Source organism: Aedes albopictus, chromosome 2 (assembly GCF_035046485.1).
Source record: "Aedes albopictus strain Foshan chromosome 2, AalbF5, whole genome shotgun sequence".
In the NCBI taxonomy this organism is placed as follows: Eukaryota; Metazoa; Arthropoda; class Insecta; order Diptera; family Culicidae; genus Aedes; species Aedes albopictus.
The window spans coordinates 181,795,568-181,867,656 of record NC_085137.1 but is presented as its reverse complement, the minus strand read 5'-3'; positions in this window follow the sequence as shown (position 1 = coordinate 181,867,656).

The following is a 72,089-nucleotide window of genomic DNA, read 5'->3' as shown; positions in this document are numbered from 1 at the left end:
TTTACCAGGAATCGCACAAGAAATTTCACCTGGTTATTTCGCCAGAATCTCCACCATGTATTCCACTAGGAGCCCATCAGGATTTTCACCAGGAATTTCACCAAGAATTCCACCAAGAATTCCACCATGAGTTCAACCGTTAAAAGTTCAATTATGAATAACACCAGTAACTTAACCAAGCATTCAACCAGAAATTCCATCAAGAGTTACATCAGGAATGTCAACAGAAATTCCTCCAGCTATTTCACCAAAAATTTCATCAAAAACTAAGTGTCCTATAGCGTTAAAACGGAAACACGACCATTCGCTTCAGTGACACATTTCCATTTCTGGAAACTGTAGCCCTGACCTAGCCCAGAAGTTTCCATCGAAAGTCCACGTAATACAGCCAGCGAAGTTTATTGCCAAGACAACCCTCTCTCGCTACTCGATGACGCCAGTCGTCCAGTTTCAAAACCACATAAGAACCGATTCCAAGCCAAAGTTGGACAAAGTCAATATTGTCCAAAAGTGGTCATAATGTCGCCAGCCTTCCCTTGATAAAGATGCAAAAGCTTCGTAACTGACTTCATAGTGCATATAGATTCGTACTGCGCATTACCCAACCATCGTCATCACGGCTGCCGGCTGTCTGTCATTCAATAGCCGTGAATCGAGGAAAAATACGTGCTTGCAGTGAAACTAGGCCAAGGGATATGACACATCGTATCGCGACAAGACGTCCGTCGACGGTGATGACGATGGCGGCGTCAACACGATGTGCAAGTTGAGGTAGGTGCACTGGTTGGTGCACCAGCACCTCCGGCAGCCAGTCAGTGCCAGTGTGCAAAATAGGGAAAAAGAGAAAAACAACTAGGCACATGTCTGGCAAATACATATGACGACGACAGCAAACAGTCATAAGCAACATATTTATACTTTATTATCGTAGGTATGAACTCATTGCACTGCATTTCGTTCATACAAAGTCAGTTTTTAGCTCAAGTTTTGGAATGCAATGTCATTGATATGATTGACTGAATGCGTTCCATTAGTGCCTGTTATGATGTTTGGTTTTACATCCTCATTCATTCATTTAAACGGCACGGTAAATGCTGAGTAATTCGCGCAATCCCATTGAGAACACAAGCCTCTGCCCAGCAACTCCTATCCCTACCTCCGCGTGGCACCGACCGGGCTGCGAGCAACTTTAGGGAAGATCGGGTAACCAACCCCGGTGGGAACTTAGGTCGTAGGCTGTCAGCTAAGGGTGAGTTTGCTTCTGCAAACCTGAGCGTCTGTTCTCCAGGCGGAGCATCACACAACAGCGTCTGATCCCCACGCTAGGGGAGGCTGACCAGATCATCGTCCGAGTGCCAGGGAAGAACTCTATATTCAACTGTGCACTATGGTCCTCCGGAAAGTAGGGGGCTGGTGTCAACCCGTAAAAAAAACATTGTAACGGAAAATTAGAAACAGAATAATACGAACCGAGATCAACGGCAACGACCCCAGCGAAATAAAAGGACTTGCGATTGGAAACTCGGTACGTGGAACTGCCTATCTCTCAACTTCATTGGGAGCACCCGCATACTCGCCGATCTACTGAAGGACCGCGGGTTCGGCATCGTAGCGCTGCAGGATCCATGGTGTGAACGTTTAGAGGTAATTCTACCATCTACCAAAGTTGCGACAACACACGCGAGCTGGGAACAGCTTTCATCGTGTTGGGTGATATGCAGAGGCGCGTGATCTGCTTATGACCGATCGACGAAAAAAATTGCAGGTCGAGGATCACGGGCCGATTCAACTTCAGCATGATAAACGTTCATAGCCCACCCTCCGGAAGTACTGGTGATGACAAGGACGCATTTTACGCTCAGCTCGAACGCGAGTACGATCGCTGCCCAAGCCACGAGGTCAAGATCATCATAGGTGATCTAAACGCTCAGGTAGGCCAGAAGGGAGAATTCAGAGCGACGATTGGAATGTTCGGCGCCCACCAGCTGACGAACGAAAACGGCCTACGACTCATTGATTTCGCTGCCTCCAAAAACGTGGCCATGTGTAGCACCTTTTTCCAACACTGTCATCCTTATCGTTACACCTGGAGATCGCCACAGCAATCGGAAACTTAAATCGACCACGTTCTGATTGACGGACGGCACTTCTCCGACATTATCGACGTCAGGACCTATCGTGACGCCAACATCGACTCCGACCAATACCTAGTGATGGTCAAACTGCGCCCAAAACTTTCCGTCATCAACTATGTACGGTACCAGCTAGCGCCACGGTACAACCAAGACCGCCACGGTACAACCTGGATGATGGGCCCAGAAAGTTGGCCACTCGTCTGTGCCGGCTGATTGTCACGATCTGGGAAACCGAACAGCTACCGGAGGAGTGGAAGGAAGGGGTAATATGCCCCATTCACAAAAAAGGCGACCATTTTGAATGCGAGAACTTCAGAGTGATCACTATTTTGAATGCTGCCTACAAAGTGCTATCCCAAATCATCTTCCGTCGTCTGTCACCTAAAATGAATGAGTTCGTGGGAAGTTATCAAGCCAGCTTCATCGACGGCCGGACGTCAACGGACCAGCTCTTCACCGTACGGCAAATCCTCCAGAAATGACGTGAATACCATGTCCCAACGCATCACCTGTTCATCGACTTCAAAGCGGCATACGACAGTATCAATCGCGCAGAGCTATGGAAAATCATGAACTAGAACAGCTTTCCTGGGAAGCTGACTAGACTGATTAAAGCAACGATGGACGGTGTGCAAAACTGCGTAAGGATTTCGGGTGAACTATCCATTTCATTCGAATCTTGCCGGGGACTGCGACATGGTGACGGGCTCTTATGCTTACTCTTTAACATTGACCTGGAAGATGTGATGAGACGAGCCGGGCTCAACAGCCGGGGAACGATTTGAACAGTTCATACACTCGAATAATGCCGAATATTACTCGGGGGCTTGTAACGACCTCAAAAATCTCTGTACAACATGCTGAATAACCGAAACAGTCTCACAACTAGCAATGAGCTAGCACAACAAGAATTCAAGTAGCAGCTTATTCTCTCACGTGCTCCCAACATTGGAGGATTGTGGGAAGCAGTTGAGTTTCAGAAGCTTCGCCACGCAGCCTAGAACTCACGACTTCTCTCCCCGTTATCAGACGACCTCACTGAATTTCAAGCACTAACCCCTGCATATTTTTTTATAAATTCCGTTATGAAAGCAATTTCTGAGCCCAATCTAATATCAATTCCTACAAACCGCCTTAACCACTACCACTACAAAAGCTGCAAAAATAAACGATGAATATGCCGACCAATATTTTTTTCAAACCGACAGTATGACGATGTGCTATATGAGAATAACATACCTACCTTATGTTGGTCATTGGCAAGAATCACTGGCACATCCCGGCCCAGTCGAAGTCGTGCGTGCTATGACGGTAAATACGGCTACTGGAGTGTACAAGCGAGCGGTGAATCATGTTTGCCCGCCACCCACGGATGATGACCTGGATGGTCGAATCACGACATCTACAATGCCAGATGGTGGCTCCAGAGAGGATTCGAATTTGTAGATTTAAGATTCAAATATTGTAAAATGGATTCATTGATGCTAGTTCAAGTAGGTCAGTAAGAGGGCATCCATTAAGTACGTCACGGTCCTGCAAAAGTGTGACAAGCAATGTATTAGGCATAGGAAAAACCCGTACAAAGGGGGGAGGGGCGGTCGAAAATTCCCAATTTTAGCGTGACGTACTTATTGGATGCCCCCTAATGTTGGCTCACTAGATACTTTAGTAAACCCATTTACGCCCAGCGTTCTATTTATAGATCAGATGCCTCGAACGCCCAGTGATCTATTTATAGATCAGTAACTTTTGCGATAACCGTGGAGAAATGAGGCATGTTGGAAGGCTGGTGTCTTCAGCAAAGTTATTAAGGGGGGCAAGGACTCTCCGGCAGTACGTAATTTAGTGCGTATTTGCTCCAGTAGGTGGCGCAAGTGATCATGAAACATTTTGCTTTGATAGGAGCTGCTTCAATAGAATTTAGTATTCGGCAAAGTTAATCAGGACATCAAGAGCTATCCGTTAGTGAACTTATTGGTTCTAGGTTTATCTGCTAGGTGGCGCTAGTGACTCCTAAAAATTATAAACTTCTGTATCTCGAGAATCATTATACATTAGAATTTCATTTTTGTGCAAAGTTGATCAGGACATCGGAAGCCACCCGATAGTGAACCAGTTAGTTCTATGCTTATAGGCATGGTGGCGCTAGTGAATCTCAAAAATTCTTAGCTGCTGTATCTCGAGAATCAGACTACATAGAAAGATTTCGTATTCGGCAAAGTTGATCAGGACATCAAGAGCTAGCCGTTAGTGAACTAGTTGGTTCTAGGTTTACCCACTAGGTGATGCTAGTAAGTCCTGAAAAATCTAAACTTCTGTATCTCGAGAATCAGACTACTTAGAAGAATTTCGTCTGCAGCAAAGTTGATCAGGTCATTTAGAAGCTATCCAATAGTAAACTAGTTGGTTGTACAATTATCCGCGTAGTGGCGCTAGTGAGTCCTAAAATTTTTTAGCTGTTGTATCTCGAGAAGCAGACTACATAGAATAAGTTCGTCTTTGTTAAAGTTGATCAGGACATCGAAAATTTTCCAGTAGTGAACTAGTATACTCTAGGCTTATCGACTAGGTGGCACTAGTGAAATCCAAAAATTCTTAGCTGCTGAATCTCGAGAACATACATAGAAGAGTTTCGTCTTCGACAAAGATGATCAGCACATCAGAAGCTACCCGATAGTGAACTAGTTAGTTCTAGGCTTATAGGCTTATAGTTTAGGTGGCGCTAGTGAGTCCCTATAATTTTTAGCTGCTGTATTTCGAGAACCAGACTACATGGAATATTTTCGTCTTGTATCTCGAGAACATACATAGAAGAATTTTGTCTACGACAAAGTTGATCAGGACATCAAAAGCTATCCGATAGTGAACTAGTTGGTTCTTGGCTTATCCGCTAGGTGGCACTAGTTAGTCCTGAAAATTATTACCTGCTGTATCTCGAGAATCAGACTACATAGAAGAATATCGTCTTCAGCAAAGTTGATCAGGACATCGAAAATTACCTGATAGTTAACTAGTTAGTTCTGGGTTTATCGACTAGGTGGCACTAGCGAGTCCTAAAAATTCTTAGCTGCTGCTTTTGTTTCAAGGGGTTGTGCACTTCCTTCAACGCATGTTTTGCCACAGTACAAATTAAATTGATAGAATTAACCTTTACTTCCGCTTTCCTTTAGCCTGCTTTATAGGGTGACGGCGGTAATACCGCACCATCATCGATGGATAGGTTCTGATCGAACACATACCACTTTTGTAAGTACAAATTCACGGTATTTTTTGATTTCCCGCACCTTGAGTCCTCGATCTTCCGTATGGTCTACGATACGATTATTAATCGCAAAATGATACTTTCCAGTACTTAACAACAACATTAGTTTTGCGTTGCATACTTAGTGTAGTATATGATTGATTCTAGGTTTGCCCGTTAGTATCAATTATTCTTAGAAATTTTGAACTTCTGTATCTCGAGAATAGAACACGCATTATCAGTGGGAATCGTTTATACTGTGAGCACCGGAAGAAGCAGAGACAGATGAAGACATATTTACAGAACGCTAATAATGCCGTTACAAATATTTATTTCAATTTTTGTCCCACCACTCTTTGACAGGTCGAGGGGGGAATGAAAATAATAAAGCATTTATATGAAAAATATTAAAAACTCATCGGATTTGTTAATGAATTTTTAGCAATTTTGGTAAATATTTTTTTATGTGCCCATTTTGATGGGGATTTCCAGCCAAAAATTTTTGAAGGGGGGGGGAGACAAAAAGTCAAATTAAATTTTACCAGCCTCTATAAAATGAAACATAAACCATGCTTAAAGAACACTTGCATGCCATTACAGTTTCCGAATGACGAGTGCTAAGAATGATCTTTGGCGCTGTGTTAGATAACGGTGTGTGGCGGCAAAGGGTAAGCCACGTTCTCGATACACTCTGCGGTTGCCAAAGCCAAAAGAATACGGCGAGCAGGATATGCTATTAGAATGCCGAATATCAACCCGTGACATATAGGCATTATTAGAATGATGCATGTTGGAATTCCTAAAAAATGTTAAAAACTATTCATTGATAAACAGTTCTTTTTAGTTATTTCTAATGTATACCCATTCTGGAACATTTGAAACTACATATCAGTTTTATATCATGGGAATATCAACTTTTTATTGCATATTGATCAGTCCTCTAAAACAGATTTACATAAAAATTGGAATAACATTTTTTTTTTTTCAACGTTTCATGTGCATATGCCCCACTGTGTATTAAAATAAATATTTCACCATAGATTTCCGTTTGATTGAATGCAATAACCCTATTTTATGTTTTTGAGATAATCTAGAAAAAAATCAGACATATATCGTGATTGTGATTGTGAATAATTCGGGCGTTAATAGGTTAATATTGAACTATTAATGTTTCTTTGCTAAAGTTAATTGTCGAGTCTAATAACGTGTATTTTATCAAGAGACTATTGTGGTGATATATCGAGGAAGAAGTTAATTCGAAGAGTCCGCAAGAAAGTGCATATGATAGAATAGAAGAAATCAGGGTCTGTGAGGCGAGTCAACCCACAAACCAGGAGTAACGATCAAAATTATGTATTCCAGAAAATTTGGAAAATTTACTCAAAATTATTCACATAGTTCTTAGAAAAACTTTGCTTTCGAAATAAAGTAAGATTTTGAAATTCTTGTTTTACCAAGCAACTTACAATCCATTCAACTGTTAAAACATATTTTAGAGGAACTCAAGGAAAATTTGAAGATAGTTTTCTTTAGGTAATTTCAAAAAAAAATGTAAACGAAATCCAACACATTTTGAAAACAATTAAAAAGTTTTGTAAAGTTTATTTTTTGTAACGAAATTTATCCGCGACTTCGGCGAAAGATGTTCTAGAAATATCACAAGAAATTCTATTAACAAATAAGTACGGAAATCATGATTTTTTTGTGCCGGGGCCCGTAGCGCAATTGGTCACACGTTTGCTTGATAAGCAGATGGTCATCGGTTCGACCCCAGCCCCGGCACTTTCGTCAGTTGCTCTTTCCCCCTGAGAGCGGCTGACACTGACCCTCTTCTGAGCCCGTGGCTCAAATGGACCCGGATACTTGGACATCGGCGAACGGCAACCCATAATGGACCTCGAATCGGACTGGAAACAGGAACAACCAACAGCCACACATCAACATCCTCGTGCTCATCATTCTACCAAGACAAGGTAGAGAGTGAAAGCAGCATAACGGCAACCAGTTCGATATAGTATAATTAGAATAGAATACATTTAGGTGCTGTACAAAGTGTAAGTACAGCTTCCAATTGGAATCGCTCCCGCAGTGCCCTAGTGGACAGTAGAGCTGTAAATTAGGTTAAGTGATTGAAGAATAAAAAAAATCATGAATTTCTTCTCAAACTACTTCACCAGTTTCTGTTAGAGTCAAAATTGATCTAACAACTGGTCGCAGTGACTTTAGATACCCAGCAAGGAATGATGGGTACCAAATTATTTTCTGATGAATCTGGAGAATCTGGTGGATAAATTGATTAGCTGCTGGGCTCAAGAAGCTCGACCAGGATCTCATCCGGCCAGTAGCTGTTCATGTCTATTTTCCAGCTCATAGAGCACGTTCTAAACCTTACCCAATTTTGGTAGTTCCACTGCTGGCTTTTTACTCCGGCAATCATTTCGTTCGCCACTGGATTGTACTCGTCGTCAAGCCAGTGTTTTCGGAAATTCCCCCAAGGAAACTATCCAAAAGTCCGTTATAAAACTACCAACAAGCAACAATTCCAATTGCATTTTATCCACACGCTGCCTCCTTCATTGGCCTATTGCAGCGGTTTTAAGATCTATGACAAGTGCACCGCAGCACTTCAGGAAAGGCCTGCGTATTGAAATTTAAATTTAAATTCATTTCACATTTCATGAAAAATAATTCGAGTTAATTAGAATAACTGAATTATTGAAAGACGCTCCAAGGGATTGAGAGCAAAATTTCCATTTTTCCAGCCGGGCGTGTCAACCTTGAATCCAGCAAACACCGTCTCAGATATTCGCGAAGAATCATGTCTGCCATACTGAGTTATGGCCAATTATGTGAAAATGATCATGTAAGCCTATATAACATCGTCATTTTTCACTAAATTTCCCATAACTCAGGAACGAAATTTAAATGCATTCCAAAAATTTCAGCGATAGAAGCTTATGAAATTACCGTCTCAAAAATATTTTTTTGAAAATTTTCCACGAGTTCGGACATAGTTTTTCCGGCTTTTCTTTACAAATTTTCTCAACTGTGGAAAATTTTGTGAAAAACTATTTCCAGCTTGTTTTTTTTTTGGATTCCTGAGAAAATTTGATTTCATTTTCTAAAAAAAAAACTTTGTTTCTACGATGCTTCGTTCTTGAGTTATGATTTTTCAAAGTAAGTAAAGGGCGAACACGATAATATTGCCACACAGAAAATATTGTATAACTTTTGATTGCGTTCGTCAAAATAGCTAATTTTTTTACCATGAATAGTATATTATGTGTAGCTAATACCATAAAATTTTCATTAAAATCGGTTGAGTATTGGCGAAGATATAGTTGAAACAAGGAAATTGCCACTTGAGAATCTTGTGCAAACAAACATTTTGGAAAATATCTCTTTTTTTCCGTTTCAACGCTGGCGCCAAAAATACTAAACCGATTTTAATGAGAATTTTTATGTACGTAAAGTATGTATGTAGAAGTAGTTTGTCAAAATTTCATTCAATTTGATCATACCGTGAAAAAGTTATTGCCATATATGTCGCACTATGTCACAATGGTGGTTGTGGTATATGTGGTTTTTGGTATAGTGAAATTCAAACTGCTCTTACTTTGAAAGTACTGAACAAAAATGGATGAAATTTTCACTGTAAACAGTTTAACACAACAATTTTACACTGTCAAAGTTTTATAAAAATCGGGACAGTGTTACCAGTTCTACAGTCAAAATAGTGCACGCGGAACTAAAAATGGTCGAATAGTACCTAAAATTTACCTTGAAGCGATTTGAACTTTGGATATTTATTGAAAAAAGTACTGAACCGGTTTCGATCAAATTTTCACCACTTAATTGATACTATGTTAAGAATATCGAGTGAAATTTTGAAACGTTTTGATGAGATAACAAAAAAGTTATAGCCTAAGTAATTTTTTGAAATGGGTGCACAAATTTTCTAAAATCTCATTTTATGATATCGACAATATATGCGCCAATACTCAACCGATTTTAATGAAAATTTTATGGTATTAGCTACACATAATATACTATTCATGGTAAAAAAATTAGCTATTTTGACGAACGCAATCAAAAGTTATACAATATTTTCTGTGTGGCAATATTATCGTGTTCGCCCTTTAGTGTCAAGGGAAAACAAAAAACTTCCACCTGAGTTTTCCGGGAAAATAGGCGACCCTGAATTTTTCTCAATTTTTTGAGAATCTGAAAATCTGAGACCCTTCGGCTCTAACCCGTACGGTAATAAAAAAAAATCCCCATGTGCACCGTGGAGCAATTTATTTCCAAAAAGTGCACTGCGAGCCGAAATGCCTGAAAACCTCTGGCCTATTGCATTACCTACCTGAGATGACCAACGCAATCATAATGATTAAACTAAAAGAAAAAAATAAAATCTATTTTTAATGTACGCATAACTCACACTAGAACATCAAACGAGGAAAATCAACGAATGAACAAAAAAAACTCCCGGTCGTTTTGATCGTTGGTGGATGGGCTGGACTGACCAGGCAGATCGTGGACCTCGGCGAGAAACAACCATCATTCGAGAACAGTCAACTCTGTGACTGACCAAGTTCGGAGGTCTACATGATGGATGACGTCAATCGTGCGCAATAAAAAAGAAACAGTTCCTAACTGTTGTAGGTAGGTACCTTGCATATAACTGACGTGTTGGACATGGGCCCTAGGTGAAGAAGGGGTCAATTGGAACGACGCACGAGGAAAGAGGGGGAAAAAAGTATTCCAACGAACAACCGAGTAACCACTTACACTAGCAACAGCCCATTTGATCCAGTAACAGCAGCAGCCAGTGAAATTCGCAACTTCATCTCGCAGTCAGTGACGATGAGCTGCTGTTGCGTTGGTTTGGTTGCTGCTGGACCAAAACTCGGACCCGAACGGCTATAGAGAAGCATGGGCGAGGGGGAGTGAAAGTGCTTCGAAGGCATCGATACATACGGGATGCAAGCAAAAGCAGTCAGTGCGAAACAGAATGAGCGTAGATGCCAATGTACCGCAAGATTTGAGCTTGGCCCATTTGCGAAAAAGTTCAACGGTTTTATTTTTCGGTTGCTAGCCGGCGATTGATGAGGGAAAGAGAAGCGGAGCACAATGGTAAATTATAGGAAACGGGTTAATTCGCATCGATAGCGGATTTCCAGGTTTTTCTTTTTGCCGAAACGGAAATGCGAATCATATGGTATGTGTGCATAATTTGTTATATTGAATGTACGAGATGAACTAAGGTAGCAATCAAGCGAGTGGTGTGGTCCGCAAATAGTTGCTCCGGGATTTTGTTTCCCATCGAAATTTAAAACAACACAAATTCACAGTGCCTGGAAGAGTTGTTAAATGAAATCTCAATTTTTCTGGAACATTTTTCTTACTCAAAAAGAACATGCTTGATTTTCTAATCATTTCATTTTGGATTTGATTAAGCTAAACTTGATTTAAATCAAAATTGATTTTTCTGGTGAATGGATTTTAAAATATATAGTTGAAACCAAAACTCAGAATTTATATTTGTAAATTGGGACAGAAACCGATAAACTCCTAAAAGTATGCAATGGTATTATCCTAATTCCTTGACTTAAAGTGCTTGTATTCAAGGTGGATTAATCACATGAATGTTTGGTGGATTAGAGGTATAATGGACACCCTAAGCAAATGAGTACCTTAGACCTGTATAACGAAGAAAAAACTTAACATATTATCAGTTGGCTTACAACTTTAGCTTGTTTCCTACGTATTTCAATCATTTACAGCAGGTAGAATGTCTTTATTGTGAAGAAATAACGAATTTTAAAACGTGTGTTTTTTCGTGCTGGCAGGAAAGCTACGAGGCGAAATGGACACCCATCGGGGCATAATGGACACCCCTGCATATTTTATGCTAATTCTTTGATTACATCGATCAGTTAAGTAATCTGCCTACGAAGATCAATGCCACAGTTATAATACTCCATCTTAGATGAGTTTACATAATATCAAAGTTTATTGAATAAACTTAAGGCTAAAATAATCGGATTGATTTTATTGAAACTCCTCTCTAGAATGCCTAACAGTATGCAATGTGCGTACATCCATTCGTAAAATTATTTGCCAGCGTTCATTTCGGCCCGAATTGACTACAACATTAAAATTGCTATTTTTAGTAAATTCTGATCAAAACTAAATTACTTCATCCATTGCTAAATCTCCGTATACATGTAGATAAGGTAACAATTCACTTGTTTTTATGGTGGACACACTCAAACACTCGTAATACCTAATTTGCTGCTGCTTCGAAATTATAAGAATTTCACCATATGAAGAACATATTTCAATTTCAATGATATTTTGGTTATTTTGGAGCAATATAATGGTACTTTTGAAAAATAGAACTACCTATGACTTTTTTTTACACTTATGCATTAAAAGTTTAGCATAAAAGTCAACGGTTTCGGCAAAAACAGAGGTGTCCATTTCGCACCGGGTGTCCATTATGCTCCCAATCCCCCTACTCTTAAAATAAGGGCTCTAGTGTACCTTACATTTTTTTATAGACACTAAACTTCTTAATTCATCTTTTCAGGTCGAAAATGATTATTATCACGAAATTGGGTCATAGGGAACAATGTGCCCCGAGTCCTACAGGAAGTGCACATCTGGGAACAAGCTTGAGAAGTAACTGATGCTAGAAAACTAGCATATGAGGAATTCCACGGAGTCATGTTAGTCGATGTTGAGTGACCATTTCAAAAACATCTGAAACTTTGCACAGTTTTTCAATATTATCTAAATCGCCATTTTTCAATATCAAATCTTCTTATTCAGTCACGACTAACTTTTGTGTATGCGAAAATGGTCTAAGACCTGTACAGCAAAAACGGATTGTTCGATTGTTATGAATTTTTCAGCAAAGTTAGATAACTAAATGGTGGTTCCCAAGAAAATATACACTGTATTTTTTTTTTTTACATTAAAAAAATATGATTTTTGTAACAAAAACTCTAATATCTCATAACCCTATCTTTTTACCAACGTAACGAAACCGTCCATTACATGAGCTATCTACCATAAAAAAAAGAAGCTGTAAAATTAAAGTTTTAAATGCGCGTATACGTCTAGTTTATCTGCAAATAAATACCTCTTACAGAACAGACTTTATGATCGGAAGAAAGCGAGTAACTTCAACAACAACAAATGCATGAAAGGTACATACCACAGACAAACAGGCAAAACACCTAGAATAATTTTCGTGAAAATGCAGTGAACTGGACACACTACCACCACCTGGTGGAAATGCTTCACGAAACACTGCGTTGTGCAATATCATCAACAGAAGGTGCTAGTGTGAAACGTCAAACGCTTCTGGTTATGAAAGCCACAACCAAGATTTAAAATGATCGTGAAAGACATGATCAATGAAAATTTTGCCAGTGTTACGTTTGTTTGTCTGTGTACATATCTTGACAATGCTCACGAAAAAGCAAAAAAAAAATACTACCGCTATGCAAGGTTGCGACCATTCATTTGCAAAGATTTACATTCATTTGCTATTATCTCAGTTCAGAAACATGCTATCGAAAAACAATGTATAGATGAATTTAACCTTGTAGTTTTATCTGAAAGTTTGCCCAATAACATTGGAGTCGCAAACGTATACCAAAGTCGTGAGCGAGCTGTGAAAGCAATTCTCCACGCGGTGAATGTAAATTACGCGACTCCAATGTTATTCGGCAAACTTTCAGATAAAACTACAAGGTTAAATTCATCTATACATTGTTTTTCGATAGCATGCTTCTGAACTGAGATAATAGCAAATGAATGTAAAGCTTTGCAAATGAATGGTCGCAACCTTGCCGCTATGGATATTAAAGATTTTATAGTAAAATTTTTCTTCAGCCAAGCAAACGACACCAAACTAGTCAGTTAAAACTTATAAGTGATTTTGTTTATTATAATCTAACGAACAACATGAGTAGTCGCTTTTTCAACGGTCTACAACTCAACGCTCTCTTGTAGGCCGTTTGATGGAAAAAAAAATGTTCAAAAGAGTTACAAAATCTCACCGAAAGTACCATAGATAAACTGAAAGAGACTGGTTATGCCCAAATGTCCACATTGAATACAAAATTACGCATTTGCACGTCCTGCCGTCTAAACTTTGACAAACGAGCAATCTGTATATCATCGGTAAAGTAGGGCGCAGGAAGTTCGAAAAACGACAACAACTGAGAAATTGCCAGAAGCGCTAAGTGCAGAGAGTCATGCCACCAAACCATCTGCGATATCTATTTAGACAATTTAATTACGCCCCTTTTTAAGAATGCTTTGAAATATTCTTTAAAATCTATACGAATTTTAAATATTTTTAACGTTGTAGAAAACGCTTTCAACATTCATCTTGAAGTAGAGGGAAAACACTTGTCCTCAAATATAACAGCAAATAAATGAATAAACGACTGATGCGCGGAGGGCGTGATAAATTCGAAACATTACTGTACATATAATATACATAATACACAATAAAAACAAATTGTTCGACTCATGCAAGGCCATTAACAAAAAAATCAGCTTCAAACTGCGATTTCTGGCCGAAATAATTTACACAAAAAAAACAAATTTTTATTTTTTAGTTTGCCATCACCAAATTTTTGGTAGATTGGTAATACAATGGACCGTCTTCCCTAAAAAAAATACGTTAGTAAAAAGATAGAGTTTTGAGTTATTTGAGTTTTTGTGAAAAAATTGTATTTTTTCATGTTAAAAAAGATTTTTTTTCACAGTGTGTATTTTCTTAGGAATCACCATTTAGTTATCTAACTTTGCTGAAAAATTCATAGCAATCGAACGAGCCATTTTTGCTGTGAATATTTCTGAACCATTTTCACATACACCCTTTTGAAAAGTTAGTCGTGATTCAAAATAAAAATTTGATATCGAAAAATGGCGATTTAGATGGAACTGAAAAAACTGTGCGAAGTTTTAGTTCAAAAGAAAATCATGAATTAAAAAAATTCATTAATTTTGATGCTGTTGGTTGGAATCGCTCACATACTGTGTGTATGCGCAAGCCTACCATTTCAAGTTGTTGAAGATTTCATAATTATTATAAAATGCCAGATTCATGGTCGCCATAACATTGCACCAGGGAACAATTATGTCCGGTGCAAAAGCAGGTTCAAGTGAAAACACCTTTTTCTCTGATCTTTTATTTATTTTTTTAGAACTTCATTTTGATATCTTAAATTAATTTCAACGAGATTTTTTTTTTAAAGCACGTTTTGACAACAGGGCAACTGCCTGTCAGTTCCGCCCAGTGCAAAATCCGACAATACCTAGGTGATTCAACAAATTACTTGCTGGAGTATGTCCAAAAAGCACAACTAACAAGAAACGGAAGAGAATGGATTGAAATAGGATCAGAATTGATAAACAACAGCATTTGTGAATCAACCAACATGCTTTACAACTTCTTCATAAATAGGAGAAACATATGCATCAAAGCTGAAATGGATTATCCTGACGTGAATTGGGTGCTATTGTGGACGAACTGGAGCTCCAATTGGCTGTGCTCGGACGATAAATCGAATTTATTCATGCGCTTTAATGACGTTATTCCCAACAAAGAAAAGCTCGCTAAATACGGTATCGGCAGAATACCTGATTTTAACTATGATACCTGTCGGACTCCTGACAATAATTTCCATCGCATTGTGGAATGCAGAAAAACGGTATAAATTCGCGAATGGGTTTCTGACATCATTCGAAATAAGCTTCACGTAGAGTTTGTAAACCTTGATGAGATTCTAGCTTGGTTTGTTCCAGAAAAGAACTCAAGACTAAAAGCAGCAATGTGGCTGGTGGTGCACAGTATAAGTTATATGGCAAGACAAAAGCATTCGTTAAGTTTGTACTGGTTCAAGAAAAGCATAAGAGATATTAGATGGAATAATAGAGCGTTTTTCAAAAAGCAATTCGGAAACTATTTAAATGTGTGTTAGACTGTTAAACATAAAAATGTAAACTTAGATTGTAAAACACGAATTATTAAAAAAAAATAATAATAATAATAATAATAATAAAAATATTAAAATAAAAAACACCAAATCGCTCCCATACAATCTTCAAAATAATTTTTATATAGGTTCCCGAGCACCAAAAATCATGATAATTTAGATTTTGGCCCAGGCATGCAGATTCAGCAGAGGAGGAGCGCAGTAGGCGTAGCCGCGATCAGACGTGTTTTGTTTTGCTCGTCGCGTTTTTTCGCGTTCGCCAATTTTTTTGTGATTCTGCTGACGGTTTGGCCGGTGCTGCGCCATCCGGATAGCTTCTGCGTGTGAAAGAGTGCTTGTCATTTGTGAATTTTAATAGTGAGATTTAATGGATTGGTTGATTTTGAAAAAAATATAATAATTTTCAAATGAATCGTGCGACAGCGGGGGGGTTTAAAAATTGTGTGTGTTTGAATGCCGCTGCTAAAGAATTTCGGATTTGAAAACGGAGCTGAAATTCGTTTCGAGAGTGTGGGAATGTGCCGTCTATTTCGCGTTTTCACGTAGAACGGTCAATGGCGCTACGCCTTCCAGTAGTTTTTCATAGTAAAATGTTGTAAAGGCCCTACGACTGAAGTTTTCTGTCATGTTTTTTTACATATGTGGCTATGAAAGTACCGCCATGCCATCAGTGATTCGCGAGGGATAACAGAATCATCTCGTGTGGCTTAACATTCATGTTTTTGTGGGAGCTAAAGTGACGTGTGTTCAAATGATGACTGACTGCAAGCACAACGGTGGCGAGACGAGGAGGAAGCCTGACTGCACAACGAAGACGTTCCCATGGTGATGGCAGCGCTACCTTGGATTGGATGGATTCCGGTGAGAATGTTCTGATTACTTTTACTATAACAAAATGAACTAAATACGCGCCAGTTTCAAAGATTTCCTTTGAATCAGGAAGTGTGTTTGCATTATCATTGTCCAAATGACAACGGTAATGTACACATGCGGGGCTTATTGTAAGTGAAAGTGACTTCTGAATGGACGTGTCTCTCCAGCCATTCTGAAATGGGTCTCTGAATCTGCAATATAGCTATCACCTTCTAACTCCCGGACTAAAGCTTTTTGCAATAGTATCAAAATAATATTGCAGTAAACTTTCTTCCATAATACCACTGCCGGACAGTGGGGGTTAGTTAGATCACACACACACACACACACACACACACACACACACACACACACACACACACACACACACACACACACACACACACACACACACACACACACACACACACACACACACACACACACACACACACACACACACAGGCGTGCAGATTCAGCAGAATATGACATTGTCTCAACACCGTTAAAGAAGCCATTTGAATGCCACAGCAAAGCCCAACTTACGAAGTGTTCCTGAGAATCGCCTATTCCGCAGACAACAGTTTTAGTAATGCTGGCAAAAGGATTATCTGGGCTCAAAATCGATACCGCTGGTCGAATTGTACGGTCAACCTCGTGCGTGGTTCTATGGTTTTGCTGAGGGACGAGAACCTACTGCCGCAGAAGTGGTCTATCGATAGAATTAACATCGGATGTTCACGCCGGCACCGATGGATTCGTCCGTGTAGCTTCAGTTCAGAGCTCAACCGCAATAACGAAGAGAGCTGCAACTTTGCTATTCCCAGTTAAGACACACCCGGAGACGATTCACCAGCGATCTTCAGCAACAGATGAAGGTGACGTTGATGAAGAATATGATGTTCTTGACGGCCGGAATGAAAACTGGTCAGAAGAGAAAAACTTTCCGTAACTTTGAAAATTTTGACCCCAATTTTTCAATAATTTAGTATAACCTTTATAAACTTGCAGTAACTGGTTTTCCCCTCGAACTCAGTTCACTGCACTCTTAAAAAATTAGGAATTTACACGAGACGTAAACCATTAACGAGCGTAAACATTTCATGACTGAATGGCAAATTTGACTCAATTTTACATTCATCATGTAAGCTCGAGTTGGTTGCACAAGATGTCAACAAATCTATCTGACCAGATAGGTAGAAACAGTTTTACATTTATCGTTTGTCTCACAACTCGGTGATACAGCCGAGAGGTATAGTACGTGCCTCTCAATCAGCGGACCAGAGTTCGAATCCCGTTCATTATTTTATTTACATATGTTTTATCTCTCGCTTCGGCTCTAGCGATTGCTAGCTCGACTTTATTTGTGATAGAAGGCGCAAATTTGTGTCAAACGGACCGCTCCTTGTATGTCCATCCAAGTGAACTTAAATTTACATGATTTTTTCTAAGAGTGTGCGAAATTCTCGAAGACCAGTTACTGAGATTTAATCGGTTGTGAACTGTGACCGGGCCCGGAAAAAGTCTGGATTTTACAGGGGGTTTGGGTATGCTTCAGGGGCGTATCAAGACTATCAAGGAATTTCAGGAGGGTGCCGAAGAGAATTCCATTTGATTGAGGGTATGTCCCTGAAATCCCCTTGAACATCCATGGAACTCCCCTAAAACCTTCCGAAACCTCTTGAAACGGCCCTAGATTTTTTTTCTGAAAGCGCTTGAAACCCTTTGGGACGTACTTGATCATTCTTAACCCTCAAAGCCCCAGGACAAACTTTTTTTTTAACCGGCTGATACTCAGGAACCATAAAATATAAAAATAAGCGGTTTTCACTGTGATGGATGGGAAGAGTTGTACTTCTTGCAAGGGTAGTTATCAAACCGGAAGTCCATGCTTGAACTCGATTTTGCACCGGAAATAAGTGTTCCCTGGTTCAATTTTTCGGCGATTCGTCTAGGATTCTGGCATTTTATAATAATTTGTTACTCTTTAACAACTTGAAATGGTAGGCCAACACAAGAACACAGTGCTAAGGTTCTTTTCTAACATGAGTTGCATGGGAAACTTGGTCCCAGATGTGTACTTTCGGTAGGACTCGGAGCGCACTGCTCCCAAAGCTCCATAATCAGTTTGGACCTGAAAAGATTATTTTAGAAGTTTAGTGTCTATGAAGAATTTGATCGGTAGACCAGAGTCCGTCTTTTAAAAGTATCACTTATGTGATTAATCCATCTAGAATTCAAACACGGATCACACTTTAAGCCAACGAAAAATTACAAGATCATTGCATACTTTTAGGCATTTATCGGTTTCTGTCCCAATTTACAAAATTGCGAAGACCACTTTATCAAGAAGACTTGCAGCACTGCTCAAAATCGGGAGTCACTGTTAGCAGCGCCACCACGGATTAAGGTGGAAGCATTTATGGTAGTTTGTGTAAATCTTCATACTCACACCAATACACTCTTATACTTTTATACAAAGGTACCACCTCAACAGGCGGCGGTGCCGTCAGTGTCGCATGCCGTTAGTACGGGAAAACAACAGAGTTGCATGTCTTCCTGATAAAGTAGTCTTCGAAAATTGACTCCACTTTGTAAAAACACGTTTCGGTAAAAAAAAATAAAGGCCAGATTTGAATTCCAATTTAATAGATCTACCGAGAATGAACAGCTATTTATTGAAAAAGTAGTTAATAGGTAGCTGTAGAACATATCACCACAACATTGCACCAGGGAACACTAATTTCCGGTGCAAAATCAGGTTCAAGCATGGACTTCCGGTTTGACAACTACCATTGCAAGAAGTACAACTCTTCCCATCGATCATAGTGAAAACCACTTATTTTTATATTTTATAGTTCCTGAGTATCAGCCGATTAAAAATAAAAAGTTTGTCCTGGGGTTTTGAGGGTTAAACTCCCTGGAACGACCTAAATCCCCCGGAACATCCATGAAACCCCTTTAAACCCCACGTAATCTCCTTGAACGCTCTTGAAACTACCCTGACGCCCAAAAACCCTTGAAAGCCTCTGAAACTCCCCTAAAACCCCCTCTAAAGCTCCTGAAACCCTCTGGAATATCCCTTAAGTCTTTGGAACGCCACTGAAATCCCGTGGAACTTCCCTAAAACTCCTTGAAAACCTCTGGAGCGCACTTGAAACACCCTGTAACGCCGTGGAATATCCTTGAAACGCCTCTGAAACCCCCTGTAATGTTCCTAAAAACTCCCAAAATGCCCCTAGGACCTCCTGGAACGCCTCTAGCGCCTCTTGAAGGCCGCTGAAATCATTTGGCACATCCTGGAACCCCTTGAAAACCCCTGAAACGTCTCTAAAACGCTTAAACGCCTCTGAAACCCCTTGGAACACCCCTAAACCATTTGAAACCCACTGAAATCCCCTGGAAAGCCCCTAAATCTCATTGAATAGCCCTGGTCGACTCATAAACCTCCTGAAACGCCCCTGAATCCCCTTGAAGGCTCCTGAAACTCCTGAAACCCTTTGAAACACTTCTAGATCACCACACCATTTAACTCCCTAAAACTCCGTGAACCCCCTGAAGCACACCTGAAATGCACCTGAAACCATCTGAAATACCCCTAGAACCTTAACGTCCTACCCAAATCAAAAAAAAACCTGGCGGTCATGCTAACAGTTTTACTAATGCCAGAATTCAACAGTTGGATCATGGATGCATACTAAAAGTGATGAAAACAATAATTTATTCAATAAATTCCTATGAGAAGGCATTTTTAAACAACGCAAAAGTTTTAGGGACATCCTACCAATTCTTGTAATTTTTGTGCGACCTTGATACATATTTATTTATTTATTTATTTTTTATCTGTATTAACGAGATTTTAAGCCTTAGGCTAGTTCATCTCGGGACCCACGCTTTACTTCCCTTCCGAAGAAAGTATCCACGTTTTGTGACTTTTGTCGGGAGTGGGATTCGATCCCAGGTCCTCGGCGTGATAGTCATGTGTTCTAACCATCACACCAGGTCCGCTCCACACATACACGCAGAAAAAAGAGGCTTGTTTAAAACCATAAAACGCATGGTCGATTTTCAAACTGAGCAATTGCTTATTCCAAAGTTATATTTCTTTGTTCTTGCTTAGAGTTTATCGATCAAAACAATCAATTCCCATCATTCCATATAACGATGAAAACTTCATTTGTTTCAACAAAATGGGGACCATAAACATGGCCCGGATGCACTCACACATCTTTAAAATTCTTACCCAAACATCGCCACAACGAAGAAAGTGTTGCAAATCCATCATTTCAACTTCCAAGTGCAGTTTTGACCGTGATGGATAACGCGCAGGTACTCAAGACAGTATCCTCAAAAAGTTGGTCGGTTTCGCTTTTTTGCCTTATTTTTATTCGTTCTCGCTTCCATCCGCTTGCCGAGTGTCTAAAAATAGATTTCCGAGCTGCCGCAGGAGCTGCCGTCACCAACACAATCACATTGCGGTTTTGTTAGTACCAAAAGTGCAGTCGTTTAAAACAATCTGTCATTTTATGTTGAAACTACCAAATCTCAGTTTGTTCTAACAAACTGTCAAAAATTTCGTCAAATGAAAATATTTGTATTATCAAACAATGGATAAAGTTCAGTTTAAACTAGAAATCAGCTTGTCGCTATAGCAAACTGAAAAATCGGTTGATTTGAACTAGAATTTAATTGGGTTTACAATTATTTTTTCTGCGTGTATTTATTATTGGTTAGCCAGCAAAACTTATTATGTAACAACAAGTTCTTAAAAAACTAGTGTCTCTCCCCTTGCTTGCTTAGATATTTTTTTATTTTTCTTATTCTACAATTTGTTGGAACTAGCAGTTTTGATGCAGCTTTTTCTTCTACCATCGACAGTAGAACAAACAGCACGTGGTGGTGTTGTTGCTGTTAATAATGAATGTTGTTCTTCAACCCAGAAGTCCATTGTTGTGGCCGTGGGTTAGTGATCCTTTTACCGGGCTTCACAAGAGCACTATAGCTCATAGGTGGATCAGTATCAAACGACGATGTGTGTCGACTTGGCGAAAAAAGTTCCTCGGAACCACGTGCCATTATTCCATTTTCGTTTTGTTTTTTTTTTTAAGATATTTAAAAGAATTCACCTAGTATGTAGATGAAGCTGACCTAACGGGATGGTTAAAATGCGTGACTATAACGTCAAGGACTTAGGATAGAATGCGACTCCCGACATACTCACAAAATATGAGTTTTTCTACTGTATTTCTACTTTACATATAAAACCTAACCCAGTGTACATATAAAAAGGCCTGTTTGTGGTTTAAAAATTGAGAATAAAGCACGAAATGCGTTGTTTTGATTGATTTTCCAGCAGATAGACATGAGCTTCCACTCTGAATCAACTAAAAATAAAATCTCTGCGAGCCATGCTGTCATAGTAGAAGCATTTAAACTTATTTTCGAGTATTATTCTTCACTGTAAGGATCCATGAAACAGAAGTTAAAAACGCACGGGGATATCGCTAGAGCAAGCATGAGTTCGATTCCCGATCGGTCCAAGAAGAATTTGTAATGGACAGACTTGTTAGGATCCCAAAATGGCCGCCACAATGGCCGATTTTGGCACCTACTCACGATTTGAAGCGCACAAATCTCTTCGTAAACAAAACCAGCACACCTGATCTTCTTATTTTAAGCTTATAACAAGTGAGCAAGAACAGAATAATGAAATGCACTGTTGTTTGAAGCCCACTTCTTGAGATTTGTGCGTCTGAAGTTCTGATGCAATGTTGAAGCGGGATTTCAAGACGTTTGTCCTTAACTTTCTTGAATAGGGTATCTCCATGTATGGCAGAGGAAACTCTTAATAAATAACTGTGGAAGTTTCTTTTGAAACAGTGAGCTGAGAAGCAGGATGTGAGAGATTAGGTTAAGGAGTAAAAAAGTATTTTATTTCACAAATAATTCAAATAGTTTTCTTCTCGTTTTTATTTGTTTCAGGTGATACCATTTTAAAGAGTTCAACTCTCAAACTTCCGTAGCAACAAAAATGTAGAAATCAACATCAGCCAATCGACGAAAGTGTATGCGATGAAGGTACGTTTTTTAACAGTCTTAGAAAATTTCAAACTAAGTTCCAATTTAACCGAACAATTTAAATTCCCTAATTAATCATTGGGCAAACATCACAGCAGAATCATTCAGAATCACAACCATCAAATCACTTACCCAACGGCAGTTCATAGAAACACCACCGATACTGCTTCGCTGTGGGGGAAGACCATTTCACGATTGTAGTGCGTGCCCGGAATGAACAACACTTTCGAAATCAATTCAAGCCCAATTTGTTTTCCGGCACCCACCGCACCACCACTGGCACTGACTGGCCGAAATTGTGATGGATAGTGTTGAAAATGATCGTCTGTCTAATCAATCTCCGTCCGTGTGGCCGGCCCCGAGCACTGCTGTTTAGAGCAATAGCTGCCGCGCCGGAGCTGAATGCTTTTAAATGAGTCATAAAAATCCGCCCATAAAAGTGTATAATTGAGAAGTTAGGTTACATGGATACATGACTGATCCGCTGCCCCCCATAGACACCGAACTGTTACTGGGCTGGTTGATCGTCACCTCCGGTCGCACACTCTACATAGTAGTAGAATGCTAGTGGTTCCCAATCGATCTGCTTTGGGTCGAAAAAGTAATGTTTTCAACTATTTTGAAACGTACTTACCTTACCGATCAGGCTAAGGCCGGGGTGGCCTCTGCTGTACATAGTAGCCGTCTCCATTCCCCTCGGTCCATGGCTGTTAGTCTTCAGTTCCGCACTCTGCGTAGGGTCCGCAGATCGTCCTCTACTTGGTTGACCCACCTAGCTCGCTGCGCTCCACGTCTTCTTGTACCGGTCGGATGACTCTCGAGAACCATTTTAGTCGGGTTGCTATCCGACATCCTGATGACGTTACCCGCCCACCGTAGCCTCCCGATTTTCGCGGTATGGACGATGGTTGGTTCTCTCAGCAACTGATGCAGTTCGTGGTTCATTCGCCTTCTCCAAGTCCCGTCTTCCATCTGCACTCCGCCGTAGATGGTACGCAACACCTTCCGTTCGAAAACTCCAAGGGCGCGTTGGTCCTCTGCACGTTGGGTCCATGTTTCGTGCCCATAGAGGACGACCAGTCTAATCAGCGTTTTGTAGATGGTTAACTTCGTGTTACGGCGAACTTTATTCGATCGTAGAGTTCTGCGGAGTCCAAAGTAAGCACGATTTCCTGCCACAATGCGCCTCTGAATTTCTCTGCTGGTGTCGTTGCCGGCGGTCACCAGTGAGCCCAAGTACACGAATTCTTCAACCGCCTCGATTTCATCACCGTCGATATAAACTCGGGGTGGCGGGCGCGGTGATTGCTCCCTGGAGCCCTTTCCCATCATGTACTTTGTCTTCGACACATTAATGACTAGTCCGATTCGCCTGGCTTCACTCTTTAGTCGGATGTACGTTTCCGCCATCGTCTCAAATTTACGAGCAATAATATCAATATCATCAGCGAAACCAAGCAGCTGAACGGACTTCGTGAAAATCGTTACACTCGTTTTTATCCCCGCTCTCCTAATTACACCCTCTAAAGCAATGCTGAACAGCAAGCACGAAAGACCATCACCTTGCCGTAACCCTCTGCGAGATTCGAAGGGACTCGAGAGTGTCCCTGATACTCGAACTACGCACATCACTCGATCCATCGTCGCCTTGATCAATCGTATCAGTTTATCCGGGAATCCGTATTCGTGCATAACACTAGTTTACAGCATTTTTGAACTCGGTAAGCTGATGATCATTTTTGGTGTAGAATCATGCCCTGAGTTCGAAAACGCAAAAGAAAAAAAATACAATAGAGCGGAAATTTTTTGGACTTTCCATACAAGGTTGATGGTTCGAAATCGATTTTTGTTCTATTTTTAAGCAAAGTCGCTCACTTCAAACATCTCATTCTCCGTAATCAATGCTCCGATTGAGCTGAAATTTTTACTGTAACTCGCATACATATGATGTGTCAAATAAACGTCGAGAAAGAATTTTTAAGTTGGTTTTTTCTTATTGAAAAAAATACATTGATTCAAAAATTTTTGGAAATTTTGCTAAAATTTAAGAAGATTGTCCCTAAAACTCGCCAATATCTTGAATTTCATCAATCTGACGCAAAACCTGTATTCAGATGATCGAATGGTATTGTATTCAGCTTTTAATTTATGGAAAAAGATTTAAAATTGGTTGAACAAAACGCAATATATTTGAATTTTAGTAAATTACATATTTTGAAAAGTTGCAAAACTCGATATTGAGCTAAAACTCAAAAACTGTTCTACTTAAATTTTTTTGAAGATCGGTTTCGAAATCAGCACTGAATTGTGCTTCAAAAATTTTGGTCGTTGACAGAAGTTCACGACTTTCGTTTTATTTTGTAAACTTGTGTAATCTGCCATAGCTGTTCTCGATCGATTGTATCATACGCCGATTTGAAATCGATGAACAAGTGATGTGTGGGCACGTTGTATTCGCGGCATTTCTGCAACACCTGGCGGATGGCTAACATCTGATCCGTTGTAGCGCGTTCGCCCATAAATCCAGCTTGATATTGCACCACGAACTCTCTTGCAATCGGTGATAGACGGCGGCATAAAATTTGAGAGAGTATCTTGTAGGCAGCGCTCAGTAGTGTGATCGCGCGGTAGTTCCCGCAATCCAACTTGTCGCCCTTTTTGTAGATGGGACACACGATACCTTCCATTCATTCCTCCGGTAATACTTCCTCCTCCCAAATCTTGGTAATGACCCAGTGTAGTGCTCTCATCAGTGCTTCTCCACCGTATTTTAGAAGCTCGCTTGGTAGTTGATCTGCTCCAGCGGCTTTGTTGTTTTTTAATCGGCTAACCTCCTCCTCAATCTCTTGGAGGTCAGGGGCCGGAAGTCTTTCGTCCTGTGCCCATACTCCTAGATCTGTTACCACGCCACCTTCGGTACTTGCAACGTCGCCATTGAGGTGCTCATCGTAATGCTGCCGCCACCTCTCGACCACCTCACGCTCGCTCGTGAGAATATTCCCGTGATTATCTCGGCACATGTCGGCTTGTGGCATAAAGCCTCTGCGCGAGCGGTTCAGCTTCTCGTAGAACTTCTTCCTGCTTCTTCGTTCTTCCTGCTGGCGCTTCTTCATCCGGAAGACTGAGTTCTGCCTATTCCGCGCCTGTTTGTAACGCACCTCATTCGCTCTCGTACGGTGTTGCAGCATTCTCGCCCATGCCGCATTCTTCTCGTTTTTCAACTGCTCACATTCGCCGTCGTACCAGTCGTTTCTGTGATTCGGAGTCGCGAAGGCTAGTGAGTCGCGGCGTTCGACTTCGACGCGGGGTGATAACTTTCGAAAGTTTTGAGCGCATGCATACAGCGACTAAGCAGTGATGCGAATCTATATTCGCACTGCGGTATATCCGAGAAGAATTTACCATCGATTAGAACGTGGTCGATTTGATTTTCTGTTTGATGGTCGGGTGATCTCCAGGTGACTTTTAAAACGTATAGGTAACATTTGCCCACATACCTAACTTACCTTATTGGCTACAAAGTTTCTTAAATCCAGCATCGAGCGTATAGTAGAGCGCCATCTTCCTTCAAGATTTACTAGGCATTCCTTCAGGTGCTCTTTCTAAATTTCATCCATGAAGTCCTCCTGGGATGCTTTCATTGATTTTGCAAGGATCCCCCCAGAATTCCTTTAAATATTTTATCGGAATAGCACCTAGAACTGGGTGCTCCACTTTTTTCTCAAAATACAATCAAGACAGCTCACATTTCTGATCAATAACAACCCCTTATAGCCGAAACGGTAAGCGCGCAAGTATAAAGCAAGGATCGATTCTCGGATGACGGGAGTTCAGAGTGACGTATTCTATACCCGGTCGATTCAAGAACTGTTCTTAATGGAACTTGCCTTGGCTTCATTCGAGTCTGCCACACGATTTGTTATTTGCAATTTGATTATTAATCAATAGTAGTCCCTGTATAACTGTGTTATTTCAAAGGGTGAGCACACGTAAAACACATATTTCAAAATTTGAGCAAAAATGTAGAATTTGTCAAATTGTTCATAGTTGAATAAGTTAGTTCCCTGCCATAGAAATACTGTCAAAACCGTGGCTTACATTCAAAGCGTAGTTTTGGTATCATTAAGCCGAAGCTTGATTGTTTGAGAACCACTGCCTCAATGAATAGTTTTCCTATCAAAGCGTCGCAGATAGGCAATAACTGTTACCATTTTGTGCTAGCACCAGGCCTAGGTTTGTTGCCATCATCAAACCTCCATTCGGAAGCTCATATATCGCTGCTACGGAACCGAAGCGCAGACCAAAGCGAAGAGTGTTGTGAATGTAGCAATTTTACTCCTCTCTATACAGAGTGATAAAATATAATTGACACTTTTCTCTTTTGTCTAATAATACCTTTGTCAGGCGCGGTACTGATCGCGTTTCGCTCGGTGGATACTTACCCTTTTGTAGTTGGAAGCGTCCTCCGCAGGTCTTCCACTACACCATCAGCCCGTTACATCAAAGGGGTCTAGCTAGTGGCGCCCGCTTCGGTTCCATTCCTGACCACCGGCAGCCGCCCACCCACCACCAATCATCGCGCCTCCGACAACTAATGAGTGCACTTTTGCTAATGGATTTACCACTGCCGATCATACATACACATGTGAGAGGACCGAACGAGCGCCGCGTCGCGACGTTTAAATATGTGGAATGCACCCGCCAAACTCAATATGCCACCCACCCAAACGGCGCGGCGACCAATAGGATAGATACCTATGCAGCAACAGTCAGTAGTCATGCTTGCTCAATGCTCGCTCTAAAATTGGTACCGCTTGCGTTTTAAACTGTTGCTTTTTAATATTATTACTTTTACAAATTGCCACTGCGCTTAAAATAGGTACCGCTGCTGAGAGGTCTCACTGTACGCCTCCGGGTTGTAGGTATTGGGCGGCGCGGCACACATGACAAAAAAACGGTGTTGAGTTAACAGATATGCAATATTGTCCCCTAGCTGGTGAACGCACTTCTGGTGACATGCCAACTGGTGAAAGATTTGAGTCTTGAGAGCAAATCCAGACAACCAATTTATACGTACAATATGCGTACATTTATCATGGTGATCCACATACAAGGCCACCTGCAGGAATTTATCTATAAAAGTATTTAACAATTCATCCATGACTTTCGTCTAGGTTTCTTACCAGGTTTCATTTTGTAATTCCTCCGGAGAATCCTATAGGGTTTCGGCCCATTATTCCTCCTGGAATAACTCCCGATATTCCACTCAACATTCCTCGTGGGTTTCAAGCATTCTCTTAAGGTTTCCTTCCGAGAATTGGTTCCGGCATTCTCCCAGGGATTCCATCATTGATTTCTCATGGGATTGCTTTAGAGATTTCTTAAAAAATGTTTCCTTTAATTCCATCCATTTAATTCTCAATTCTTCGCGTGATTCTTTCAAACATTCTTCCACGAATTTCATCAATGATTTCTCCTCGGATTTTTTTGTCCTGCGATTGTTTCAACAATTACTCCCGGGTTTTGTTCCGAGTTTCTTTCATTGATTCCTCCCTGATTCCTGAGTCTGCAAATTCTTCCCGATGATGCATGATGGATCCCTTGTGGACTCTTCCTGGGTTTCTGTCTGGATTTTTCAGGGATTTCTTCCGGGATTACTTCAGGAATGAAGCGCGCTAACCAACAAACTATTGGGGAGGGGTGGTTTTTGTTCACTTCAAGTGCCATAACTTTCTCAATTTTCAACCGATTTCCAATCTTTTTATGAATCCTTCACAAATTGAATTTCAAATAAACGCGTAGAACATTAAATTTTCCCAAAATCACGCAAAATATGAGTTTTTGAAGATCTAATTTATTTTTTTATTCGTTTTATAAAATTTTTAACTTTAGAGTTAAAAGGTCTTCGTAGATATTTCTGTTGCCTATCTTTGTCTCAAACAAACTATTCGTCAAAGTAGTCATTTTTATGATACTTTTCACCAAGAACTGCCAAAACGTGCCTTAAAACCTTGATTTTTTCATGCAAAATTGGAGATTTTGGCGATTATTTACAACTTTTTACTCCAAACCATAGCATATTTAGGGATATGGAACACATGGAGGATTTTTTTTTCATTTTTTTCCTCGCATTTAGAAAATGAAAATATTTTTTGATTCAGAACAGTGTAAAAATTGAAGTTTAAGGCTACCATATGATTATTTAGAATAAATTTTTCACTTTAAGCCCGAAAATTAGCATGAAAACAATTAAAATATCGCCAAAATTTTGACTTTTCTAATAAAATAGGTGTTTTTGAACGGTTTTTAGTATTTATTCATTTTGAAACGGTTTTTTAAGGTACAGTTTATTCACAGCATTCTTAGGCAACAAAAATATCCACAAAAGCAAGCTAAAAAAATTTAAATTGGTCAAACGGTTCAAAAGTTATTGGACTCTAAAGTTAAACAGTTTTGTCAAAATAAAAAAAAATAAATAAATCTTCTAAACCTCATATTTTGCGTGACTTTGAAAAAAGTAATGTTCTACGAGTTTATTCAAAATTAAATTCATAAAAAAGATTGATAATCGGTTTGAAATTGAAAAAGTTATGGCATTTGAAGTGAAAAAACCTTTTTATTACTCGAAAATTCAACTTTGAGGCGATTGCGCCACCTCAAATTTGTTGCATCAATATTTTTGCCTCAATATGATTACCTCAAACTCAGAGGTTTCTCTTTTTGTGTCATTTGAATCGAGAATAGCTTACGAGTTCCAGGTTTCAACAACTTTTGAAAGATAAAGCCGTAGCCTAATACCCCCGTTAAGTTGCTGCCTATGTCAAGAATTCCTCCCGGGATATCTTCACTAATTTTACCCAGTTTTTTAAGTGATTTCTTCCGACATTCATTCAGGGATTCTAACAGGAGTTTTTTTTTTTCTAGGGATTCAATTGAGGATTTCTTCCTGAGTTCCTTCTGAAATTCCTGCATTGATTTTTTCCGGGAATCCTTCGTTGGCTGCTCTCGGGGTTTCTTCCGAAATTCGTTCGGGCGACTTTCTTCTGCTTCCCCGGAATTTCCTTTCAGAATTCCTCCGTCCCGACTGCGACTAGAAGATTCTAACAAAAATATAACATAATAATAACAAACCATGATATGTATAACTCATTGTAATATAATCATGTTCAACATCGTTGGTGTTTAAAAATATTATAACTCAATTGTATCATATTATATTATAAAGCTCTTCAATAACTCATTGTGAAATATTTCAGTTTTGATTCTTTGACATTCAGACCATCATTTTACACAATTGTTTCAAAATATGATAGAAACTAGTTTTCTTGAAGCTAACATTTATATCATATTGTGTTATAATTTTGATATGATTATAACAAAATAGCTTATTACTTTGATTAGACCGGTGTACTTTTTGTTACAATTTTTGTTATTTTAACATCATCCTGCATCTACAGGGGGAGGCCAAAATGTTTGGGATAGGCAACTTTTTTTCTCCCACAAAAAAAATCAACATGCTGTAACATAGAGTGCATCAAAAAATCGCAAATTTTGACTGTTTATCAACCTGTTATATGTGCATCATTGGTACATATTTTGGGCTCGATTGGATAATGTTTTGCGAAGTTAGAACCGTTCGGGTAAAACACTATTTTTTAGACAACTCATTTTTGAGCTGTCGATTCCGAAGTGAGCATTTCGACGGCGGAGTCAGTCGCTGCAGTGTGGACGAGAAAGAATAAAATCGACGCGGTTGAATTTAGTGTGCGGTGGATCGAGTCGGTTCCGAATTTTTCGCTTCCCGTCGGCGCTAGTTCCCAATACACTTTTAGTTGATAATAAATATTTTCTTTCATTTTTTGCATTTACACAAAAGAGTGAAAAGTGTTAGTTCGGGCTCGCCGGTCGAAAAAATCCAAGCGCCGACAAGTGAGTCGCGTTCAGTGTATTTCTGTGTGGAATAGACTAAAGGTTTCTGCTCCCTAGTGGAATGGAGACGCGCGATAGCATTTTCTTTTTGGCTAGTTTTTGCGTCGAAAAGTTGTCGGTTGGTAACGGCGGTTTGTGTATATTGATTCATTGTCAAATCATATTAGGGGCCGTCCACTAATTACGTAAGGGTTTATGGGGGGAGGGGGGGTTTGAGAAATCTTACGCGCCATACAAAATGGGTTCTCATACAAAAAATCTTACAAGGGGGGGAGGGGGTGTCGAAAAATCCCAAAAAATCCCTTACGTAATTAATGGACAGCCCCTTACCAACCATAGGTGACTCCCGGACTGACAATGTACCTTATCGTACTAACAAAAAAAAAATCCTTCCTGAGACAAACATGGAGATGCAGCGATTCGCGGTTCTTATATCAACGATTGTCTTACTACCATTTCCTCCCATCCTCGATGACCGTAAGGACGTGGCCGGTGCCGTTATTGACCCTATTAAAGTTGAGAGCTCTCGAACTGTGTACATTGAGAATAGTAAGCTAGTTCCAAGCCCTATTCATTGGTTCCCTGTGCAATTTCGATTGCACAGGTCAATCACGGAGTAGTAACTACGAATTGTGCAGTCATCTATGCTCATGCTCAACTCATTTTTGAGCTGTCATATATCGGAAACCAGTGAACCGAATTGATTGATAACGTTTATTGATACTTAATACAACATTATAAAATGTCATATTTTCTCACGGCGAATTAAGTTATACCGGGTTGAAATTTTTACCCATATAAAGGAAAATAAGTCAAATTTACAATACCACACAAAAATTACTAAATGTGTTCTTCCTTTAATCTTAATAAGCTCTAATATATCTGATTAAAGATAACTTGAGAACAGAAGATAAACATCTTTGGACATCAACACTAAAATTAATTGACATTGACGTAAAAAAATTACATTTTTTCGAGAAAATCCTAAAAGTGTCAATCCATGATAACTTTTTTCAACATTCAAAAACTATCTATGTTTTAATAGTTTGTGAAGCATCTGTATATTGTTAGTGTACGTTCAAAATTTCATTCAATTCGGTTCACTGGTTTCCGAGATATGACATCTCAAAAATGAGTCGTCTAAAAAATAGTGTTTTACCCGAACTGTTCTAACTTTGCGAAAGATCAATCAATCGAGCAAGTTTGCCGAATATCATAAGGGTAGCACACGCATACTTAACTCGTGAGCAAGCTGTGAAAGCAACTCTCCACGCCGTGAATGTAAATTACATTACAATAACAATTAAATTACATTCATCTTTGATAGCATGCTTATGAACTGAGATAGTAGCAAGTGAATGAAACTCTTTGCAAATGGTGAATGCCATCCCTGCATGTAGGTCTAATCCAAGCCATGTTTGTATTTTTCAAGTATTCCTTCAAAGATTGAATTAGGATTCATTCCTCCTAGATTATTTTCAGAGATTTCTTGCGGAATTTACTCAAAAACTTTACATACTAAATTCTGACAAGATTTCTTTAACAAATTCTAGTGATTTTTTTTTTTTCATGGTTTCTTTCACGGCCTTCATCGAGGATTTCTCCCAGGATTCCGAAAGAGATTTTTCCTGGTGTTTCTTCAGAGGACATTCACAATACGCGCGACGTGAGACGAAACATAACACTTATAGTTCTTACAATCGAACGATTGTAAGAACTATAAGTGTTATGTTTCGTCTCACGTCGCGTGTATTGTGAATGTCGTTACTGTTCTTACGTTGGCACAAATCACGAAAATTTGATAGTTTCTTCAGAGGCTTCTTTCGGAATTCTTTCAGAGATTTTACTGCAATTCCTCTCGAGATTCCTTCAGAGATTTTTCCCGATAGTTATTTTTTTTCTCAGAACTCCTTCAGAGATTTCTTAAGCGAATCCTTAAGAAATTTCTTCAGATGTTCCTCAATAATTCTTGCAGAGATCTTATTCGAGGCTCATTCAACAAAGGACTGACTCCTTTTGAGACTCATTCAAAGATCACTCGCAGATTTTTTAGAATTCCTTCCGAGAACTCTGCAAGGATTTCTCCCGCGCTTGCTCCGTGGAGTCCTTCCAGAATTCAGTCCTTTCGGAATTATTTTATTGATTCTTCTCAGGTTTTCTTTAGGAACTCCTCACGAGATTTTTTTAGCTTTATTCCAAGAATGCTTCTCAGGATCCATTAAGGATTTTTTCACGGGATCCCTTCTGGCATTATTTCAGATATTGGAATTGCTCCCGTGATTCCTTTATTAGTTCTACATGTGAGATTATATTACTATTGTACTTCTTTCGGGGTTCATTTAGCTATTCTTTCAGGATTATTTCACACTTTTTTAAATTTTTATTTATGTGTATTTTAACTTAACTAAATAAAAACAAAAAAAAAATACTTTTTAATTCTACACTTCTGGATTGTCTCAAAGACTCCTATTTAACATCTTTCAGGGATTACTCCACGAATGGTTCTCGGGAATCTTGAGGGGCTTCTGCTGGGATTTTAGATCAAATAAGGGATAAAAAAAATCGGAGATAGACATTTCAGTAGCAAGTCATAATGTTATCTTACGGATCGTTTTTTATTATTATATTTGAGTAGTTATCACATCTTTCACTCGTTCACGAATTGTCTTGACTTATTATCATTTAAATGACGCCTAAATTTTTAAAATCGAACATAATTTGGACGGTGAATATGGAAAAAAAAATATTTCGTTTTTGAGGAGGTGACCTCATACTTTCGATCGGGAATTTAAATACAAATTAACTTACACTCCCTACCAAAACAAGCTCCATCCACGTGAAACGAATCACGTGCGCAACATCATCATCCTCCGCAGTCCCACCAAAACATTGAACACCTTGCATCGACCAATCCCACCGGCAGCGCACTTCCTAATCCCTTGTCATCTCCCTGAAATAGTCTCCATTTATCAACCGAATGTATTACAATTCTGACAAATCGGACCACACCACCGCCCCACACAGTAGTCGAAGTGGACGTCGTTCATCAGTTGTCTACGGCAGCTGAAGCGGTCGGTCCACCGGTCAACACATTAACCTTTCAAAGTCAAGAGTCACATGAATGCTTAAACAGTAGGTAGGTAGGTATAGTCAAACTCGGAGGACTCTCCCATCGGCGCTGTTCGTTTGATTTGGCCTGGCGTTGCTGTTTTGTGAGGCGCCGGGTGATGATGAAGACTACACTGTCGCAGTCTTATTGTGTGTCAGTTACCAGTCAGTGTTTTAAAAAAAATATTTTCAGAGGCGTAACCGAGGAGGGAAAAGGTGGCAATTTGGCCGAATCTCTTCTTCTTCTTCTTCTTCTTTTTGGCTCTACGGCCACACTGGGACTTGGCCAGCCTCGCTTCAATTTAGTGTTCTTTGAGCACTTCCACAGTTATTAATTGAAGGGCTTTCTTTGCCTACCATTGCATGAATTTGTATATTGTGAGGCAAGTAACAATGATACTCTATGCCCAGGGAGTCGAGAAAATTTTCTCGACCGGAGCAGGAATCGATCCCGCCGTCTCCGGATTGGCGATCCATAGCCTAACCACTAGGCTAACTGGAGACCCCGTTTGGCCGAATTATCTATCGTTTTCTCTGCGCTCCACTCATGCTTGTGCCAACCGGATCAATGGCGAACACCAACTATTCAGGGTTGTTGTCCGGCATTCTTGCAACATGCCCTGCTCACCATATTTTTCCGGCTTTGGTCACCTTCTGGATGCTGGGTTCGCCGTAGAGTGGAGCGACCTCGTGATTCATCCTTCACCGTCACACACCGTTGCCCTGCACACCGCCGAAGATCGTCCTTAACACGCATCGCTCGAAAACTCCGATTGCTTCCAGGTCCTCTTCGAGCATAGTCCATGACTCGTGTCCGTAGAGGACCACCGGTCTTATTAGCGTTTTGTACAGGGTGCATTTGATGCGGTGGACCGCAGTTTCTTCTCAAACCGCAAACGTCGCAAACTCACTCAAAAACTAATTTACAAGCTCACTCATTTACTCACTAAATAACTCACTTACTCACTAATACATTTACTCTCACGGAACAGATCTCACATACTCATTTACAACTATGCGTTCCATTTACAAAGAGAGCTTCCACTGCCAATGACTATTTTGCATGTGTATAACGTGTGACAGGCATACCAGGAACCGACATATTATCGAACTTGAATGAACCTAAAATCTTTTATCACAGGGTTTCAGCTTATGATCTAACCTTTCAGAAAAGCCTTAGTTTAAAATATTCTATCGGTAAAAAGTGAAATAAACCATGTTTGCAGATTTTGTATCAGTTTACAGCAATTTGGAATATTGGATTTTTTTTTTTTTTTTTTTTTTTATCTCTTTATTCGGGGATTTTCTGCCGTAGGCAGGTTCATCCCGGGTCATAGAAAAGCAGAACAAGCCAGAGGGGCTCGCCTGAGAAAAAGAACTACAGAAGTATTCCTTATGAGCTAATGTACAGAGTTTTATCAAAGTTATTTAGCACACTTGCATGAGAACAAATAGAATACAAATTTAAAAACGCAAAACAATTGATACATAATTGAAAGTTTTTAGGTAGCTTTTTAGTAAATTAAAATTCTGAATGGACAAAAAACACGAATTTTGTAAGCAGGGACCGATTGCAAAGTATCACATAGTGCTTGAGGAATCACGATTAACTATTACAAAAAGTTGAACATGGCAAGAAGTGAGTGTGCTATATTTTAAAATAAAGGCCTGCATCCTTAATGAAGCACATCAAAGCGGCAAGTGCTGATGAGTCATCCCTGAGGGCATCGCGTATACTTCCGGGGATCCCATACATCTGCCGGGGTCCTTCATAGGCTGGACAGACGCAGATGATATGCTCGACCGAGTTGTTTATCCCACAGATATCGCAAGTTCTGTGGAAAGGTATGCCTCCCAGGTTGTGGGAAGCCCTGGTGTGGCCCGTTCGTAGTCGTGAGATGAGGACTTGTTCTTTTTTAGATTTCAAGTCCGCCCAGGCGTTGGTGCTCTGCTTAATTTTCCGCAAATAGGTCCCACGGTAGTGGGCCCATTCGCTCGTCCAGGCGTCTTGAATAGATGAGGTGATCCAGCGTTTTAGGTCCAGCAAAGGAACAGTTGTTTTGTAGCGAGAGCCAGAATACCCGGAACCTGCCAAGTGGTCCGCCATTTCATTCCCAGGGACACCACAGTGTCCAGGGACCCACAAAAAGGTGCTTCCTGGTGGGGCTTGTTTGATGGTGGCTTGAATCCAAGGGTGACGGGGGGTATTTGATTGCAGAGCTGAGATGCAACTGGCCGAGTCTGTGATAATCACGAGAGGCCGGTCCGCAGGTTTAGTTGCAGCGTGGAGGATGGCCGCCGCCTCGGCGGAGTACACTGAACATTGATCTGGGAGGCTTAGGCTGACCGCAAGGTTTTCCCCAGCTATCCCAATTCCAACACCCAGCGTCGAGAGCGAGCCGTCAGTGAACCTTTTTTGATGATCGCTATAGGCCGTCCGAAGGAGTTCCGCCACTGATAGTCGCAGATGTATGGACGTGTCCCCAGCTCTAAAGTTTTCTTTGATTCTGTTGTCGAAGCGTAGTGTGGGGTTTCGCCAGTCCCGTTCACCGAACCACAAGCACTTCGCAATTGGTGGGAGTGTTAGACCGGTAGTGCTTTGAAGTCGGTTGGCGGCCTCGACTAGAAGAGGGGGTCTATTATTACTGGAGGTGCGTTCAGCAATGATGGCAGCCTTGCGACAAAGTGTTGCGGTGACACAGTGTCGGAATGGGAGTAACCCGGCTTCAACGCAAGCTGCATCCGCCGGCGTTGAAGGGAGGAGCCCAGAGATGATCCGTATATACCGGTTGTAAACCGGAGTAAGTGTGGTGATCAGGTTGTTGATGGCTAGGTAGGTCAGTTCGATACCGTAAAACAAGCGGCTGTCTATGGTGGCGGCTGCCACTTGGAAGAGTATCTTTCTGTTGCTGCTCCGATGAGGCTTAGATAGTGTTTGGATGAGGTTGAGGCGACTCCGACAGCTGTGTTTGATGTTTTCAAAATGCGGCTTGAAAGTTAAACCACGGTCGATCACACAACCCCGATAACCCGAACCGTTTTTCGTACGGGGATTGGTTGATTGGCAATGGTAATAGGCCGGCCTTTCACCATATGTCTGAAGGGGCAGACATGACAGCGGACGCTCTTGTGTGCTGACATGGTAAAACCAACGGATGTAGCCCATTTTGCGACCCGCGCAACAGCAGCTTGGGCTTTCCGGCGAGTGGCAGGGGCGGTCGGGCCGGATACTATGAAAATAATATCGTCTGCGTAGACAAGGATATGAACCCCGTTCGGGAGGTTCTCAAAGACCCCGTCCATTAGAATCAAGAAAAGAGTTACTGAGATGACGGATCCTTGTGGTACCCCTGTCTCTTCTCTGAAGGATGCTGACTTGGTGTCCCCTATTAACACCTTGAACGAACGGTCGGATAGAAAGTTCTTTATGAAGTGCAGGATGTGGCCGCCAAGACCCCACCTAGCCAGCTTTTTGAGAACCAGAGGTGCCCAGACTCTGTTAAAAGCTTTGGAGATATCCAATGAGACGATCTCCGTATGATGATTGTTCAAGCTGGCCTCATGCAAAATTTCTCCCAGAGCAGCAAAATAGGAATTGGTTCCATGTCCAGGCCGGAAAGCATGTTGCCGGTGGTCGAGAAGGTTGTGGGACTGCAGGTAGTATGTCAACCGACGATTGACCATTCGCTCTACCACCTTCGAAAGGCAGCAGGTCAGGGCAATTGGTCGGAATCCAGAGAGATCCCGTGTTTGTAAACCTGTTTTCGGTATGGGTACGACGAAGCTCTCTCGCCACTCGGGCGGATAAGAATCGTTGTGCCACATTCTGTTGATTAGCTCGAGTAAGGTGAGCTTTGCAGTTCCATCGAGATTCTTTATCATGGGGTATCCGACGTCATCAGGACCAGCGGATTTGCCATTGCTGCGGCTCAGAGCGTGCTGGAGCTCACCGGAGGAGAAAGGTTGGTTTATGTCTAGTTGGTTGCTAACGGGAGGAATATAGAAGTTGACCACGTCTACTGCAGAAGCGCCGATCCCCCGAACAAAGCTCTGATCGTACCCGTCGAAGGAGGCCAGTTCGGCAAAATGTTTGCCAAGTCCATTCGCAATGACATTCGGTTCGTTCGTGTAGGTTCCGTTTAAACAAACGGTGGTTGGTGTGGCGGCGCGTTTGCCGCTGAGTGCGTTGACCTTGGACCACAGGTTGCCAGTAGACTGGGACGCGTTGATGCTCTCAAGAAAATGTTCCCAAGAGGCTCTTTTGGCATCTCGGATCGCTTGCCGGCATTCGTTTCGCTTCAGGCGATAATGATCCAATTTTGCTCTGCGGTCGGGGTGATCAGGGGCCATCCTTTTGACGGCTCGTAGAGCTTTCCTACGAGATTTGACCATGGCTTTAATTTCTGGTGTCCACCAGTGCAGCGCCTTGCGACCGGGTCTGCTGCCGGTTTTCGGAATGGACGAATCCGCCGCTTGGGCGAGGACGGTGGTGAAACTAGAAATGTCCTCAGGATTGGAAGATTGTAGCGAAGTACGGACTGTGTTGTTGAACTTTGCCCAGTCCGCCAAGTCGTAGAGCCAGCGGGGGCGTCTGGTTGTTGTGGGTGCTTCTGTTGCCACCGAGATTTGCAGTGGATGATGGTTGCTGCCGCATAGATCCGGGTTAATGCTCCAGAAAAAGCGTTGGACTATGGACCTGCTCACGAGGGAGATGTCAATGGCAGTTGAATGGTTCCCGCTCAGATATGTCGGAGAGCCGTCGTTGAGAATGTTGAGGTCGTTGTACTCGAATAGTTCCAAAAGCGCTGTTCCTCTAGAGTCGGAACGAATCCCCCCCCACGCTGGATGGTGGGCGTTGAAATCCCCGAGTAGCAACCTTGGTTCAGGAATTTGACTGAGTACACTTGCGAGTTCACCATGGAGATCCGGAATGTTACCACATGGTAGGTACACGCACACTACAGCTATTTGGATGGGCCCTTGTAGCTTGACGCCGACAACCGGGAGGTTAGTGTCCACGTTGAGGTCAACATAGGAAATGGAGTTTAGTATGCCGATAGCTACTGAATGCCGGAAGTTTGTTCCTCGTTTGAGACGCCAGGTGTACTTACCGCCAAGGGAGCGGTTCAATTGATCTATCGTCACCTTATTCACCTCCTGGAGGGCCAAAATCCATGGAGGATCGCCGGTCACAAGAAGTTCCAAATCCGCTAGATTATTATAGTAGCCATTTATGTTCCACTGTAAACAGAACCTTATAGGTTTTGGTAGCGCTGGGACTGGATAGTTGGTGCTTGCCTGTGGTGTCGAGTTGGAGACGAGGTTCGTTGCCGAACGAAACAGAGCCCTACCAGTGGCCGGTTCGAGTGGAGAACCCACCAAAGGCAAGGATGATCCGACGGCGGAAAAAAAAGGATGTAGAAACTTCGTCGGCTGGGATCGAGTAGGTAGCGTTTGGTGATATGTGGTTTGTTGGGCCGTTCGGAGTGTACGTGAGTAGGGTAGAAGCTTGACTTCCCACGCTGTCCATGGGGGGAGCGGGTAGAGCCCGTCGCGTCCCGAGTTCGTAGATGCCTTCACTTCCCACGTCGTCCAGAGTAACAGACATGTGAGCCGTATTACCCTCTTCCAGATCTCCTCCCGGCTCCGAGGGTTGTCCGCCAGTTCCGGTGTGGGATACGTCCGCACCGACGGGGCCTCGGTTACCAGGAGATATAGCTGGGCAGCGATCATGGTTAGTCTGGAGCTCTTCGTCTATGTCACGGCCGAGATGCCAAAGTCGACCCAGCGATTCCGGTTGGGGTAGGGCTTCCGGTACGCTGGCGCCAAGGCTGTCAAGGCGGACAGGGAGACAATCTCGATGGACTGGGTGCCGGGGTCGATCCGGCGATTCCGGTTGGGGCGGGGCTTCCGGTACGCCGGCGCCCCGACGACCCAAAGTCATGTGTTCCGTGTTATGCTGCTCTGTAACTCCGGTGGGGTTTGAGCGGGTGAGCATTGAATTATCAGGCATTTTAGTGGGTTGGGGTGGTGGTGAGAAGAGAGAGAGAGGATTGATGGACTTACCGTGATTTGGGAGATGCCCCAGGGTTATCTGTGGGACCCTTGAGCTTGGATTTCTTTTGCTGTTGCTGTTGGAAAAGCATTTCAGTCCGTGTAATTTTTCCACGCGGACGCTTGCTAGGCATTGTTGTGGTGTCCGATTTGGCCTTGGTAGACCCTGGAATAGGTGTTCCAGGGCGGTTAGAGAGTGGCGTATGCGGTGGGCTGTTAGACTTTTCTGGGCGTGGAGAGAAGAATTCCGCGTTTTGGCTGAGTTCAGAGGAAGGAGTATCCGAGTCAGACAAAACAGCTTCTACATGGAGATCGGTCGCTGCAGGAACAGGGGCGGTGGCTGCCGGGGGGGTGGCGACAACCTTAGCTGGGGTCGAAGCCGAGGTTGTAGTCTTTTTTGTCTCAGTAGTTTCGGCAAAGGTGACAGAGGCCGCGGATGTTTGTACAGTGTTCGCAGAGAGAGAGAGGAAACGGATGGCGTGAGGGAGAAGTTTGCAGCGGGCATGACGGCTTTGAGGAAGGCGGAAAGCTGTTCGGTGAGGTGTTGGATCTGTTTCGCCTGGTCAGCGACAATGGCCTTTAAAGCTGTGATTTCGTCATTTACGGGATCCGGCTGGGTATGGCGCACGGCAAGGGCTGCTCGGAGTTCGGCGATTTCGTTGTCCTTGGCCGCTAGTGCGGCAGTAAACTGACTGTCACGTACGTTTGTTCCCTGGAGTTTGTTTTCCCTCAGCGGTTCGACGATATTTGCAAACGAGCTGCCGTTACGGTTTTGCTCTACTATCCTCCGAGCGGCGGGGTATGAAACCCCTTGATCTACTTTAACTTTTTGGATCGTGTTTTCAAATTGCCAAAGAGGGCAAGTGCGGCTGGATATTTTGTGCCCATTTGTGTTACAGGCTTTGCAAAAAGGTTCAATACTGCACTCCCTGTTTTCGGGAATCGGATGATCCCCGGAACAGGTCCCACATGTAGCAGTTTTAGCCTGGCAGCGCATCTTTGTGTGTCCAAATAGCCAACAATTGAAACACTGCATCGGGGATGGATAGTAAGGCCGCGTTCGGCACCTGATGTAGCCGAAATCGATCGCCTCAGGACGGTTCGTACCTCGGCAGGTTAGAACGATCGCCGGTGTATTTTCTCGCGACGGTCCATTTTTGCGTGTAATTCTTCGAACTTCTTTGACCCCTTGTTCCTTTAGTTCATCCAGTAACTCGCTGTCGGGCATGTCAATTACATCCCGGCAGCTTACGACACACCTAATAGAATTTAATGTCGGATGTTCGGTAACGGCGACTGCCGTGCCGTCCATCAAAGCCTTCATGTTGAGCAGCTGGTTGAATTGACGAAGGTTTCTCACTTTCAACGCGTAGGTAGCTTTGTTGCTTTCCGGAAAAGCACCCTCAATCCTTCCACCAACATATTTTTCCACAGAACGTCGGATCAGGAAAGGCCTATTTGGTAGAGACCCATTGGTTCCCGAGATTCGAAGCAAATGAAGCTCTCCATGCATTCCCTCCGGATCCATGTAGGATGGAAGAGTTGCTCCAGTACACGTGCCATCAATCCTACCAGCTGAACAATTGTCCGGGTAGCCATCCCCCCAGGAGTTGGGGGGAGGTCCCGCCGAATTCGCCGCCATAGCGGCACCTAACGTAAGACCACCACCACCAACTAACCTGATTTTATGCTGACCCTTCTCGTTGGAAAATACTGGCTGCTTACAGGAGTAACAAGCGGGACACTCACGGACGACTTTTTTCGATGGGACACTCGCGCACGACTTAAGTGTATATAGCCTCTAAGCCCCTTTTTACGCGGGGGAGGAAAAAACTCCACGCACTTTTACGCCTAATCAGTTTTTCCCACTCGCGGGGGAAAGATCTCCCAGCGGAATATGTAATATTCACACTACGTTGTCTTTAGCGAGAGCACGGTATGACGTAACCGATACAAAAACGAACTTGCCGGCTGTTTCGGCTAACACAGGCACAATCACTTCTTTGCTTATGCGGTACACACGCACTTGCTGGGGGTTAACTCCGGTCACCAGTGTTACACTTTGCCTTGTACGATACCAAAAAGAGGCAATCAAATGAGAATGATGAGATTTCAGTTTGTATCTCTGTATCTCGACGCAGGCCCCCTTGCCGTGACACCGGCTGAAGGGGGCTTTTTTTCGTTCTTCTGGAGCAGAAAACACCCACTCGACTCGTTTTTTTGTGACAAATCGTGTACTGTTAATAAACTGCGTTATCTTTACACGTACCCCAAAGATAGACACTCACAAATAACACCGATTAACACAGGTTAAAACCGATTTAAAATCAATATAATGCTTGATAAAACTAGACAGAAAGCGCCTGCACGTCTGAGCTAGTCGAATACACAAGCGAAACATATTGGATTTCCTTGATGTTCAATTTAGTTTAAACTACATCTACACAGCCGTAGAATTTGTAAAAAATATCTTACGCACTTTTTATGTTTTGTATTCAATTCACCTCGGTCATTTATACCAGAAGTTTATGATTTTAATTCACTTGAAGATTTTTTATCCACTGAGACGCGACTGAGGGCACCACACCCTTATCCGCCCAGAGCGTTAAGTCCCGGTGAACCCTATGCAACTGCAAATAGCTACACATTGTTTCATGAGCTCTGTTGCCACCTTCATGGTTCACTAAGTATTATCTTTGCTAGTCGTTCTGTGGCATCCGCGTGACATGACCAGCCCAAAAAAGGTTGGCGTATTTGAGCTCATGAATTACTAAATATTTTCAGCGCCACTGTAGTTTTCAACACACTTTTTCAACACAACGCCACTGTAGTTTTCAACACACTGTTCTCTATTAATAAAAAAACTAAACAAAAATATTTCCATTAGATACATTAGATCTTCGTTTGTGTTTGCCGACATTTGTCAATGGTGGTTTCTCCGACTATGTGAATGGCAGTTGATTGTTCAATATAGGGGAACTTACTTATTTTCGTCGGTTTTGTTCTCTTCGTCATAGGGTTTTTTTTTTTGAAACCTGTTGAACCCAATGTTGCCGTCAAATCTTTCCCAACGAGCTGAATTATACGATCAAGTTTGATGCAATTTAGCCTACAAAACTCCCCATTACGAAGAGAACAATCGTGCCGAGAATACTTAAAGTCAATCTCGAGCACAGAGAAGGCGGAAAGGGAGGGGCTTTGCGCATTTCCAGTAAAAGGCGGAGGAATGCATGAAATTAGGGCAAAGGTAACGAAGGGAGGAGTTAAGCCCCCAAAGCTCCTCCCTTAGGCACCAAAGTTACCCTATTTTGATTCAAGATCAATAGTTTTTGTATTCACGTAAAGCAGTGGTCCTCAGCCTTAGGGTATGTGCGGGCCAAAATTGAATTTTGCCATGAGACTGCGGGCCGCAAGGTATTAAGAATTCGTTTTGTCCAACTTTTAATATATGCTAAACTTTGAATTCCCCGAAAATCAGTTTCCCGAATGACACATTTCTCCAAAATGAATGCGCATGACACAAAATTTAGTCATTAGGGACAATATGGCGTTGAAAAGATGGAGCGGCTTTAAAGCGCCTTACTTCATTTTGAATGATTTTTCTTAAATTTTTAATCTGGTGTTTAATAACAATTGAGGCTATATTTCGATTTATATTTCGATTTTATTATTTATTTATTTATTTAGGCTCAATTTGATGTTTCCTTAATGTCGAGTTTAGAAAAATTCTAAATCTTCTACAATAAAGCTGATCTTGCTTTATCAGCTCTTAGAGTTCTCAAACTAAAATATGGAAAATAAACGTCTATGTTTTTGGAATTGGATAAACTTCTGGAATTTAACATGTTTTTGGATTAGGGTATCATAGAAAATATTTTTAGAAACCACATTTCAAACTTTTCAAGGATGAGAAGTTTTTCATGGTAAAACGTGGTCGAAGTCAATTTCAAAATAATTTGATAATTGACAATGTTGTTTCGGAAAAGCTTGTAGGATTAAAGAACTCTGTGCAAGGTGATTTTATTTCACAATAATTTATAAAATATTAGAAAAGTTTTTCTTCTAGTTATGCAATCTTTCGCGGGCCACATTTTATAATATTTCAAAATCAGTTCGCGGGCCGCACTAAACCTTCTCGAGGGCCGCATGCGGCCCGCGGGCCGCAGTTTGGTGATCACTGACGTAAAGGCTAAGAATTAAAATAGTTAGATTCATGTGTTTGTTGCTTATTTTTTAACTAGTCTGTTTTAGATAAAAGTAAAGATATGCAGAATACTTTCGGTTCAGATTATGAAAAACATAAGCTCTAGTAGGTTATACAGACCGTTTTCAGCAAAACTTCTCACAAATATTCTTCCATAGTATGCAGAGAAGCCAATAAGCATTATTTTAATGATATACTTAAATGACTCAGAGTAAAAATAGCTAATTGCAACAGCAATTAGGCAGGAACCTTGCCCAACCAAAACATAATTCTCTAAGGACCTTTAAGATCAATTATGTGGCATTTTGTTATTATGTTGATCCTGTCTAGTCTAGTATACATATGTACCATGTTCAGTTCCTCAATTCCATGCCACAAATTAGAACAGAATATAATAACCTAAATAGTTGCATGATTGGATGGTAAAATGTCAATCTGATGATACGTTGAGTAGGAATGACTTTAGCTAAGAACAAGCATACATACATTTATTTGTTCCACATCATTAAGACAAGACATAATCAACAATAGTACGCCACAATACTCGGTTTGTGGCTGCCGCTCTCCATCCTCGGTCACGCCCAATGCTCGCCAAGTCACGCTCCACCTGGTCCGCCCATCGTGCTCTCTGCGCTCCACGCCTTCTTGTGCCAACCGGATCCGTTGCAAACACCAGCTTTGCAGGGTGGTTGGCCGGCATTCTTGCAACATGCCCTGCCCACCGTATCCTTCCGGCTTTGGCCACCTTCTGGATGCTGGGTTCGCCGTAAAGTGCAGCGAGCTCGTGGTTCATCCTTCTCCGCCACACACCGTTCTCCTGCACACCGCCGAAGATCGTTCTTAGCACGCGTCGCTCGAAAACTCCGAGTGCTTGTAGGTCCTCCTCGAGCATGGTCCATGTCTCGTGCCCGTAGAGGATTACCGGTCTTATTAACGTTTTGTACATGGTGCATTTGGTGCGTGGGTGAATCTTTTTCGACCGCAGTTTCTTCTGGAGCCCGTAGTAGGCCCGACTTCCGCTGATGATGCGCCTCCGAATTTCACGGCTCACGTTGTTGTCAGCCGTCAGTAAGGATCCGAGGTAGACGAATTCCTCCACCACCTCGAAAGTATCCCCGTCTATCGTAACATTACTACCCAGACAGATCCGGTCGTGTTCGGTTCCGCCTACCAGCATGTACTTTGTTTTTGAGGCATTCACCACCAGTCCGACCTTTGCTGCTTCGCGTTTCAGGCGGGTGTACAGTTCTGCCACCGTTCCAAATGTTCTAGCGATTATGTCCATGTCGTCCGCAAAGCACACAAATTGACCGGATTTTGTGAAAATCGTTCCCCGGCTGTTGAGCCCGGCTCGTCGCATCACACCTTCCAGCGCGATGTTGAAGAGTAGACATGAGAGTCCGTCACCTTGTCGCAGTCCCCGGCGAGATACGAATGAACTGGATAGTTCACCCGAAACCCTTACGCAGTTTTGCACACCGTCCATCGTTGCTTTAATCAGTCTAGTCAGCTTCCCAGGAAAGCCGTTTTCGTCCATGATTCTCCATAGCTCTGCGCGGTCGATACTATCGTATGCCGCTTTGAAGTCGATGAACAGGTGGTGCGTTGGGACCTGGTATTCACGGCATTTCTGGAGGATTTGCCGTACGGTAAAGATCTGGTCCGTTGTCGACCGGCCGTCGATGAAGCCGGCTTGATAACTTCCCACGAACTCATTTGTTTTAGGTGACAGACGACGGAAGATGATCTGGGATAGCACTTTGTAGGCAGCATTCAAAATAGTGATCGCCCTGAAGTTCTCACATTCCAAATGGTCGCCTTTCTTGTGAATGGGGCAGATTACCCCTTCCTTCCACTCCTCCGGTAGCTGTTCGGTTTCCCAGATCCTGACTATCAGCCGATGCAGACAGGTGGCCAACTTTTCTGGGCCCATCTTGATGAGTTCAGCTGCGATACCATCCTTACCAGCTGCTTTGTTGGTTTTGAGCTGGTGAATGGCATCCTTAACTTCCCTCAGCGTGGGAGTTGGTTCATTTCCGTCCTCCGCTGCACTGGCGTCGTCGTTCCTTCCGTTGCCGTGGGCTCCCGTGCCTACGTTCTCCACGCCGTTCAGGTGCTGATCGAAGTGCTGCTTCCACCTTTCGATCACCTCACGTCCGTCCGTCAAGAGGCCTCCGTCTTTATCCCTGCATAATTCGGCTCGCGGCACGAAGCCGTTGCGGGATGCGTTGAGTTTCTGATAGAACTTCCGTGTTTCTTGGGAACGGCACAGCAGTTCCATTTCTTCACACTCCGCTTCTTCCAGGCGGCGCTTTTTCTCCCGAAAGAGGCGGGTCTGCTGTTTCCGCTTCTGTTTGTAACGTTCCACGTTCTGTCGAGTCCCTTGCTGCAGCATTACCGCCCTCGCTGCGTTCTTCTCCTCCAAAACCGTTCTGCAGTCTTCGTCGAACCATTCGTTTCGTCGATTCCGTTCCACGTACCCGATGGTGCTCTCGGCTGCGTCGTTGATGGCTGCTTTCACTGTACTCCAGCAGTCCTCTAGAGGGGCCTCATCGAGCTCGCCCTCGTCTGGCAACGCGGCTTCGAGATTCTGCGCGTATGCTGAGGCGACATCCGGTTGCTTCAGTCGCTCTAGGTTGTACCGTGGCGGTCGCCGGTACCGTACATTGTTGATGACGGAGAGTTTTGGGCGCAGTTTGACCATCACCAGATAGTGGTCGGAGTCGATGTTGGCGCCACGATAGGTCCTGACGTCGATAATGTCGGAGAAGTGCCGTCCGTCAATCAGAACGTGGTCGATTTGAGATTCCGTCTGCTGTGGTGATCTCCAGGTGTAACGATAAGGGAGGCTGTGTTGGAAAAAGGTGCTACGTATGGCCATATTTTTGGAGGCGGCGAAATCAATGAGTCGTAGGCCGTTTTCGTTCGTTTGCTGGTGAGCGCTAAACTTACCAATCGTCGGTCTGAATTCCTCCTCCTGGCCTACCTGAGCGTTCAAATCTCCTATGATGATCTTGACGTCGTGGCTTGGGCAGCGGTCGTACTCGCGTTCGAGCTGCGCGTAAAATGCGTCCTTGTCATCATCAGTACTTCCGGAGTGTGGGCTGTGCACGTTTATTATGCTGAAGTTGAAGAATCGGCCCTTGATCCTCAACCTGCACATTCTTTCGTCGATCGGCCACCAACCGATCACGCGCCTCTGCATATCACCCATCACGATGAAAGCTGTTCCCAGCTCGCGTGTGTTGCCGCAACTCTGGTAGATGGTATGATTACCTCTAAACGTTCGCACCATGGATCCTGTCCAACACACCTCCTGCAGCGCTACGATGCCGAACCCGCGGTCCTTCAGTAGATCGGCGAGTATGCGGGTGCTCCCAATGAAGTTGAGAGATCGGCAGTTCCACGTACCGAGTTTCCAATCGCAAGTCCTTTTTGTTCGCTGGGGTCGTTGCCGTTGGTCTCGGTTCGTATTATTCTGTTGCTGATTTTCCGTTACAATGTTTTTTTACGGCTGGCTCGTAGGGCCTGACACCAACCCCCTACTTTCCGGAGGACCATAGTGCACAGTTGAGCTTAGAGTCCTTCCCTGGCACTCGGACGTAGATCAGCCGCCCCTAACATGGGGATCAGACGCTGTTGTGAGCCGCTCCTCCTGGAGAACAGACGCTCAGGTTTGCCGAAGCAAACCCCCCCTTCCCTGTCAGCCTACGACCAAAGGTCCCACCGGGGTTGGTTACCCGATCTTCCCTAAGGTTGCTCATAGTTTCCGGCCGGTACCTCGTGGAGGTAGGGATAGGAGTTGCTGGGCAGAGCCTAGTGGATCACAATGGGATCTGAATTGCGCAGCATACCCAGCCTTTACCGTGCCAAGAACAAGCATGAAAAGTTTGAACTGAATAAAAGTGATTGATGATACATTATGTTACCGACGGTTAACATTTGCACTAACGTTCAGAAATGAACATTAAGTTGGCGCAAACTCTCAAAGGCCGATTTATGGTTCGGGCCTGGGCGGTGTGCGATGATACGCATGCTTGTGAAAATATATCGCCTGGGTGCGGTGGGTGACTGTCTTCACTGAAACAGTGTTGGTAAAATCTCAAATTCTCAAATCGTAATTTTACTCATTGCTTTATTTCTTGGTGTTCTTATTATTTACAGCGAAGTTTTCACGATTATTTGATAGAATAAGAACAAATCTTGCGTACAACAATAAAGAATGCCGTATAAATTGATTTGGATTTGTTTTACAAGCGAACGAGGAATTCATGAATGGATTCCAGAACAAAATCGCGGATGAACTCCTAATGGATTTCTTGGGGATAATTGTGAAAGAATTCCTGGATGACTTTTGAAGAATTTCCTGGCTTCTGTATAAATCCCTCTAAAATTGTGTGGCTTCGTGCCACCGAGCATTTAGTCACATCGTACTGAGGAGCACGGGTTCCGCCGCAGCTGTCAGAAAAAAATTCGGTTGTGCCACTGAGCGTTGCATGCTAGTCCGTTTTCCAGTGCCATGTGCCATGCTTCCTTCAAAGAGTGAATAGCTCACTGGAAGCATTAAACGTGTCCGTGTTTTTCTAATTAGCTTAAAAAATCCTATGCAAATCACTGAAGATTTTTTTAGAAATCCTTGAAATAATTTAAAAAAAGCCTTCAGGTATTCCTGAAGGCATCCCTGGAGAGATATTTGAATGCATCCCTGGAAAACGGTTTTTGAAATTTGTATGCGAATCTCCGAATACAATTTTGAAGAAATCCCGAGAAGAATTTCTGAAAGAATCGCTAAAGATTTTTTTAGAAAAATGCCTGGAGGAATGCATTCCTGAAGGAACTCTCAAAGGTATTCCTGGAGACATCCCTGTAGGAAATTCTGCAGGAATTCGTGGAAGAATCTCTAAAGCATTTCATGTAGGAATCTGTGGAGAAAATCCTGTAGGAATTTCTGATGGAATCACTGGGGCAATTCCTGAATAGATAACCCGAGCAATTCCTGGAGGAACTCCTAGAGAAATCTCTGGAAGAATTGGATCCTTGGATGAATCCCAGGATAAGCCATTCATGTATGAATTTCTGGAGGAATGCGTGGAAGAATCCCTGGAAGAAATCCTGAAGAAATGGCTGGATGAATTGCTGTAGGATTTTTTGAAGGAATTCGTGAAGCAATTCCAAGGGTAATTTCTAGAGGAATTCCGGGAGTAAAAAGAGTGCCTGGAGGAATCCCTGAAGCAATTCTTTGAGGATTCTCTGGAGGAATTTGTGGAGGAATTCCTGGAAGAGTTCTTGAATCAATTATAGGAACAATTCCTTTAGGCATCGCTGGAGAAAACTCTGGAGGTTTTTTTTCTGGAGTAGATGTAGAGGAAATCCTGTAGAAATTCCAGGAGGAATGCCTGGAGGAATTTTTGGTGGAATCCCTGCAAGAATCTCAGCAGAAATCCCTGGAGGAATTTTTAAAGAAATTCTTGACAAATCCCTAGAGGATTCCCTAGAGGATTCCCTAGAGTAATTTCGAAAGAAATCTCTGAAGGAATGCCTAGAGGCATTCCTGGAGAAATGTTTGGAGGAATCCCTGGCGCAATTCCTGGAAGAACCCCTGGAGGAATCCCCAAAGAAATCTCTAGAAAAAATCCTGGAGAAATGTGTAGAGGAATTCCTAGAAATCTCTAGAGCAATGATCCTCAGCCTAACTGTCTTTGCACGTCTTGTTCGTGCCTTGGCACGAAGATACTCTATACCCAAGGAAGTCAAGGAAAATTCCTTTTCGAAAAGTTCCTGTCCCGACCGGGAATAGAACCCGTCACTCTCAGCTGAATACCCGCGAATTTACAGCTTCAATTGTCCTGCATCCGTTTATATTAGAAGCATCAGTGCTTACATATTGAGGGTACGACTTATCCTCAGTAGGATTTGTTGATTCATTCTGACAGCACAGCTTTTCTTGTAATAACGAATTAACCACTGCTGGCGGTCAATCATGCTCATGCTCATGTATCCAGCACATCCTTCTGTTCACAAGCCTGGCTACGGCCTTGTCTGTACAATCTTCAGGCGCTTGGGAAATCGAACCAAATCGTTCTGTGCTACCGTCCGGGACTATCACCTCGCTGCATGTATAGGTACAGTGACCCTGGCGACCGCCGACGACAGCGGCGGCAACCATACCAAGACAAGACGATCACGCTGTCGACATCCGCTAGCAGCCATCAGCGATCTATTTTCAGAGCATTCATTCATAAAATTTACTCGAAAAATAACTGGCAAGGTTCACACCTCGCGCGCCTCGGCCCAGTCCTGGTGCCGTGCAACGAACAAACGAACGGCACGGAACATGTTTATTTGCGGTGGTGTCGAAATATTCTCTGCCCTAGAACTACCGTGCTACGCGAGCCGCTGATCGATTGAATTTATGAATGGACCGATTTATACATTGCAATTCTGCTGCTGCACTGCACTACTGGCTGAACTCAATGAGCCACGAGGCGACGATGACATGAACGGTATGGCTGGCTGCATTCGATCCGGCTGACGACGGCAACGCCATCGTGCACCCAAAGTCAAATGCAACGTCAGTAGACGGTGTGATTTCGGTGTCGAGGGCAAATACCCCCGAATCTGGGACGGACATTTTTTTTTGGAACGAATTGCACACAACTGCAGCAGCACAGCGGTGCATCTTCTTCGACTGCATACCTTCGGTCTAGCCGGCCGGCCGGTCGGTGGCCTTGTGAACTGGATTTTCTTGGCACGAGTTCTTGAACGAGTTTTAAAGCAAATGAATGAATCGAGCCGCGGGTCGATTGGTTAATGAATCAATGAATTGAACCTGGATGATTGCCAAGTTTTAACCAATCCATTTGCTCCGTGACGACGTATTTGCCCCTGTTACGCCATGGTCAACCCGTGCTCAAATATGACATGACGAAAAAAAAATCCATAGGTATACGTAATCAATGTTGCTATCGCTCGCAGCTCCACATAACGAGGTCGACTTTCGCGGGGATTAAGTAATAAAAACCGTTCATTCATTCCTTCCTTCAACAGCTGCTTAGAGATTGTTCTATTTTGGAAACTACTGAGCCATGATCAAGCTGGTCGATAGCTCTACCAACAACGTGCGATAGGAATGTGTTGTAGCCACAATACAGTTCGTCGTCGTCATCGTCGTCGGTAGTGGTCCAGCGAATGACCGCAATGTGTTATTGTGTTCTATTTTTGGCCACATGATTATGGCTGAGGTAACGGCGAGATTTTGTGCGTCTGCCCTCGAAGATTGAGATATTCTTTGCTTCAAAACCAGAGTTTGGTCATCTCGTACTCCCCGTACTTCCCTTTGCATCAGTTTAGGCAAAATTGCGAATAATTGAGTTCTCCAAGGGTATTCAGATTATTCCATAACCATAATTCCATCTGCAGAATCTCCACCAAAAAATGAATCAAAATCCGAAATTGCATCATGTTTAGTGCCCGGAAACTATCAGTAAGTCGGCTGAAGACGCACGTTCTCCTCTATTTGGAAAATTTGTGCCATAAACCATAGCTGTCATTTTATCAATTGAACTGTCATTTTACCCACGATGTTTTGTTAATTTGAACATCGAAACAAAAAAATTCAAGCGCAATAAAATCAGATTTGACTCAGAAAAGTAAGCTCTTTCAACTAGACTAAATAGAAATTATCAATATTTTAGGGTCCCTTGAATAAATTAATAATAAGAAAAATATTTTAGTCACTTGCTGGCAATACCCCTCCAGGAGCTCCTTCAGGAAATCCAGAGGAATTCCATTCGCGGTTTCTCTACAGTTTTATTCTAGGACTTTTTCAGAAGTTTCTTCTGGGGATTATTTAGGATTCTTACAAAAGTTTCCGTGTGAGATTTCTCCAGGAGTTCCTTTTGAGATTTCTTCAGGCATTCTGAAATTCAGCTAGGAAATCCTTTCAGGAAACCTCCAAAAACTTGTTCTGGTATTCTTCCAAGAACTTCTTCCAAGATTTCTCCAGGAACTTCTTCCGGGATTTTTTCAGAAACTACTTCTGGCTCCTTCCGGGATTTCATTGGGAATTCCTGCCGGGATTTTTCTGGGAACTCCTGCCGGAAATCCTCCTGAAACTTCTGCAGGTATTTTTCCGGGCACTAGGGTTCTGTCAGAAACAAATTCCTGGGTTGCTTCGAGCACTCCTTCCGGAGTTCCTCTGGGAAAAAAGCTTCTCCCGGTATTTTTCCAAGAACTTCTTTTAGGATTCATCCAGGAACTTCTTCTGGGATTCTTTCTGGAACTACTTCCGGGATTGCTTCAAGAACTTCTCCGAGATACCTCCAAGAGCCTCATTCGGAATTTCTCCAATAACTTCTTCCCTTGATTGTTTAAGGAACTTCTTCCAGGATTCCTCCAAGAACTGTAGGGACTCTTTCATGGATTCATCTAGGAGTTTTTTTTTCTGGAATTCCTACAGATCATTCTGGAATTCTTCCGGAAGTCCATTCTGGAATTTTCACAGATGTATATGGGATTGAAATCTTACAGAAATAGAGCGAATCTCAGAAGGAATCCTGGAAGAAATCCAGGGGGAACTTCTTAAGGAACTTCAAGAAAAATCTCAGATGGAGCTTCCTGAAATATAACAGGTGAGCCTCCTAAAGGAATCCCAGAATATATTTCTGGAGAAACCAGGGAAGGAGGGCCTAAAAGAACCCTAGGCAAAATTGCTGAGGTAATTCTTGAAGAAATATCTAGAGAAATCTCGAAACGAATTCCTTGGGACATTTTGTAAGGAATTTCTGGAGGAATCCACTTTTGAAGTAATCTCACAACCGCGAAAATATCATTCGAGAATCCCGGAGCGAATCCCTGTGAAATCCCTGAAGAATCCCCTAATGGAATGCCACCAGCAAATCATGAATAAACACACTTTCGCACCCTCTTGAACCCCTTATTTTGAACTTAATTAATCACCCTTTAGAAACTGGCGAAATTCGTCAAAAACAAAATCGAAAACAAGACCACGAAACGCCTTGGACTTTGGGTCCTTGACCCCAACACAATGTTTTTTAATAAAAATGCTCTATAACAGGCCTAGTCGAAAAAAATCGTTTCACAAAAACTTTTCTTGAGCATGAATCAAACTCTTTGGAAGCCCATGTTAATTTAAATAATACAGAAATAAAGCCGTTATTGCACATGTCATTGTCAGAAACTAATTGAAAAAAAAAAACTCTAGGAAAGAATCTCTGATGTTCCAGCTTAAATCTATGGAAGAACCTTAGAAATATTTTTTTTTTTTTTTTTAGAATCTTCGGATTGTGGAGCGGACCTGGTGTGGTGGTTAGAACACAAGACTATCACGCAGAGGACCTGGGATCGAATCCCACTCCCGACATACTCACAAAATGTGAGTTCTTCCTTCGGAAGGGAAGTAAAGCGTGGGTCCCGAGATGAACTAACCTAGGGTTAAAAATCTCGTTAATACAGACAAAAAAAAATAAAAAATCTTCGGATTAAGGAGGAACTCGTGGAGAAACTTCAGCTCCAGGACTCAATTCTTCAAAGAAGTCTGAAAGAAATCGCTATATGAACTCAATGATCAATCACTGCATAAGCGTGAAGAGGAATCCCTGGAAAACAACAGAAGTAAAAATAAGAGTAAGAATTCATGAACGAATCCCTTGAAGTTCTGCAGGAGGAATCGCTGAAAGAACTCCAGTTGGAATCATTGAAGAAACTTCTAAGAAAACACGTGGATGAAGTCCAGGGGAAAACTGGGGATTCCTTGATTGACTATAGGAAGAAGTCTTAGAAGAGAAATCCACGGAAAACCTGAAAACTAAAAGAAACTGAAAGAAATTCTATGAGGAATCTCTGGAGAAACCCATGGAGGCAACCCCAGAGGCCTAGAATAATCCAACGAGAAAGCTCTAGATAAGCCTTAGAAATGCCCCAGGCAAAACTCCAGTATGAACTTCCCGAAAAGGGAGCGTCCCAAAATTACATGACGCTTTTAAGGGGGGAGAGAGATCAGCAACGTGTGACGACCCAAATAAAATTTTCAGAGTTCCCATACAAGAAGTGTGACATTGAGGGGAGGGGGTTTAAAATTTACAAATTTTATGTGACGTCATTTACGGACGTTCCCAAATGAAATGTTCAGACACCGTGAAGAGAATCCCATCTGGAATTCCAGAGGTAATACTTTAGGGATCTTCAAGGGATTCATCTGGATACAACTTCCAACTTCCAACTTCCTCGAGACTCGTCAGAAGAATTCTTTGTATGCTATGGAACGGCTATGTAATCTTATGTGTATGTAAATATAAACAAGAAAGAGATTTTCACATAAAGCACTGAATTTCGTTTAGGACTACTTGTATCACTCACCTTTGGGGATGATTTGCGAAAAAATACCCGCATTTTTTACGTTTCTGACATGCTCAATGTATGAGTTGCTATGGGAACAGCGAACTTCCCCTTCGATGTTCTCCGCTCGTAAATTTTGTTAGATGCGGTGTTTGGTAAAGTTAGGCTTGATTTAACCATGATAAATCGAATATGTAGTGCGCGAAGAATTAGCATTTCGATTTACAAGAATATAAATATAAATTTAAAAAAAACAGTTTTATAGCATGGCTTTCGGAGGAATTCCAAAACCTACTTCCATACAAATAGCACTCGCAGCGATTTTAAAGTTTTTATAAAATGTTCCCTTTCGTGGCCTTACAGAACTGATGACAAGTAGTTAAATATTCACAGAGTATCAGTTACAGAAAAGCTTTGTTTGTTTTATGTCATAACAAACTACGGCTATTGAAATACGAGTCACATTAAATTTAACAACATTCCGTTTTCACAAAATGCGGCTTTGCAAAAAAGTAAGACAGCCATTTTGGTAGACTTAGCTATCCGCCAGAATGAAACACCAGTACTATTGAAACGGCATCAAAACCTGTAGTGAACCTTAAAATTTGAAGAAAAAATATGAACTTTCAAACTGTCAAAATGTAAAAATTTCTAAAAAAAAAATTAAAATTGATTTTAGTTGTATGGACACTTAAAAAAATCTGAAAAAAATCATAGTGAGTCACAAAAAGGTGTTCTTGCGTAACCAAAAATTAAATAAATCCAGTTGTTAACAAAATAAATATTTTCCATGAAAAAACTTATTGAAAATTATGTACTGATCACTTCAAAAATTTTAAATTCACATTTTAGGAAATGAAGTTACGAAAAAAGCTTTGCGGGTATACCAATCACAATGAAAGCAGTGGTTCAAAGGCTCTACAGATAAGGGATAAAAATACAAATTACAAATTATCATTAGAATAAACATTGAGCGAGTCGCACAAATTCGTAGGTGCCTCCTTCCCGTCCGAACCAAAGCACAAAGATTTGGGACTAATCTCTGACTCTTATACAAGACTGACGCAATTCTCCAATGGTCGAGAACTGTGTTGGCTACGTCCTTATGACTGCTGACGGATGAGAAAGGATGGTTAGTTTTGGACACCTATGAAAGATGTAGACAGCTCTACGATCTCTCAGGCCTAGGTTTCACGGGAATTTGGGTGTTGTTAGTGGAAGGGTAAACTCCAAAGGATACGTTTGGTCAACATTCAGGCATACGATTGTTAAACTGGTTTGAATCAGTTGTCTGCCCAATTCATCCTGGTTTGCTCGTCATCTTGATGGCATTTGACTGAAATACTAGACTCTTCGGTTGAAAATATGAAATATAAAATAATGTTAATATTGTAGGTCGAATAACCCGACTAGATAGGAAAAACAAAATTATTACAGGTTGTGTTATTTTGTTATAATGGTTTTTGTAACAACAGTTGTTATAAAACATGTACCGTTAGTAGTTGAAATAACAAAAATTCAAACGAAACTTGTTCCAATTTAAACAAAAATATAACAAATTGAGATATAATCATAACAAGATTATATCAAATTTTGTTAGACTAAATAAGTGAAATCATAACAAAATTATAACAAGTTCTGTTATATATTTCAAAACAAATTTGTTACAAGTTTTGTTATAAATCTCTTGACCAAAATAACCAAACAATGTAACAATGATTGCGATAAACGTGTTACAAAATTATGTTACAGGCAATAATGGCAATAATGCATAATATAACGAATGTTGTTATACAACTGTTTAAATAAATGAAACAAATGTTATTATAATTTTTATTATGGATATTCACATGGAAATTTCCTTATAACAGAATTATATCAACTATTGTTACTTCTAACAACAGTTTTCATAATTTTGTTGTGATCTTGCTATGTGCTTCTGGTCGAGAAGCTACATATTAGTGATACACTCGCCACAGTTACATTTTTTTACAATATCATTTGTACCATTCGATAAAATTACTTGAATCCTGCTGAAATAAAATGTTAATTAGCAGTAACTTTAAACAAAACAAAAATATTACATAAACATAAAAAGTGCATCAATCTTTGATTTGGTAAATCTTACGCCGCAACGCACCTTTCTAAAAGATGATTTACCCACGTTACGGGTTGAAAAAAAAAATACCAATTACAAATATCGAAAAAATATAAGTACAAGAACAGGAAAGATGTCCTATATAGTTTTGCATTGCTTGATATTACTTTTTCATCACAATTTTATTGAATAAATATTTTTTTCAGACTTTCATTATAACCCATGATCCAATTATTCAACACTAACATTTCCTAAACTGTTAGCATAACTGCCAGTGTTTTCTTATTTGTACAATCACATATCCCAACAAAAAAAAACACACAATCATTATGTAGATAGAATTCATTAAAATAAATTATTTTTAGGTGATGTTACCTAAATAGGGTTCAATTGTATTCAGAGCAGTTGGAGAACTTGAAGAAGAGGTTTAGGAGAGTTCACGAAAAAGAAGCCGCGGGGTAGTTAAAAAATTCAGGAGCACACCACCTCAGTAACACGTTGATGATCGATTAGTCTTGTAAAGGTTTTGATAACCATCATAGAACCTAATATCCCTTTTATGATGTTTTTGCAAGTGACATTCCAAGAGATCTCAAAAAGTTTCAGGACATGTCAGTGATGTTCCAGAGGGTTTCAAAAAGTTGCATAGAAGAGTTTTCAGAAGGTTGCAGGAACATTCCAGGGATTTCTATGGCGTACATGAGCATTCCAGGGTGTTTCTGGTGCTTTCAGGGAGTTTCAGGAAGATTGAGGGGCGTTTCAGGTGTATTCGATAGGTCTCAGGAGGCTTCAGGAGCACTCTGGGGGTTCTTGTAAAGTTTCGGGGTGGCCTCCGGGGTTTCAGGTGCGTTCTAAAGGTGTTCTGAGGGGGTTTGAGGAGCACGCTAGAAAGTTTAAGGAGCGCATTTGGGGAGTTTGGAGTTGAGTCAAGAATGGTTAATTTAAGATAACTACGAGAGCCTTATAAAACTGACACTAAGTTCAACAGTTCTTGTTGTGTTTATGGTTTTATGGACTGAGACTGAATCCCAAGTATTCTTGGAGGTGTTATTGAAACCACATATTGTTGAAGAATAGTTGTACTCAGCTGAATCTCCGATAAGATCAACTAGAATATGTAATGCTTAGATAAAACTATCATAAAACAAATAAAATCAAATAGAATCAAGATTGTTACCACGTGCTCCGTCGTTCTCATTGAATCACCGCGAAGTACGATGGTGCTGATGGAAATGATCATGTTCTAATGAAAGTTTATTGCCATTGCAATTTTCTATCTTTATTAAAAACTAGCTGTCCCGGCAAACTTCGTCTTGCCAAGCTGTGGTGGTTGGACAATTGTTGAGGTCATCGCAGCAACGCACTCTAGATTGATTTCATTTCGATCACGCTGAATTTCTCCCCGGCTCATGAAAAATCAATATTTTCACAATTTTTAAACTTTTTAAGTGATTTTCGTAACTCTTTCTGCATATAAACACAGCCACCATGAATTCGAATCGAGCCATGCAAGAGTCATGCTGATCGGTTCATCCGTTCGTGAGTTTTGTTGCCTCAAAGGAACTTCAAACTCATTTATATATATATAGATGAAAGCCCTCGGCTGGTTTGTCTCTAATTGCAAAAAATGCTTCATGCAACTCGTTGCAAAATTCTATTTTTACAGCACCCGTCATATTTATCCATGTACGACTCGTGCCGTAAAAATCATCATTTTGCAACTCTTTGCATAAATAACTATTAGTAAATAAAGTAAATGATTAAATAATTAAAAGAAATGAAGATCTGAGACGTCGCTAATGATCGCATGAATAGCAAAATCCATCATGACAACAAATAAAACTGTCGAAAAGACTCAAAGTCACCCAATCTAAATACACCATGTAGTAGAACATAAAAATGGTATAACAAAGAATACGATATGTTTAGTTTATGCCATTGTAGCTCGTCAGACCATTTGGGAGCACTTTCCCCTAACTTTTATCACTGCATAAATGCAACGAAATGTTTATTTGCCACATTTATTTTGCCACGTCTGGACAAATAAATCAAACCACAAACAAACCAGCGTGAGCAATGCACATGATTTCCAAGAACTCAATAAATCACTATGAGCTAAATGCTGTTGATTCACCGGAAATCAGGTTCACGAGTACAAATGTAGTCAGATAACGGATAACTGCAATACTGCCGTTTTGCACATAAGTGTGGAACGCAGTAACAATAGTTTCGTTCATTTATTTGATAACTTCGTATCTAAGAACGTTAATCGGATTTTTTATCTTTCTATTAAGGTAGTCATATGCAGGTTCATCCCGGACGTTGTAGTCTAGGATTTCAGATTTATGAGCATAGTATTGTGATCACAAACGATACCGCAATTTCTTAGATTTCAACAAAACAGATAAGTATTACATTGGGCATATGGTGACCGGCAGGTGCATAAAAGAAAACTAAGCTATGTGGTTGTTAGATAAACCATCACGGTAAGCCATACAAAATATCATCATGTAAGGCTTACGTAGGTTTAAGTTTTATTTGTATTGATTCCGAATCAGAGAAATTAGCAAATGATTCATTTGCTTAGTTTAAAGGATCAATTTGCGCTGATTAGTTCCAGGGGATGGGAAAGATCCAACTTTTTGTATGCCCATAATTACGAGTTGAGATCCAAAAATAAAAAATATCGCATCGTTTAAACTGTAAATTTCAATCATACTCGATCAAACGAATTAAATTTCCCATCAATTTCTTCTGCTCATCTCAATCGTGTGGCTTTTGGCAAACGACGGTTAATTGGTTCAAAATCTCGATAAAAAAAATTGCACTATTCTTCTTCCACTACTGTCGATCATCGGCATCTCATCCATCGGCAACCGCAAGGCAGCCGCTCGCTTTCCAGCTTTTATATGGACCCCCTAATTGAGCGTGCAGCAGCAGCAGCGGTGCAGATTTGCAAAACCACGGATGGGAAATCGGATGGCATTTCTTCGCGCGGCAACAGTTATACCTTCCTCTGCCCAGCCTACCTACCCAAAGCTACCGGCCGCTCTCTGAAGTCCAGTGCGCTTTCGTCAAATTAGCACATGGTCATTTATTTTCCGCAAAGCAACCACCACCGGAATGGGCGGGATATCATCGGCATTTAGTGTGCCGTATGGAACACTACTGTCTCTAATGTCTATACGGTTATGTGCCAATTGGAATAGTGATTAGCGCGCGGTTGAGTGCCGCCGCCGCGCCGCCGGCCGGTCGCCGAAGTCACGGAATTGATGACACCGATTTAAAATTTTCCGTTTGTGGTTTCAATTGCAAAAGATGCTCGTCGTCGGTCGCGGAAAAGTTATAACTGAGCGGGATTTTTTTTTATAAATTCGCTGATTGCATTACTGTTTTTTATATCTGGGTTTTCATTGATTTATGACATGCAGAAAAACGAAATATGTTTAAATTAGTCCACAATTGGCGTTGCTGCTAGTATGAATTGCCATAATGTAATACATAGTTATAATAAGCTATTTTTAGTTCAATAAGTTTTAATACGTTTAAGGCGTCCATAGAGGTGATTCATGCTTCTTTTCCTCAACTTGACATAGTGTCCTCACAGATACTTAGCCATCTCGGCTAAGAATTCTATGAGAACTTCCACATGTGTTAACTGAGAGCTTTCACTACCAATATGATGTCCTATAGATCTTACATTCAGTCCTGAGTACCCATAGTGGTGCAGAAGGCCGAATTGTGGAGCGGACCTGGTAAACTACTTTGGAGTTCAGGACATCAGGTCTACACTCGTAACAGTATCCATATATGTTATACTGAGTAACGCTGCATAATCAACCGCAGTTACTGGAGCAATCTGAAGTCTACTAGCTCATTGTAAACCTTTGGGACATACAGCGTTGACCAAACTATTCTATAATGAAGTCCTTCAAATCTACAAGAATAACTTTTTGTGTTTTCACCATAAATAATAGTATTGCATTATCAGCTGGGATACGCGAAGCTTTTGAAATGTTAAATGTCATTTATAGACACTACAGGGATATTCCAGGTCAGCCAAACAACCTTGGAGTTCAGAACTTCAGGTCTACACTCGTAACAGTATCCATATCGGTTATACTGAGTAATGTTGCATAATCAATCACTGTTACTGGAGCAATCTGAAGTCTACTAGCTTATTATAAACCTTTTGGACATTCAGGGTCGACCAAACTATTATATTAAAAAGATTTTTTATATCTATATTAACGAGATTTTCAGCCCTAGGCTAGTTCATCTCGGGACCCACACTGTACTTCCCTTCCGAAGGAAGAACCCACAATATGTGAGTTTGTCGGGAGTGGGATTCAATCCCAGGTCCTCGGCGTGATTGTCAAGTATTCTAACCATCACACCAGGTCCGCTCCACCAGGCTTGTCCACACTGAGCGCATGAAAATTCTGCTCTTTTGATTTACACCACAAAAACCATCATGTTTATGTAATCTTCTTATCCTACCTGATAGAAGGATGTTGGAATTACCTAAATGACATTTCGAACTGCCGCACTGAGCGCGCAAAGAGAAATTCACTGGGGTGAATTCACCCGGGTGAAATTCTCTTTGTGCGCACAGTGTGGCTCTGCGGTGCGATTTTTTGACAGTTCTAAATGACATTTAGGTAATTCCAACATCCTTTTATCGGGTAAGATAGGAAGATCGCATAAATACGATGGTTTTGGTGGTGTAAATCAAAAGAGCAGAATTTCCATGCGTTCAGTGCGGACAAGCCTGCGCTCCACATATAATGAAGTCTTTCAAATCTACAGTGTATCAAACAATTGTCCGTACAGCAATTTTTTGGTCAAAATAATTTTTCATTGAAATGATCATTACTTTTTCATACAACAATCAGATACGCTGAAATTTTTATCAATCAATTCATCGACCATATATCAAAGCTCCATTGGTAAAATTTTAAGCGAGATCGAATAAATTTTTTGAAGGTTATAGAAGTTTTAGTAAAACTTATAAGATTTTTGAACACATTTTTAAACATTTTATCTCAATATGTACTCGATGAAACTTTTTCAATTTTTTTTTGTGATACAGCTTATACCTAAGGCTTTCACATGCAGCTTCGTTTGAGGTTTTATATTCATTACAAAAAATATGAAAAATCTGTATATGTTCAGAGTGTCATTTGAAAATTTACCATATGTTGATCAATAAAAGTGCCAAAAGTTGTCAGCATTTTTAAACTCTCTTAATGTAATATTTTTATACAGGACCAACAAAACTACATATGAATAGTAGGTCCTATGTATTTTTCATTCAGTAAATGCACTTTTATTGGTGGAAAACGTTTGGCAGATAATATGTGCAAAATATGGTAAATTTTTAAATATCGTAGTACATCAAATATTCTCAAATTTTGACTGTAAGTAGATCAACTATTTGTGTATCAGTGGACAAAATTTGGAAAAGATCGAACTATTCTGCACGAAGTTATAAAGATTCTAAAATAAGGTATAATTATACGATAGCCAACTTTGAGCTGTTATATCTCCGGATTCAATGATCCGAATGCAATTAAATTTTGACCATTTTTTTTTTATTATTATTTATGACCATTTATGACTCATATAATGAGCTTTGAAAAACTTCTGGCCTAACTTAAAATACTTAATACGGACGAAAGTTATAACGATTAGATTATTTTTCTAATAAAACACTAAATTATCGAAAATTTCAACATCGTTTCAAAATTCAAGATGCTCATAATAGTTCATTTAAATTCCCTCTGATTATCTTGAATACAGATATGTTTTGAAAGAAAATAACAACATAGGCGGCAATTCATTGAAAAAGTAATGAGATGCATATTAAAAATAGATCAATTCACTTAAAAATCATAAAATCAATGAAATCGCTATAACCTTTTCTCTTGTTAATAATTTAAAGTTCAGTCAAACGTTTTTCAGAGCTAATTATATAAGTCATAAATGAACAAAATTTCATTGCATTCGGTTCATTGAATCCGGAGATATAACAGCTCAAAGTTGGCTATCGGATAATTCTACCTTTTTCTAAAATGATTATAACTTCGTGCAGAATTGCCCGATCATTTCCAAATTTTGTCCACTGATACACAACTAGTTGATTAACTTACAGTCAAAATTTGAGAAAATTTGATGCACTTTTCGAAAAGTTACAGCTAATTGGACATTTTTTGAAAAGTGACAATTTTGCCTGTCCCGATCATTTTGTCTATCCCCTGTATGTGTTCAAAAATCTTATAAATTTTTCTAAAAGTTCTATAACTTTCAGAAAACTTATCCGATTTCACTCCAAATTTTTCCAATGGAGCTTTAATATATGATTCATGATTGGTTGAAATTTCAGCGTTTTTGATTGACGTATAAAAAAGTTATGAATATTTGAATGAAAAATTATTTTGACAAAAAAATTGCTGTACGGACAATTGTTTGATACACTGTACAAGAATAACTTTATGTGTTTTCGCCATAAATAATAGTAATCTGAGATGCATGCCCTCTAGGGTAAAATCTCAAAAAAAAATAGTATTGCATAATCTGTTGGGATACGCAAAGCTTTTGAAATCTCAAACGTCATTTATAGACACTACAGGGATATTCCAGGTCAGCCAAACCACTTTGGAGTTCAAGACTTCAGGTCTACACTCATAACAACAGTCATATCTGCTATACTGAGTAACGTTGTATATTTAACCGTGGTTACTGCACCAATCTGAAGTTTACTTTTTATATTATAAACCTTTGCGACATTCAGAGTGCGTCCAAACTGTTCTATAATGAAGTCTTTCAAATCTACAAGAAATATTATGTGTTTTCACCATAAAGAAGGCTGATACAAATTTATTTTTGACTGTTTGTCCTCCCCCCCCCACCCCTTCAAAAATTTTCGGCTGGATTTCGCATTTTGAGGGGGCAGATGAACAATATTTATCAAAATATCGGGTCTTGCTGAAAATTCTTTAACAAATCCGATGAGTTTTTAATATTTTTCAGAATAAATGCTTTATTATTTTTGGTCGAGGGGGGGACCAGCCAAAGAGTGGTGGAACAAAAAGTGAAATAAATATTTGTAACGGCCTAATAGTATAGCATAATCTGCTGAGATCCGTGAAGCTCTTGAAGTCTCAAATGTAATTTTTGAGACACTATGGGAATGTTCCAGGTCAGCCAAACTATATCTTTGAGTTCAGAACTTTAGGTCTACTCTTGTAACATCAGCTATATATGACATACTGAATAACGTTTCATAATAAATCGTGGTGACTGCATCAACCTGAAGTTATATTATATATTATTATAAACCTTCAGGATATTGAGAGTAGTCCAAACTATCCTGAAGCTCAGCTCTTGATAGTAACAGTATTTATTCTCACAATGAACTTCAAATTGTAATCTGTAATCCCCCTGGCATATCATGGGTCATTTCAAGATAGTTTTGAGATATTCCAAATCAACAACAATACTCCGTAGACCATAGCTTCAGGTCTACACTTGTGATTATAGCTTTTGCCCCTACGTGAAGTAGTGTTACATAATCCACTGTACTTACAAAAGTAGTTAGACTAGTTAGAGGAACAATACGCGTTGTTATATATTTTTGGGATATTATGGGCTTGGAACTGTTGAATTTTTATTCTAGGAAAATGGCTTTACAGTCTTGGCAGAAATAAAAATACTGCAATTTCATCTTGTCCGACGTTTCTAGTCCCAGAAGAAGGCCCCAAACGGACCGAAACGTCGGACCCGTAGACACTAAGATGACCTAGGATACCCGGACTGATCTGATACTGTTTATCAACCTTGCAGAAGACTTACTGAACATGATAGATTACATATCGTAGCTTTGTATAATAAAAGAAGTTACCGGTACACCCGTAGACTTTAGGATCTAAACTCAAGAACAGTTTGGATGACCTAGGATATCCCAAAAATGTCGATGCGGTGACTACGATTGCGGAATCAGTTCTTAACCTCAATTACGATGAGGAATAGAAGCAGTGCTAGTACCTATACATGCTTGCTTTACTCCAGCGACGACCCGGATGGGGTCGGACACCGTTGTGCAGTACTCGAAAATACCTCATTTCTCGTGGTTTAGACGGTCGAAAGCTTTTCCGTAATGAACGAACATCAGGAAGAGAGACTTTTAGAATTCATTGATTTGCTCCAAGATGATACGGAGCGTGGCAATATGGCCCACATATGATCGTCCGATACGGAATCCTGCTTGTTGTCGCCGGAAAGTTGCGTCAATCTTCTTCTGTATCCGGTTAAGGATCGATTTGCAGAGGACTTTGAGAACGATGCACAGTAATAGGATGCCCCGCCAATTATCGCATATCCCTTTCGTGACGAACCAGCAAAATTGTGCTGTTGAGCAATAACAGTTTTGCATATTTTGTTTTCACCTGTTTAATATTTGTTTTATGTTATATAAACTATTTTAATAATTGACCGATTATGTGTACTTGTATTTGTGCAAACAAACTTTTGTTTACGTTGAATGGGAGATTTACCACAACAAGTTAAACAAAAAGTGGAGAAAAGCCGTGAAACATGAAAAAGTTTTGTCTGTCGTATATGTTTAATTTCCTATTTATCTACGTAGTCGCCACACCTAGATATCAAAAGATAAGAAGTAGTTCTTCCAAATGAGAAACAAAAAATGTTATTTTGTTACTACATCTGAAAGTTCTGGAAAGCCAAATTTAAGCCATTAGTATGGAAATTTCACCTTTTTGCGCTCCGTCCCGAAAGGGATAAAGTCAGGTCATTCTTTTTAGGTACCTTAACTAAGGCACCGATATTTACGGGTTTTTCGGCTTCCTCGCTCAAGGAGTTCGTTCACGCTTTTTTCACCCATCTACAGGAGCGTTTCACTTCCTTCTCGAGAGCCAAATAACGCTGACGTGGTACGATTTTGGCTCCTCGTGTTTTCACTCGCTTTATCGCGGCCTTGGCGTTGCTTCGATCCTCTATCTTCCTCTAGGTACCATCTGTGATCCACTGATTTCTCTGAGTACGTAGATCACCCACCCAGACAACCAATTTGCACGTATAATGAAGTTTATGTTCATGTTATACGTACTTTTATACGGTAAAGTTACATCGCATAAGATGCAGTAAAAAAGCCTTATGCATACAAAAGTGGAGGCGCTATACGTGCATCGACGGGAAAATAATGACGCTATATGACTTGAAGCGATATCTTATGCGATGTACGGCATGCACTATTGCGACGTAATATAGCACCTTATGCGACTTAAAATATTCGAAATAAAAAAATCTTGTCACCTAAGTATCGAACTAATCACCTTTGGATTATCGAGCCACACTTCACACTTAGCACCAAACACTACTTATGAAACACACTGATTAAATGTCATAACATTCTAACTCACCTCAGTGCTTGTTGGAATGCACTTGGATTCCGTGCGCTGTACGTGTTCGGCAGGCTCTTTGGAAATCAAAATGATGTAGCATGATTTCCCGCACAGTTACCACTACTCCTCTCTTGCTAGCACCACCCATTGTTAATTATAAGGTCAACAAAACAAAAATGATGACTTTGTAACTTGTGTTGTAACCGTAATGATGACTTTTCACTTTCTTTTAGCTTTTTGGCACTCCAACAGCACCTCTTTCATTGTTATCACATATCACATCGCAATATGCCAACGTTAACGATTCTAGCTTATGCGAGTTAGTTTGTACATTTGAACGAGTTTATTTTCACTTTTATGCGATTTAGTTTGTACACCAATGCGAGTTAAACTGACATAATTAGAAAAGCACCAAGCGAAGTCGTATAATCATCGCAGTACGCAATTATGCGAATTCAATTGACACTTTGCGAGTTCACTCGAACGCTTTTGCGAATATGCAAAGTTCGTCGCAACAAAACATCGGAATATCGTCTACTACGATGTAGTCATGCATTATAAAAGTTAATTTCCACTCTTATATGATTTTACCAGATACATCGCAGTAAGTTCAAAAAATAACATCATATGCGATGAAAATTGTCCCTCAGCCGTTCATATATGCGATAGTGACTTAAAATAGTACTTTATACGATGTACAGCGTGCATCCTTATGCGATTCCTGGTTGTCTGGGCAGGAAGCTCAGGTAAAATATTATCTCCTGGGCGCCCATTGAAAAACACCACCCCCGGCGAAGACTGGGTTTAGCTATTTAGCACTGTAGTTGGAGGAAATTGTAATGCAGAACCCGTAGCTTCCGGGAAGGTAAGCCCCTGGGTTAGTGGGTTGTGTCAGGCCCTGCGAGCCAGCCGTAAAAAAGGCTAACACCGAATAATCAACAAGAGAAGATTTTTTTTATCTGTATTAACGAGATTTTTAGCCCTAGACTAGTTCATCTCGGGACCCACGCTTTACATCCCTTCCGAAGGAAGAACTCACATTTTGTGAGTTTGTCGGAAGTGGGATTCGATCCCAGGTCCTCGGCGTGATATTTAGTCAGTGTTCTAACAATCATACTAGGTCCGCTCCACAACAAGAGAAGAATGCGAACCGATACCAATGGCGACGACCCCAGCCATGAAAAGGGACTTACGATTGGAAGCTCGGAACGTGGAACTGCCGATCTCTCAACTTCATTGAGAGCACCCGCATACTCGCCGATCTACTGAAGGACCGCGGGTTCGGAATCGTAGCGCTGCAGGAGGTGTGTTGCACAGGAGCTATGGTGCGAACGTTCAGAGGTAATCATACCATATACCAAATTGCGGCAACACACGTGAGCTGGGAACAGCTTTTATAGTGATGGGCGACATGCAGAGGCGCGTGATCGGTTGGTGGCCGATCGACGAAAGAATGTGTAGGTTGAGGATAAAGGGCCGATTCTTCAACATCAGCATGATAAACGTGCACAGCCCTCACTCCGGAAGCACTGATGATGACAAAGACGCGCAGCTCGAACGCGAGTACGACCGCTGCCCAAACCACGACGTCAAGATCATCATAAGGGATCTATGTAAACGCTCAGGAAGGCCAGGAGGAGGAATTCAGACCGACGATTGGAAAGGTCAGCGCCCACCAGCTGACGAACGAAAATAGCCTACGCCTCATCGACTTCGCCGCCTCCAAGAACATGGTCATTCGTAGCACCTTCTTCCAGCACAGCCTCCCGTATCGTTACACCTGGAGATCACCACAACAAACGGAATCGCAAATCGACCACGTTCTGATTGATGGACGGCACCTCTCCGACATTATCGCCGTCAGGATCTATCGTGGCGCTAATATCGACTCTGATCACTACCTGGTGATGGTTAAACTGCGCCCAAAACTCTCCGTTATTAGCAATTTACAGTACCGGTGGCCGCCCCGGTACGATCTAGAGCGACTGAAGCAACTGGATGTCACCACCGCATACGCGCAGAATCTCGAGGCAACGTTGCCGGATGAGGGTGTGCTCGATGTGGCCCCTCTAAAGACTACAGGAGTACAGTCAAAGCAGCCATCAACAACGCAGCCGAGAGCACGTAGATCGGAGTCGACGAAACGATTGGTTCGACGAGGAGTGCAGAGCGATTCTGGAGGAGAAGGATGCAGCGCGGGCGGTAATGCTGCAGCATGGAACCCGACAGAATGTGGAGCGATACAGACAGAAGCGAAAGCAGACCCGTCTCTTCCGGGAGAAAAAGCGTCGCCTGGAAGAAGCGGAGTGCGAGGAAATGGAACAGCTGTGCCGTTCACAAGAAACACGGAAGTTCTACCAGAAGCTGAACGCATCCCGCAACGGCTTCGTGCCGCGATCCGAATTGTGCAGGGATAAGGACGGAGGCCTCTTGATGGATGGACGTGAGTTGATCGAAAGGTGGAAGCAGCACTTCGATCAGCACCTGAATGGCGTGGAGAACGTAGGCATGGGAGACCACGACAACGGAGAAAACGACGACACCAGTACAACGGAGGATGGAAATGAATTACTGTCACGCTGAGGGAAGTTATGGATGCCATCCACCAGCTCAAAACCAACAAAGCAGCTGATGAGGATGGTATCGCGGCTTAACTCATCAAGATGGGCCCAGAAAAGTTGGCCACCGGTCTGCACCGGCTGATAGTCAGAATCTGGGAAACCGAACAGCAACCGGAGGAGTGGAAGGAAGGGGTAATTTGCCCCATTCACAAGAAAGGCGACCATTTGGAATGAGAGAACTTCAGAGCAGAGCGTTCATGATTAACAAAAATTTTAATCATGATAAATCATTGATGATTAAAATTTTTATTTCAGTGATTATTGATTATGATTAATGATTAATTTGATTTTGAGGATGATTAAAGATTATGATTAATGATTAAATTTAGTTTTATCTATGATTATTGATTATGATTAATGATTAAAGATGGCTCATTGATTAAAAATCATGATTAATCAATCACAAAAACTGGAAGTGATTAAAATATATTCGTTGCTAAAAATATTTTTAAAGTTTCAAAAGTAAAAGGTAACTTTGTCTGGGAGATTTTTGAAAGAAGAATCATAAATCATAATATTTAGAACAGCATTTTACCAACTTTAATTGAATAATATATTTTATATGGTGAATCAGTTTAGGTAATGAATGATTAATGATTGATTAACTTTTTTTCTTATGATTATGATTACTGATTAATGATTAAACAGCGAAATCAGTGTGATTAAGATTAATGATTAATGATTAAATGAGATTTTTTTGTGATTATGATTAATGATTTTTGATTAATCTTAATCATTAATCATTAGGGTAATTCGCCAATTGTTGAACGGTTAGTACTGGTACTTTTGTTTTCGTTTGTTTTTCCGTGCATAATTCCACTTTAGTTAAAAAACATCCAGTGAACGTCTAGATCTACTTATTCCTTATACTGTCCATTGGATTTGTATTTCCTTAAATTCCATTTCCTAAGAGAAAATAGAACATTTGTATGGGAAGTCTGTAACCCAAATGTTGAACGCTTCCTTAAGCTTGCTCATCCTAATGTTGGACGGTTCTCGCTAATTGTTGAACGGTTGAAGCTTTGCTCGTAATTGATGACGTATAACCCGACATAAACCTATCATTCACCTGTTTTTATTTTGGGCACCAAACCCAACATAGACTCAACAGTTATCCGATGTGGGTCCAACAGTGGTCCAACATTTGATAAAATTTGATCCGACATTGACCCGACATTCAATATTTTTTCAATCTGGCGGAATTATTTCCGGGTTTTTCGTGTTTTGCGCCCAGTTAGCAATTTGAGTGATAATTCATTCAAATGAGGGAGCGTTCATAAAATACATCACGGAATAACTGTCCATTTTAACGCCCCCTTCTCCTATGTCACACTTTTGGTGTGGGACCTCTGATTTTTGTACGGGTCGTCACACTTTCCTGAACTCCTCTCACCTCCCCCCCCCCCCTCAAAGCGTGACGTAATTTATGTACGTTTCCAAGGAATCGCTTCCCATTTGAAGAGAGCTCTAGCGGACTGAAAATCGCTTTAAACAGAACTAAATGCAAAAAATGGCTGAAAAGATTTGACTAGATGCGAAAATGACATAAAAAAAGAACGCCTTCGAAAGCCCCTGAAATACCCCTGGAAACCCATGGGACCCAGTCAACTCCCTAGAATACCCCTGGAACGACCCTGAAATACTTTGAAAACCCGTGGATCGCTCTTGAAGTGAAAGAAAAATCTGGCAGTCATGCTAACATCGTAGGTTATGCTAGTGTTCAACAATTGGATCTTAGCTGCATAATAATAGCGTGATAAGAAAAATATTTTTTTCAAGTGAAATTACAATGAAAATGTGATTTTAAACAATGTTAAACTGTTAAGGACATCCTTCCAGTTGTTGTAACTATGGTGTGACTTTGATATTTGTGGTCGATTTGCCAGCAAAGCTTATTTTGTAACAGCAATTTCTTAAAATTAATCTTAAGACTTGTGCAGTTTTCGTGTCATCAGCGGTACAAAATTTTCAATCGATATTTTTGACGTAAAATATGTATAATTTTGTAACTTTATTGGAGCAATATCATGACACACATGTATACGCATCTAGATCATACGTTAACGTTGATGGAAAACTACTTAAGTTAAATTTATAATAACATTTTCAAAAACTGTTCAACATTTGGGTAGTGTTCAACAATTGGCGAATTACCCTAATCATGATTAAATTTATGATTAATCATTAACGCTCTGCTTCAGAGCGATCACTATTTTGAATGCCGCCTACAAAGTGCTATCCCAGATCATCTTCCGTCGTCTTTCACCTAAAGTAAATGAGTTCGTGGGAAGTTACCAAGCCGGTTTCATCGACGGCCGGTCGACAACGGACCAGATCTTTACCGTACGGCAAATCCTCCAGAAATGCCGTGAATACCAGGTCCCAACGCATCACCTGTTCATCGACTTCAAAGCGGCATACGACAGAATCGACCGCGCAGAGCTATGGAGAATCATGGACGAAAACGGTTTTCCTGCGAAGCTGACTATACTGATACAAGTAACGATGGATGGTATGCAAAACTGCGTTAGGGTTTCGGGTGAACTATCCAGTTTATTCGAATCTCGCCGGGAACTGCGACAAGGTGATGGACTCTTATGCCTACTCTTCAACATCACTCTGGAAGGTTTGATGCGACGAGCCGGGCTCAACAGCCGGGGAACGGTTTTCACAAAATCCGGACAATTTGTGTGCTTTGCGGACAACATGGACATTATAGCCAGAACATTTGGAACGGTGGCACAGCTGTACACCCGCCTGAAACACGAAGCAAGGTCGAACTGGTGGTGAATGCCTCAAAAACAAAGTACATGCTGGTAGGCGGCACCGAACACGACAGGATCCATCTGGGTAGTAATGTTACGATAGACGAGGATACTTTCGAGGTGGTGGAGGAATTCGTCTACCTCGGATCCTTACTGACGGCTGACAACAATGTGAGCCGTGAAATTCGGAGGCGCATCATCAGCGGAAGTCGGGCCTACTACGGGCTCCAGAAACTGCGGTCGAAAAATATTCACCCACGCACCAAATGCACCATGTACAAAACTCTAATAAGGCCGGTGGTCCTCTACGGGCACGAGACATGGACCATGCTCGAGGAGGACCTGCAAGCACTCGGAGTTTTCGAGCGACGCGTGCTAAGGACGGTCTTCGGCGGTGTGCAGGAGAACGGTGTGTGGCGGAGAAGTATGAACCACGAGTTCGCTGCACTTTACGGCGAACCCAGCATCCAGAAGGTGGCCAAAGCCGGAGGGATACGGTGGGCAGAGCATGTTGCAAGAATGCCGGACAACAACCCTGCAAAGCTGGTGTTTGCAACTGATCCGGTTGGCACAGGAAGGCGTGGAGCGCAGAGAGCACGATGGGCGGACAAAGTGGAGCGTGACCTGGCGAGCATTGGGCGCGACCGAGTATGGAGAGCAGCAGCCACAAACCGAGTATTGTGGCGCTCCATTGATCGTTCTCCAGCTTCTCGACGAAGGGTATTTTCCCCGCAGCGTCTTTCAGTCGGCGTGTGTTGAATCGGCGCCAGATTTTCTCCTCCTGTCGAAGGATGCTGGCAATGCACAGCCGGATCTCGCCAATAAGGAGATGATGGTCGAGTGCAATGTCGTCGCTACGTTTGTTCCGCACATTAAGAAGTGATCGAGGGGCTGAAAAAAAATGCTCGAGAAATTCTAACAATAAAAATCAAAACCAAGGAGGAAGTGGTAGTTGCGAGGCTAACCCCTTCGCAAGAAGTGGGTTGGCGAGGTCTCCGTTAAGGAGAAGCGTGGAGGTAGGAGCGGGAAGCTTCGCACGCAGCTCCAGCGTGGGAGCTCCGATCCACTCTCCGGCAAGCCAGCCGGTAGAGATACTGGACGGAGAGTGGCTGTTAAGGGCCATCAACCAAAAAAGGGAAGGACTGTCCGCAATCGAGGTGGGTGACGAACAGCAGCTTGGCAAGACCATAGACTTTGCGTC